This window comes from Diuraphis noxia, unplaced genomic scaffold (genome assembly GCF_037042655.1).
Source record: "Diuraphis noxia isolate RWA-SAM2 unplaced genomic scaffold, SU_Dnox_SAM2 contig0002, whole genome shotgun sequence".
Lineage (NCBI taxonomy): Eukaryota > Metazoa > Arthropoda > Insecta > Hemiptera > Aphididae > Diuraphis > Diuraphis noxia.
Window position 1 is genome coordinate 65,216,261 of NW_028301712.1, and position 54,054 is coordinate 65,270,314.

Sequence of the window (54,054 nt, forward strand, 5' to 3'; positions counted from 1 at the left end):
TTACTATATGGATAAAGAAACGTTAGGTTTTAACAGTTTTTACATCGAATATATTAAAATCAATGTTTTCAGATCTGTATTCATTCGTGATTATGTATTTATGTAAATAATACTATTATTATTATTAAAAATTTAGTACCATAATAATATCATAAAAGTTTATGTGGTGTATTTGTGTATATTGAAAAAAAAATATTTTCCATTTCCACATGCAAATAAAGAATATCATGAATTGCGATATATCGATAATATCGTGAAATTATATCGATCATCGATATTTAACCCAAGCCATCGAACGATATAAAAATATCGCTATATCGAAAAGAAGTATCGATATATCGGCCATATCGATATATCGTTGCCATCCCTAGTCTTAGAGAAATGAGAATGGACTATAGAGAGCGTTCTGTGCTTTACGGCGGCCCAGTGTCATAGACATAAACTATGATGAAATGATGAATAGAAATTAGGAGTGGTAACTGGTATAAAATGAAATGATGTTCCAAATAAAAATATGTTTAATATATTAATAATTAATATAATATAATATATTTGCAAAATGGTACCTATTTAATAATTATTTTGTCTGTTTAGTGATACTTTTATCCACGATTTAAGATTGTATCTATATAGTTTATAATACTATCACAGAATCGCGTGCAAGGCTTTGAAAATGCTAGGTTTCATAAAAAGAATTTCATCCGAGTTCAATATGTGTAGTTCTTTAAAAGCGCTTTATTGTGCATTTGTACGGTCTCGCCTTGAATACGATGCAGTGATCTGGGACCCCCAGAATTTACGTGACTCTTGCCAAATCGAGCGTATTCAGCGTAAATTTCTAAAATATGCTTCTTTTGTACTGCATATTGACTGCCTTCTACACGATTATACACCAGTTCTAGTGAAATTAAATTTGGAGACGTTGAGTGGTTGAGTGCTAGAAGGAAAAAGGCTAAATTGGTTTTCTTATCAAAACTCTTGAGTAGGGAAGTTGACGCTCCAGACATGTTAGGGAGGATTAATTTTTATGTTCCGGGTGCTAATTTGCGCAATTTTTCTCCTTTCCGGGTCCCGTTCTGTGCGACAAATTATTTATATAATGAACCCATTTTGCGTATGATCATATTAGCTAATGGATCCAATTACATCTAAAGAACTTCTTGTGTCCAATTATTTTGTATTATATTATTATCTGTTAAATATTATGTATGTAATAGAGTATTATTATTATTATTAATTATACAGAATATTATAAATACAGAATATCTTAAGAATGTCAGAAGATATACAAACATGGTGGTGGGAAAATGAAGTACAAGCCATAATTTCAAAGAAAAAATCACAGTTTAAAGTTTGACAAAAATCTAGGGAAGATTAGTACAAAAATGTATGTAAGGCAGCAAAAAAACAGTAAGAAATTAGATAAATAAGATGAGTTGTATGAGAGATGAGAAACAAGATAAGGGGAAATTGAAATGTACAAGCCACGATTTAAGATATATATATATATATCTTAAATCGTGGTACAAGCTAGCTTAGAGTAAAGAAAAACAAACACGAGTCCAGAGATTTATTAAATGTACGGTGTATAAGAGACGAAAATAAAAAGGCTTTAACAAAGACAAGGTGATAACGAATAAATGGAAAAGATATTTTGAGAAATTGATGAATGAGACATTTTTGAGTGATGAAGCAGATCAATGCGAAGTGAATTAGGTATAGTCAATTTAATAAGAGAGAAAGAATTGTGGAGGGTGGTTGAAATGTTTCAATTAAAAATCAATCATAAACCGAGATCAGGGGCGTCATTTGGGGGTTGGCAGGGTGTGCGGTTGCACCCCTTACTTTTAGAATGTTACAATTGGCCTGCGCCTTGCTGAAGCCTAAAATAATGCACAAGCCACGAATGTACAATTATTTATATGATTAAAATCAAATTGTAATAACCGGTCTATAATGTATGGAAATAATTGAATGCTGCAGGATAATAATCATATACGTATACGTATGTCTATTTTTATATGGCCTGGCGAAATTTCAAAATGGCCTGTTTGAAATTTCGCACACCCGAAAAAAAACCTGAAATGGCCCCCCTGACCGAGATACTGGAGGTAATAAACTATTAATCATATTATTATTTATTTTATTGGAGCAAAATAGTTGTTATATTCATTATTCTTACTCTATGTTATAAACTTATAAATACAGTGTTGAAAGCATAACTATGTTAAACAAAAATTTATTTATAATTTTGATAAGCAAAAAGATTTCTGTGATAATTTAAAATTAATTGTTGATCAACATATTAATTATTAATCCATGTTTATATTATAAAAAATAACCAAGCAAAATTAAAAAGTTATTCTTCTATTAAAACTAATAAAAGTTTTTAAAATATACAAATTATATACTTTAATAACAATATTATATACCTCAAATATGCATCAATATGCGAAATTAAATATGTTTATGAAATCATAAATATAAGTTGATAAATATATAAATATAAGCTTGATTTGAAAATCCCACACTTCTTGAGCATACACTCAATATGATTATGGATATGTAAACAAATTTACAATATTACGATTTTCAATTTTGGTCTCTAGAATTGAATAATAATTTTTCATTTAATATTTAATATTTTTTTAATTTAATTAATAATTTAATAATGTTTAAATTATAGCAAATACTATAAATATTAAATATTTAAGTATTTGATTATCGCTGCATTTGATTTTATTGTTCTGTGATTATAGGCAAAATGTTCTTATCACTAAATTATTATGACAAAATATGACCACGGTTTAAGATATCTTAAACCGTGATTATGACGTTTATTCTTTGCATCAAGAGTTTATACACACTACACAGATATAGATAATAAACTCAATTTTGAAAGAAATTTCTTTTTAAAACTAAGAATAACGGTTAGTTATTTTGAGTTAATAAAAAAATTTTATTCGTGAGTGCATGAAACTTTTATAGTTTATTATTTCATACTTTATACACCCATTGAAATTTCCAAATGTAATTTTTTGACAATAACTATAATTTAACTTAATAGTTAATTGTATGTTGATCCCAAATAGTAAAATAAATATACTTAGTAATATTTGAGGCTAAAAGACCATCTTCACTCAAAATTGTTTTACAATTATATAATTTATTTCTAAAAAGAAATATTTTAAAATAATATTATTAAGTCCCTCCAAGCCCCCCTAGTTGCACCTATGCTAGGAACTGCTTCGTCATCTAATCTAAAATTTTGTAAAAGAAATAATATTTTTATTTTCTGTAGTTTAATTCTATTGTCACATGAATTAGTTCACCAAAATGCATTGAAAGTACTCATCAATTCAGTTCATCACTAATATTAGTAATATTGTTGGTGCCCTTTTTAAAGATGGCGGCTTGATTAGTATCTGACTTCACTATTTTATATTTTTATCACAGTTAGCAATCTAGTTTATTATCTATATCTGTGAGTTTATACCATAGACCTTTTATAGACCTTTAAAAGGTCTATGGTTTATACCTTAGATCATATAGTAAATGACATAGACCTGGTAATAGATAATATATTATAATAGACCTGCTATGGTAAATGATCTAAGGTTTATACATATTCCCGATGGTCCCTATGGTTCTTTGCTGAAATATTCATGTTTATTCCGTGATAATAGTTTGGTGATAACTGATAGCCGATAATAACAACATTAATCTCGAATCTTGATTGCCTATTAGTTATTAGTTTATTACTTATTTCTTATATTTCTAATTCTAACCCAAGCATTGTCTTATTCTGTGACTAAGTTTCATTTTTATTATTGTATCTTTACTTTATTAAAATTTATTTTGTCTATGAATTTATGTCTTAAAAACGTCGATACTTGAACACAACTATTACGAAGTTTCCTGTAATTAGAAATGGCTGGGTGTTCTAGGGACAGTCAAAATCTCGATTTTGATAGTATACAAACCAATTTTCAGGTAAATTATCATTTTCCCATTTGAGTGGCTTTTAAATAAAGTATAATACCAATTTTTATGCTTACGATATAGAGGTCATCTTGTTGTTATGTGTGCAATGGTTATTATGGATCATGTTTTGATGAACAAATTTGTCAAACATGTCATCTGTTTCTTTTTTCTGAAGAGCTCACACAAGCTGTACAAGAAGACGTCCATAACACAATGGTAATAAAGTTGATTACAAAACATTATTCATTAATGAGAAATACAAATTAAATGTGTGTGAGTGTTTTGTCCGCAACAACTTAAGTATGATACTGTTTCTTGCTCAAAATATATTATTTATGTACAATACAGTAATTTCATGTCAACATTTGTTCTAACTATTTTTAGTTATTGTAAATACCACAGAGAAAAGGTTCCCAAACTTTTACGACCATACTTGAAAAAAAGTTTCATGTTTTTAGCAATATTATACTATTACAGTAACTGGACTACTAACTATTAAGTATTATTTTAGTGAATTTTTTTTCAACTAAAATATCAAATAGTTTTCTCTATATCAGGGGTGGCCACTAAGACTCTCACTTACTACTTTTAAGATTAGAGTGAATTCACTATCATCAAACTTTATGTTAAGATCATTATTTATTTCACTACATTAAATTTATTATGGTATTTTAATTTTATGCAATTTTTAAGCATTTTTGAAGTATAATAATTTTCTTTTTCATAATTTACATAAATATTAGAATATTATAATATGACCAATGTAGCGGCACAGGCAATGTTCTTTATTTAAAATTTGATTATAGGTATCTATAGTACTAAACTGAAAGTAAATACTTAGGTTTGATTTTGCCGAATATAAATTTTGTATCTTGTGCTTAGGTCAAATAAAAAGAATAAAGGTTGTATGGATTTTTGGTGAGAGAAATTCTCATAATTCATTAAGTTATTATCTTATTATTTTTAGTTAATATTTTTCAAAATTTTAAATGAATGTGTTATTGTAATTTAAGGGAGTTGAGGATGGTGATAGTGGAAATGATGAACCAGCTGATATATTTTACAATGGCTTCCAACGACCTGTTCAAGATGTACCACTTGACGCACGTGAACAAGTTGCTCCATCACAAGATCTTGCACGGCGACTCCAGTTACTATCAGAATCATCAGCTCTGCGCTCTCAGCCTTTTGATGATGATAGCGATTATTTCCAAGAACTTCCTCCAGAAGGTATATTTTTTATAATCTATATCCTTTCTGTAATATTTATTTATATAATAATGTTATACATTTTATCATTTTTAACACAGTGTTATTGACTGTATTTTCGTATTTGGATGACTTCAGCTTATGGTGTGTAAGTAAGGTATGTACACGTTGGAACCAATTGTTACGTTCACATATTCCACAGACATGGCGTAGGTTTGTTGTTAATTGTTGGCCTCTTTACCAACCATTAAAACCTGTTGATGATTGGCTTTCAGTTAGCTCAGCTTTGTGAGTATAGCAATTTGTTCTGTTGATCAAATAAATAATAAAAATAATAAATTATCCTTAATAAATGTTTATTTATTTAATTTGATAGATTTAGCAGTTCATCATGCTTATTATGTATACGTCGAATGTATTATCGACCACATGCTGAATGTCAAGAAAATTCTTGGAGAAGAAGACGATTACGACATGAAGTCAAAAGTACTATTTTTATGTATTAAAATAAAGTTTTTTATATCTAGAACATATATATATGCAGTTGGAATGATAAAAGAAAAAATACTGTTGATAAAATACTATAATCATAAATTATTCATTATTTAAAAGGACAATTTTACTCACGCATGTATTGTCTTTGTAGGAGATTAACAAATTTATAACATGGCAAAAACTGTTTAGTGCAGGATAGTACCTCTCAGGCTACAGTGATAGTTAAGATTTTAAATTGATATGCAATATAAATGTACTCCATTCAAGTTAATTTGACGCTACACAATTATTATATTTGTTGTTTTTGTCTTACAAGTGTCTAACATAGTAAATTTACGCATAGCAGATCATGTTTAATTCTGTTAATTTAAAAATTAGAGAACATTTACCTGTTATAAACTTTATAGTAAGAAGATTATTTGTGTTTCTATGTGGATTTTTTACAATAACTTAGTTTTTAAATGAGTTATTACTTTATTAGCATTTTTAATTTACGCTTTTTATATACTTGTAACTTGCTACAAAATTGAACCATCATAAAATACCCACATACAAACACAGATAATGTTCTTAATATCAAGTTCCATAATAGATCGATTCACTCTAACTTTTAAATTAATGGAGTTAAACGTGATCTGCTGAGTGTAAATTTGCTATATTATGCACTTTGTAAAACTGAAACAACAAACACCAGTGTTACATCCTTTTAAGAAACATTGGGGTTCTGAATTATGTGCAGGGGCATGGCATTACTACAAGGCGGGTATACAGATAATTGACACTGTGTAGGGGTAAAAAGCAGGTGCTCCCTGACTGTGCCGATGACTGATCGTTGCCAACCTTGTTTCTTAAGTTGAACAGGGTATAGTTAAAATCATCATCTATGAAATATCGTTTTTATTTTTTTAATATCACTTATACAAAACAATTTTATTGTTTAAAAATCAATTATTTTTGTGTATTTCAAATTAAAATAACTTTTTTTTAGTTCAGATCTTAAAAAGTAAAAACAGCATTTCATAGTCAGTTCTTTTTGTGGCGAAAATGTTGTTTCTTAGTTATGATCGTAGTTTTCTTAGTTATTTCTTGCGCTAAGCAGTTAATGGTATGTTTTAAATTTGTACAACTGAGATTTTTTTTAAAAATTTATTTGGTCATAAACATTTGTAAATATGTGTAGCATAAAATATGTGAATTCATTAAAATTATAACACATAATAATTTTATACAATGAAATTTATCATAGTTCTTAAAATCTAACTATTAATCATTTGAAATTTAACACATTAAAGCAATAAGTATTGTACAAAAATACAATGGTTTATTTCAAAGCTTTGACTTATGTTAAGATGCTATTTTGTTAATCATGTTAATACAGTGGTTCTCAAGCTTTTTTGGTTCACGGCACATCATTATATAGGGTGATTCTTTTATCTAACAACACTCATTATTTAAAAAAGTATTGACTTTTTTCAAAATATTTTTTTACATAGTTTCAAGTTGTTAAAAAACCAACGCTTTTATTAAAAAATTATATTTTTAAATATTTTTTATCCTTATCATTTTTTATGCTTTTTACTTTTTTGAATGGCAACATACTTTTTTAATTTCATATTCCAAAGCAAGCAGAATATTTTTCTAAAAATGTTGATACATAAAAATCGAATTTAGGACGAGTAGTTTATGAGTTATAAGTATTTTAAGTTTAGACAAGCGGAGTAGTGGACAAACATTTTGCGGGGTAACCCGATACCACTCCATTCTGCCAATCTAAACTTTAAATACCTATAACTCATAAACTACTAGCGCTAAATTCGAAATTTTAACTTAATAATTAATAAAAAAAATAACTATTAATTTATAAAATGTTAAGTATAGGTTACCATTTGAAAATCAAAAGTTGATAGTGGTTTATCTAATAAATATAAGGGTGAAAAATATTTTTAAAAAAACAATCCAAGAAGAGTGTAAATCTACAATTTTGAAAAAAAAAAATTTGAAAAAAGTCAATACTTTTTTAAATAATGAGTGTTGTTTGATAAAAGAATCACCCTGTATATTACAAATTTTCGCGGCACACTCAACACAAATGTAATGAAATAAATTACTGTTTTCAATATTTTTACCAGTATAATTACAAATATCAGAAACTTCTTGCGGCACACCTAGTCGATCTCTCGGCACAGTATTGTGCCCGCAGCACACTGGTTGAGAACCACTGTGTTAACATGTTATTTATGTTATATATATTTTACTAATTTATGATTTTATTAACTATGGATTTTATTGTTTTAGTAGACTGACCTGTTACCAATTGTTATCCTCCTTACAGTCTTTATTTGTTAATATATGCCCATATAAATTAATTCTACATTGATAGAGGGAACCGTTCATGTTTCTGCTTATCAAAACTATGACTTTCTGACAATTATAAGAATCTTCAAACCATTCTACTATTCAATAAAATTAAATAAGTTCATAATTTAAAATTTCCAATACAATATCAAGTGCATCGTCAAGATCTAGTATAGAAATAAAATGTTGCATTTGTATTATTTTTATATAAATGGAAAATATGCTATTTATACATATTTACATACTATTTTTTTTTACCCGAGACATATTTATAATTTTCTTGTACATACCAATATTAATATAACTAGAATACTTGTCCATACTATAATGTAACTACTGAGTTAACTATTCAATGAGATACACTTGTGTTTCGTTATAATATTACAAATAAAAAGAACTTTTGTCATTGCAGGTATTTTTATTTTATTGATGAAGTGTCTTACCCCAAATTTGATATTGTTATATATAAAATAAATATTACTGTTATATTTTTATTCAGATTTAAAGACTGATCCACCTGAAGGTATTAGAGCAATATCTCTAGACAATCATTGGTGTCACTGGCAAGCCACAATTTTAGGACCAGCTGGTAGTCCATTTGAAGGAGGGAAATTTTTTCTGTATATACAAATACCTTATGGGTAAGTTGAGGTAATCTTATTGAATTATTATTCAAAATAACTTGTAATTTTAATTGTTATTTTTGTTAGCTATCCAATGACTCCTCCAGTGGTCAGATTTTTAACTAAAATATTTCACCCTAATATTTCTCGTCATGGAGACATAGGATTAGATTCACTTCATTATAATTGGAGCTTAGCATTAACTATTGCTAAAGTATTGATTTCTATTCAGTCGCTTTTAACTGATCCATTTTGTGATGTATGCATGGAACCTGACATTGCACGTCTATACAAAAATGATCGACATACATACAATAATATTGCACGATATTGGACTCATCGATTTGCTATGAATGATATATTAACTTGGACTAATTAAGTAATTTTTTTTCACTCTTATCAAACATAAAGATCTGGTTGCCAATTACCTTAGTTACATTTTGAACATAAGTTGTAAAACAGTGTTAAATAAAGTAACACTAAACTTTAAGAAAGGATAAATATCAGTAATGTAATATCTTATAACCGTGTGAAAAATATATGTTTTTTTATGGCTAATATTAGATTTGAGTTTGTTATAATTTTTATTTAAAGCCCAATTTATATGTATTAACTAATATACTATAAATTAAAATATTGTTAAATATAAATAAAATAGCCTTAAATATATTAATATGACTTAAATAAATTAAGTCACAATTAAAGTTCAACTACATCTTAACTTGTGTAATGTATGAAAGATACAAAGTTTAATAATTTTTGTTTTGTGATGATATATTTTAATTTTTAATAAATATTTTGTATAAACTTCATTGTTATGTGAATTTATTGTAAATGATTGTTAGAAGTTAATAGTTTTTAATTATCTATGCAAGTTCCTTTTCCAAAACTCACTTCTTTAACATGAATCAATTCTATTATTGAAACATTATTAATAAATGATAATATTATGTCATTCATACAATTTAAATATAATAGGCCAGTGTTAGCAAACCTCTTAATGTATTGTCAAATTGTAAAAAATAATACATTTTTAAAACTTCCTTTTCTAAATTTAAAAATATTAAAAAATTGGAAATTTTAAAACTTCTAAAAATATATTTACCTTGTTCTGCAATATTTATAATATATATCGAAAGAAAAAAAATCAAATCAAAAACGTGTGCACTACTTAGTACCATGTGACAAGATAAAGTAAACGCAATACATTTTATCTTCAATTTTATATATTGTGTATGCTAATTTAGGAATTCATCAAAGTTAGAAATATCTACCTTTATCATTAATCATTTCATCTCAAATAAATATTTAACCAATAATGATTTTATGTCAATAGTTGTATACTTGTATGTAATATAATCTTAAATTTTCATTTAGACAAGCTAGATTACGTTTTTAACCACTGTGAGGCGACTAGTTTTTGTCAGGCAAAACCTGTTTGTCATCTCTACAGAGTCAACCATCTGTTTCATTAAGCTACGCCGATGCGTAAAAATCAGTTACCAAGGTTTCTTCTTAATGTGAATGGAGTATAGATTCAAAGTACATTTTTAAAATTAATCATACACTACTGTAGTCTATTTAATGAGAAAATAAATATTTTTTAAACATCACAAATGATTTGATTAGTACATTGAGAGTCACATGATCACGCTAACACCAGGAAGTTGGTGAGAGACAGGCAGCACTGATGAGAATCAGTTTGTAGTCTGATTATTCTCTCGTGGAATAGATTTATAAATGTATATTGTATATATTTTTAGATCTACAATATAATAATGACAAAGATGAAAAAATTGTTCTCAATAATTTATTTGACACAATCACAGTCTAAATAATAATAGTTATGCATTTAAGTTTTTAAGTAAACAGCTGAACACACAAAATTCAAAATACACTCATGCATATATTATAAATAAGATGTTGAAAATACAATGTATTTTTAGTTGTATTAATATTTAATATTTAACCTCTATTTGAGAAATACTATATGCATTATTAAAAAATCGTATACATAGACACACAGTGTTAACTGTAAAAGGATTAAGGTTTTATGAAAACAAAAACAAATTTATGTTTAAGTTACTATAATTAAGTAGAAAAAATATTTAATTTTACATGTTTCAAAAGCCTATAATGTAATATGTTTAAGGCATAAAACAAAATTAACAATAGTTTACAAATAATATACATGACAAAATAAACAAAAAAAATTAAACAATACAACAAATGGAATAAAAATATTTAACAATATTTACTTTACTATATTTAAAAATTGTTTTGTATGTAGTTTATATTTTCTATAATCACATATTTGTTTTCTCGTCTAAATATGAGTAGTTGGTGAATAACAGATAATATAGCTTTAGATAAATTAAATATATTGAAAGCTAGAGAAGTTAAAGATAAAGAATAAATACATTTAATAGTTTATAGAAACAATAAATTTAATGTTTATATATGTTTTTCTTTGAACAGAATAAAACAATTGAAAGTTACTAATGACTATTCAAACATGATATTCATGGAAATCAATACTTCTTTGTAATCTTTTAGTGCTTTGATGATTGATAGGCAAAAACCCTTGGAAAGTGGTAGTAATGGATATCCAGGAACAAGTTTTTCATCTAAAAATAAAATATAACCAAAAAATTATGGGATTATACTATATAATAGTTAATATTATTTGGTGTAAACTATATCAATCAAAATAAATAATGAACTAATTATTGTTGAATTAATAGCTATTACCTTCAGTTAATTCTTTTTCAGACATTTTAATCCAATTTTCAATTGTATTGATTAACCTAAAGATATTGATAAATATGTCAAACAATTAAAATCATTCTGCCTACTACATAGTTAAAAAAATACAAAAAACATACTTTGGACCATGAATTTTTACATGTTCCAGTATTTCTTCTTTAAAATACCCTGTATTTTTAACGCCTCTAAATGAAAAATAAAAATAACACAACAATTAATAATAGTTATAACTTGATGATATAGAAATAATAAACTTTTTCAATGGGGATAGAGAGAGCTTTTTATAATCCCAAATAACTGGATAATTTGATATTGTAGTATTTTTTCAATTTTTCATGCATAGATCAAGTAGGTATGTATTTTGTGATTTTGTAGATAATTTATTATTGTGAATACTTTATTGGCAAAATTTCAGTGAACTTCGTCACTGTATAAAATTTGAATTTAAATTTCTTAATGTATATAGTAGGAGTCACCAATTGCTATTTTTGAAGGGTCACTATAAGAATCTGGAAATTGTTTGTGGGCAATCAAAATTGTAATTCTGGTAAAAACTAATGAACAAAAATAATAAATTACATCACTAGAAAATATAAAATTAACAGTTTTTACTCATCTGTGGCTTAGATAAAATTTGTCAGAGAACCGCCATTAGGTAACTTCTGGTAGTAGTACATTGAAACTTTCAACTAACATCATATTTTTTAAAATCAAATCAATTTTATTTTATTTAACAAAATTTTGTATAATACTATTTTTATTTTTACAGATTTGCACAGACCATAGTATATGTGGGGGTGTTGATATTAAATTTATAAGTGGGCCAATAAACCACAAAAAACTCAGTGGGACTTTGTAATATAGAAGTTTCAATGTATATAGTATATAATTTAATAGCAGACTAAATATACATAACCCAAATAAAACTTATTACATATTTAACAATTTGAACGTTTACCTTAATTAAATTTTAAAAGAAAAGAAATATTTCACCCTTTGACTATACCTAATTGCTGTAATGTGTACGTGACAGCAGCACTTTATATCACTGAAAACTTATTGTTGAATATTAACTTTCTTTTAATTTACAGTATATTGAATGGAAATTTTGAATTAATAAAACTATTTCTAATAAAATTAATCAAATGCAGATCAGTAATTTATAGTCATACTTTAATGCAGTGGTCAAAGGATTAGCAATTTGTTTTTTTTTTTAACTTACGAATTATTCATATTTAACATATTTGTCATTGACTGCACTACTTTGATCAAAGCCATTTCGTTGTAAACACGAGAGTTTTCTTTTGCAAGCTTTTGACCTCGCTGAGAATCAAATCCAGCCTCATTATAATACGGTTCACTCACCAAAATCAGTCCTGAAAAAATTATAAAATATTAATATGGGAGTAAGTATAAAGTTGCATTATCACTACCTTGTATTGATACTAGAAGCTGTAATAAATTTGAATCATTAGGACACCATAATTCGACTCCATGACCAGACCAAGTACCCAAAAGACTAAGGCATACTTTTCCATCTTCATACAGATTTGGATTTAACCGGTCATCACAATAACTATAATAATGACAGAGTGGAGGTTGGAATGGATATGTGGGTGGAATTTTGACATCAAATAGAAATAAACCACCAGCATAAGGAGTTTTTTCTGGTCCTCTAATCATTATAGAAAACAAATCCTAAAATAATTAATAATGAAGGTAATATTAGAAAAACTTTTATATTTAGTCACCTTATTCTATCTAATAATATGACTGTTATTCAAATAATAATAGTATTATTTCTACAAAGTACAAAGAACTAAACTTTACAACCTTATATAATATATAAATGTATCTTTATTAATGTTAATGTAAGCCAATAACCTTAGTTGTTGAGGTTTAAATAAAAAAATTAAAAAAATAATAGTATTTTAATATTGCTAAATTAATAAACGAATTTTAGATTCTGAGCGGAACGAGGGATGTATTGATTTTACGATGATGTCTTTTTTTGTGTCTGTCATCATGTTTTGGGGCAGTAAAAATGATACAATTATCAACTTCAGTACCTTATTCGATCAGGAAATGAATCTGGTTGGTACTTCGGGAGGGTCAAAAGTTTTTATAATAATCGTGATAAACAAACTAAAAATTAAGGGAAAAACTGGATTTTTATGCACTAATCAATTTTGAAAAAATAATTTTGATCTTTGATGTAACTTTAAAACAAATGACCATAGATACATGTAGTTTTCACCGAATGTTAATATAAGTATTTTTTATCCATCATAGAATTTTCAAAAAATTTTGACTTAAGTTGAACTATTTATAGGCATATGCAATTTTTGATTATTATTAGTTTTTTTTTAAAAATTAATATCGATAAAAATGTATTTGTTGTGTAGAAAAAGCTTGAGAATTTAATACAAAGCTCCTAACATATTGTAACAATAGCAGTTGAAGTATTAAATAATTTTATAGCCGCAATTTTTTTTTATAAACATTCAATGTTTGAATTTTGACTAAATACGTAAAATTCACAAATCATTTTAAGCTAGAAATTCATAAAAATTATCTTTTTAAATCCAAGATTTTTCAACCTTTATCACAAAAAAAATATCCACCAGAAAGTTAAATTTAATTTTTATGAGCATTTGAAATTTAAATTTTTACGACATTGGATTTTCACTAGATTTCACATTTAGCGATTTTCTTATTTTGGTGTAACTCTAAAACAAATTATCACAGATACTTGAAAATTTCACTTGATGTTTACATAGACATTTTCTACATTTGTTTTTTTTTTTTGAGCTGTTTACTGACATTTTAATTTTCAACTGTTTTATTATTTTTCCTATTAATGTCAATAAAATTTTATTGATTGGGTCAAAAAGCATTTGAAGTTCAAATTTAGACTAAATACGTAAAATTTACAAAAATCTTCAAATTATCTTAGAAATTCATAAAAAATTTTGTTTTTAAATCTAAGATTTGAAAATTTAATTCAAGATTCCTTATGTTTGTTTACCTTTATAAAAAAAAAAAATGTCCACCGGAAAGTCAAATATTTTATAAGTATTAATAATAATCTATAATATCTATAATAATATATATCATATATTATATATCTATAATAATAAATCCTAGACAGATAAACCATCTCTGCTCAGAATCGTTTTTCGTATACAATGATATAATATCATTGAATTCAAATTTAATTCTATCCATTACAGTAACCCACTTGTAACCTACTGTAGAGCAGAGCGACATTTACTTTTCTGATTTTTTTATATTCATTATAATAAAATATTGTTAATTACCACACGATTTTCAAAAGTTTTCACCCAAATTCCTGCTGGTAAACTTTTTTGAAGTACTTGGATGTCTTTGGCAATAACTTTTGGTAATGATGAATGTAAATTTTCTTTGTCATTGATGTATTTGTGTGAATTATCCATAAGCGTTTCTACCACATCAAAAACTGTAAAATTAAAAAGATAAATTAAAAATAACATTTTATTTTATTGGCTTAAGATTTTAATTTAGAATCTTTATAAAATGCCTAAGGCCTGTTTTACATGGACAAAATTGTATGAGTAAGTACGAAATGCATACCTTTTAGGAAATACTGTTAAATTAATCACGCTACTACAATATGGGAAACATAAGCGAAATGTTCAAAATAATTTAACTTATTTTAAATTATTTATCCCATAAGTATATATCATATAATTCTGTGTTTATATTTAATTTATTTGGGCAAATTTAATTCAAACTACAGGATTGAGAAATTAATAATAATATAAATCAAGTATGTCTTTGAAATATAAGCTGATAATCCTTGTTACCAGTGATATATTCGTAATTTTTCTCTAGGGTATGCATATAGACGTATATTGAGGGGAGAGTGGTGGGGAGCTTAATCCTCTCTCTCTCTCAAAAAAAATTTCTCACCAAATCTAAAATTAACTTATGGTGAGCCGTGGGATATACCACCGCGTCTTTATATTTAAATTGATTTATCTCTCCCTCCCTCCCCCAGAAAAAAGGTTTTTGAACATATTTACGCCATGCACTAGGATGAGATGGAGTTATAACTTACTTTTTATCACATAATTTTGTTTTGTTTGCGGTAAAAAAATTGATCTTATACATTTTTTCTAACGATTATAACTATAAGACAATTGGTAATTCAATAAAAAATGTTTGAAGGTATACGTGGGTATACCCTCCAATACACCACTGCTTGTTTCCTAAACTTATAATCAAATTTATGTATACAAGTATAAATGGTTTATCACTGTATTCAAATTTAATAAACCTACTTATGCTATGTTCTCGTTTAACTTTATTTAAAGTATTAAGATTATAATTAAACTATTTATTTTCATAAAATTATTTTTATTTTTAACTAAAATTTATTTATGCATTTTAATGTGAAATATTTGCCTATAAACATTCTGTTACATAATATAAATCTGATGTAAATTGAGAAGTGATTTTCTTATTTGATAAACAACATTAGCAATTGTACATTTTACAAACTTAGGGATATTAAGTCTTTACAAACCTCCAGCTTCTTCTGGTTTGGTTATGACTTCACATACTGGTCCTGTCTCCAATTTAATAAAACGACATTCACCAGGATTAGGTTCAATTACTGGAGGTACTGATTTTGGCTCAGTAATGTCCATTATTTCAATACCAGTGTCATCGTGTTCATTTTGGTTTTTCGTATCACAATTTTTTGATATTATTCCATACTTGGAACGATATGATTCATTAAAAATAAGATTAACTTTTTTTATGAAATCTGACACAACCTGTTTAAGTTTAGTTACACTGTCCTAAAAATAAATAGGTTATTAATGCTGGTTAACATTAAAAATATTTTGATTTAATGCTTCAATGAAATTCAATAGACCATTCATGGACCACAAAATCATGTTTAAGGGATCAATTACAACTAGATTATTATTCATCGATTACTTATTAAATATTTCGTCACTTTTCATGGATATTGCATAGATTGATTAAATATTAAATACTATGAACTTAAATTATATTTCAATTATTTACTTTAATTAAAGTCTCATATGATGATTCTTCTTCTTCAACTATTTCTCCTTTTTCTTTCTCTTTATTATCTATAAAAATATGCATTCAACTATAAAATAAATATAGATCATATATGAAAAATGAAGCCACTATTAATTGTGTACGTAAATATGCAACATTAACCAATTGACTTACTAATACAAAAAACAGAACAGTTAGGTATATATTATAATACATAAACTACTTATCAATAACTTTGAATTAATTTAATTCTATGCCAAAATTACTTGTGAATCCCTGTACAAAAATAGTGCTATCAATCTAGTTCTAACAACTAATTATGGCTCCATCCATAGTCCACACAACAAACTGACAGTTGGTGACTCTGGCCAACATAACGTATTCAAAATTTGGTGCTACAAATTTATTTAGCGCCCCATACCTATATACCTATAGGAATGAGGTTTTTGTATTTGAGTGTTACTTAAAATATATCCTTATGATTGCTAGTGTCGAGGGGAACAGTCAGCAGATTCACCAACTACCAGTTCATTTGTCATGGACTATATCATATATATGAGAAATTTAATTAAAAACATTAAAATATAATACCTATTCTTGAGATTATTTTGTTTATTAATTTTGAGATATTATCCATGAGATCCTTGTACCATGATTCTATTTCTTTATATTCTGAAGTTGGCAAAAACGAACTAACGTTAAATCCTAACCTATACATTAGTACACTACTTTTACTATTTTTTTAAAATTGTTAAGTAATTTTTTAATTTAACTGATAAATTACCTATATTGTTCCAAAGCTTTTTTTAATTTAAGAACTTTATCTAAGTCACAATTTTGTTGAACAGCATCTAAAAATAAATTTATACTGGTAGCAGATTGTTTGAGTAATTGGATTAATAGTTTTGCATATTTCTGCTCTTCATCTTTTGGATCATAACTTCTACTACACAATATGACAAATATAATATGAAAACAAAATTATTTGGAAAATGTTTGAAATTATAATTTTTCCATGATTATTTAGTTTATCACAACTTAGCTAAATATAAATTAACTTACTTAGATGATCCAGGACTGGTAACAGACATCCAATCTTCCGATAAGTCATCTTCAACAGCAAGAGGTGCATCATCATCATCCTCATATTCTTCATCTTGAAAACTGAATCCATCATCATTTAGTTTGACAACAAATAATTCTTGAGGCCAACATTCGGTTTTTTCACCATTAACCCACATCACTAAGATCTAAACAGTTCAAATAGTTGAAACAGTATACAAACAATAATGTTAATAATTTAAACAGATATATTATTATTTAATGAATGTTATAAAAAAATTACCCTTCCATCAGGACCTGCACTTAATACTTGTCCAGCAGTTAAAGTATTTAAATCTGGATTTGTATCAGGATTAATATGTATAATAAGACAACCAGATTTAAAATGGAAATCAGGATGATCACGCAAGTCATATACACTAAAATAAGTCTTTTCAATAGGATTTGGTCTAAAAAAAAACAGTTAAATTAGATTCAATATTGGTTTCAAGAAATATTAATATAATTTATTCATACAAAGATGGATTTTCAGGATAAACTTTAAACCACTGTATATGAGCTGTGCGTTCTGCGTGGTCTACAGATTCTACAACACCATAAACATCAGATGCAGGATTTTTTTCTGTAACAAAATCGCCAGGGAAAAACTCAAGATCATCAAGAGTTTGTACTGGGTAGAGCTCAGTGGACGAAACTCCCGTTTCTCTAGTACCATCCTATTAACAAATAAGTTTTGTATTATTAAAATTGAATCCAAATTAGGAGATACTGGATATATAATATAAATAAACTAAACAATGGAAATAATCTTGATTTCTAGGTTTGTTATAATAAAGTTTCTTCTTTATAACCTAGTAATTTTCTGCAGATTTTTTTGTATATTCAGTGTTTTAGAGATTAGTCACCAATGATTGATATTAATCGTAGTTGGGAATCTCCAAGTTAGGATTATGCCAGAGGTATTCATTCAAACTGGCGTTGCGGCTCCTAGGGGTGTCACGAGAGTTTGCGAAAGAAGCCGCATCAAGGTGCCAAAAACCAACTTTATAAGAAGGTCATGTATGATTATTATAAATATTATTTGTAATCATTATGGAACTAAAGTCAGTTATTATCATCCCTATGTTATTTCAATATTTTCATAATTATTAAGGAGTTATCAAAATATTTTGAACACCCAAATGAGCGCGGTAAAAAGTTTGAATACCTCTAGATTATGCAAACCAAAAACTGAATACGGTTAATCCTCAGTATATTCTTAATTGGGTTATAATGTATAAAATGTATTAAATTACATACCTGCCATATAACATCTACCACAGACTTAGTGTAGCAAATCTCAACTACAACTTTGGAATTTGGTTTAGTTTTTATTTTGGGTATATTGAAATGTTTACTTTTTTTAATTAATGATTTCCACATACGGTTCCTCTTTAGTCTGTTTGATTTTAATGTACGTACACAACTATTGCCTAAAAAATATATAAGGAATTTATTTTAATTATATAAAATTGTTTAGATGTTTAGTACATAAAATATAATAAATGTATTAATGTATATGATACATTATACAGAATTACTTTTTAAAAGTATACGTATACAAACCTATTTTTATCAATTATTCAAACAGTGATTGTATATTTTAAATGTTCTTAAAACACCATAGTATAAAATATTAAGCATATTTTATCATATTTAAGAATTTTTTATGAATGGTCTATTTTTTTTAATCATAATTGCTTTTTGCCAAAAATTAATTATAATATAATTTTTTTTTGAATGTAGATTTACTAACTTAAATTTGGATAAGTATTTTCAGATTAATTATACGTAGAACTTTATGTACTAAAGATGATAATTATTGCATATTTGAGTATAGTACATATTCAAAATAGGGGTAGTTTTAAAACTTACATGATTATAGTATACAGTACCGGATCTAGTATATTTTTTACCCGGGGCAAAGTATAAAATTAGCGCCCTCCCCCCCTTTGTTATGCCTACAAATATACTTCTAAAAACTATTAATATATATACAAAACTAATTTGTTATTTGCCCCCCCCCCCCACAACATCCGGCCATCATAATATATAACATAGTTTAAAAATAATAAATTTAACTTAGTATTACTGATTAACTGTTTTCATAGTTATTATATATTTATATATGTTCTAAACCCCCATGGCATGCTTATTATACAATATTATAATATATTAAAAAATCCAGTTGAATATTATTCTTATTACGTAAAAAAAACTAATTTTGGTGTCCCGGATTTTTAAAAATTAAATCTGGCCACCCTAACATAAACTAATTGGCATTTTTTTTAAAACTATGGAAATGTACACATGAAAAAAATTACATTTATGTGACAGTTTAAATTGTGCTAAGACCAAAAATAAAAAAAAACATGGTTTTTAATAGAATAAAATCAGTATTTGAATAACTTTATAATTTAAGCTAGTATTGCAATGCAAAATTGTTTAAAATTACAATATTTTTTCATTTTACCTGATGTGCTTGTAGTTAGTTTTGTTTCAACTTTTTTAGACGCCAGTAAAGCTAATTTATACTCCTTATTTACTAGTCTTTCATTTCTTGGTGTTAACAGACCTGAGAAATTTCTACTAGATCCATTTTGTGTGCCTATAAATGAAACATTCAATAGTATATTAACTTTTCTGATAGATAATCATATAACATATTAAGGTTCATTAAGCAAAAATATAATTCATTGTTTAGTATAAAATGTAAATAGACAGACAGAGAAAATAACAAGCTCAAAAACTCAAATAGTTAAGAGGACGCTACACCCGCATGTGTTGTCTCCGTCTTACAAGCGTACTACATAGCAAATTTTCGTTTGCAAGATTCAATAGTGTGCTGTTAGTTTTGATATTAGAGTGAATTGACCCATTTTCAAACTTTTAGGTAGGAACATTATCTGAGTTCTCATGTCGGTTTTTTACGATATTTTAATTTTTAAATGAGTTATGAGCATGTTAAGTGTGAATATTTGAAAATTTACATAACTCATTTAAAAATTAAAATATCGTAAAAAACCAACACAGATAATGTTCCTACCAAAAAGTTTGATAATGGGTCAATCGTCAATTCACTCTAATATCAAAACTAACAGCACAATATTAAATCTAGTGAATGAAAATTTGCTATGTATTGTGCGTGAAAGACGGAGACGACACATGCGCGTGTAGCGTCCTCTTAATAAATAATATCTTACAAATAAGGCTAAGATTTAAAAAATATAATAAACATATGGAATATGAATACACATTTTGTACTAAAATAACATAAGGTTAATACTTATCAGGTTTTTAAATAAAACTATTACAAATTAATTTTTTATTTAAGAAATCCAGTGAATCTTTTAGAGTATTTTGGTCATAAATGATTTATTCGGTAAAGAAATTGATAAATAGTTTAAAATTGCACTCATTGTAATTTCTTTAATTAAATTAATTTTCGTATGTATATAATTAAGTAAAGTAATGAGAAAATCTAAATATTGTTGGAAGCTACTTTACTGTTGTTCACAGATAATTTTAAAATTATCTAGATAAAAGATAAGATAACCATTTTATCTTGAAACAAAACAAATAATTATACTTTATACAGTTTTTAGATTTTTAAAAATTTAACATATTCAACTATATTGTATACATATATTTATAATATTACAATTAACATTATTTATTATTTTGTATAAAATACATTATGGATTTAATTAATAAAAAAAAAAGGAACATACAACACATAATATATTAGATAATAACTACGTTTTTATGATGGTGTTAAAATGGTTTACATTTTTAAACAGTTTTAACTTGTTTTGTTTCAAAATAAAATGGTTATCTTATCTTTTATCTAGATAATTTTAAAATTATCTGTGAACAACAGTAAAGTAGCTTCCAACAATATTTAGATTTTCTCATTACTTTACTTAATTATATACATACAAAAATTAACACAGAAATCTGAGCTTGGCACAAATTTCAAATTTGTCATTCATTTTGTAGATAACCTGTTTTTCTCACAGAATTGAAAATAATTTAATTTTTAGTTAAGTTAATTATTTTATCCATTAATTTTTAACTTAACAAAGTTATAAAAATACTTTAGTAAACTTCTAACTTAACTAATTTTTTCTTATTATTAACTTAACTTAATGAGTAAAAAAAAATCGTTAACTTGTCCAACCTTGATAATCAATGCAGATAAATAAATCTAAAAAAATTAACAATTTTTTTTTTTGTTTTGAACATACTACTATATCAAAATTATGAAGTTCTGTGCCTTGTGAACTAACTGTGACAAATGTTTCATTGTTCGAAATTTAAAATATTAAAAAATTACAGATAAATGGAAAAATGAAGTAAAATTAATAAAAATGTTTTTGAATTATCTGCAGATAATCAGATAACAGTTTTATTAACCTAAATAAGATAAAAAGATAAATATTTTTACCAAGATAACGGACAACACAGCTTTCCCTTTATTTAACTGTTTTTAATGATGTCTTAGCATATAATATCAGAATATTAAAATATAGTTTATGGTTATCAGAACATAAACATTAAAAAAATACATAAATATATCATATTTTTTCGTCACCCCGTCATTTGATCTTTTTTTTTTTTGCCATTTTATATGACCTATTGAAATTCTGCCATTCAATATAAAGCTTAAATATCTTATGAAATATAAATTGAAAACTCAGTCACCAAAATAAAAAATATACATAATTGTTACATCAATTTAATTTATACAAATATACATACTTAATAAATCATCTCTATTTATAGAATCCAACTCAACAGGATGTGTACTTTTTGATTGGTATTTGGTAACTAAAAGTTTGTTGTTGTGCTTCTCTTTATTAATTTTATTATGTATTGAACCTGGACCAATATTAAAAGCTTCTGTGCATTTAGATCGCCACTGTTTCAACGTCATCAAATTATCGGAATCTTTAATTGTATACCAATGTGTGTCTCCCACTTGAATAGAACATGACTCGAATAAATCAATAGTTTTTAGTCTAAAAATATAAAAAAGTCATAACTATTAAATTATGTATAATATTGTACATCTTGCTGTATACCAAGAGATTGTAATACCATACTATGCACAGTTTAAAATTGTATGTTCACTTCATTAATTACTATAATTAAAAAGACGTATGGTTTGTCTCCGTTTTACATGTGCATAACATCGCAAAAACGGATTAGTGCGGGATAGAACCACTCAGTCGGTAGTCTTAGTAGAAACACCAAAAGTTAGTACAATATAGAAGATATTATCTTCTGTGTTGTAGGGTTTTTATTTGTTTGATACCTTTAATGAGAAAAAAATTATAATATTTTTGAAATTCTGACAATTTTAGGTTTTTCAAAATTCAATAACTTTTGATATATTGGTCTTAATGAAAAAATAAAAACGCTGTGACAGTTTAAATTCTCCTTTTAACATGAAAATTTGATTTCTTAATTATAACTGTAGATTTCTTGGTTCTTTCCCACGCAAAATACTTTTTACTATGTTATGCACTTGTAAGACGAAGACAACACATACAGGTATCACATCCTCTTAAAAAGATAATGATAATAACAGTAATTTACAAAACTGATTCTGAACCAAACATTTATATTAAATAAAAATAACTAGAACTGATATTAGGTAAACATTTTCTCTCCATACCAAGTGTTGATGAAATATTCATCATGACACCTTTAGAATTATACCTAAAATGTATTAAATTATATTAATTGTATTTTTGCAAGTGGAGGTATTTTGCATAGTGAATAGGTAGTAGAGTGGGAGAAATACGGGTACTAAACCAGAGCTTGTTCACTTGGATGTGCTAAATCACAAATAATCCAAAATATTGATCATTTTGAGTGTGGTAATTTCTCATTTTTCAACTAAAATTTAAATTAATAACAAAAATATGCAAAACGTAATATGGTCAGAAATGAAATATATGAAGTATAATTTTTCATATGTTTTGATAATGATTACAATAGTTATCACAATAACATTTAAAAGGATGCCACACCCACATGTGTTGTCTCTATCGTATAAGTGCGTAGCGTAGCAAACTTTACGCTCAGCAGATCACGTTTATCTTCATTAGCTTAAAATTGAGAGTGAATTGACGTATCGTAAAAATTAAAGGCAAGATTATTATCTAGGGCATCTCATGAGCATTTTATTATATTTTAATTTTAAAGTGAGTTTTGAATATTTTAAAATTGTAAATTATTTATATTTAAAAATACTCATAACTCGCTTTAAAATTAAGATATAATAAAACGCTCATGAGATGCCCAAGACAATAATTTTGCCTTTAATTTTTATGATAGGTCAATTCAATCTCAATTTTAAACTAACAGAAATAAACATGATCTGCTGAGCGTAATATTTGCTATGCCATGCACTTGAATGACGGAGACAACACATGCGGGTGAGGCGTCCTCTTAAGATAATCAAAGATATTACTAATTTTTCAGACAAGACATCAAATATGATAAATAACCAAATAATATTACAAGACCAGATTTATATGTTTTTGGAGTATACCTCACTAATTAATTAAAGGAATGTAGTAAAAAAAATGCATATTAAAGCATATAATAATATTCATTACTAGCTGAACTTGTGCACTTCGTAGCCTATTAAAAATCCTACCTCTTATTTGTCTCAAACGGGAGCGCCATATGAGGGAATGCAAGCCGCAGGGTATACTTTGATTCCCCTATTTTTGCCTATGTCTTATTGGCCTGAACTACAATCTACAATGCCGCCGACAGGGTTCAACAGTTAGTATATAAGCATTCTTCAAGTGGCATGAAATGAAATATTTTTTCTTCATTTAAAAGAGTAAATTCATATCTTAGATCTTCAGACTTCAATAGAAGACGAATAATTTAGCGATTTAATGATCATGCGGTAAAAAAAGAGTATGCTTACAAAATAAATTTAGATGCAACAGTAGATAGATTTTCCAAACGAAAAAGTAGAAGGTAATATATAAGCTATAAAAGCATAATTAATTTAAAAAAACTAATTATGTACATTGTATTATTATTTATTATAATACGTTAATAAATAGGTATAATATATTTATTATAAACTGCATTGGTTAAATGTTGGTACATATGCTAAATATTTTTAGGTCTATATCAAAAGACAAACAAATTATTAATAAATAATTTGAATTAATTTAAATATATCCTTCAAGAGTTTAACCTGACCTAACTCCATACAAGCCACTTTCACACAAACAATATCTGTATTTACGTACTATTTTGAAAAAAAATTGGCCTACTTAAATTTTGGTACCCCTATTAAAGCACTGAAATGACGTCACTGATCTCAATTCGTGTGTTAAAATCTTTTCCCGAGATTATGCTAGCAGTATATTCTTAAGCATAAAGATATATGCGTGCATATTTAAACACGCAATCTTGGATTCTTTTGAAATGCAATCACTAACTGATGTCATATATACCGATATGGAAAAAGCCTTCGATAGCGTTAATCACTTAATCATAAATTTTTAATAAATAAATTGAAAACGTATGGATTCACTGAACCACTTCTTTCTTGGTTTTATTCTTTCATCTCTGGACGCACCCAAATTGTAAAATATAAAAATTATGTCTCTGAACAAATTCTCGTTACTTCCGGTGTCCCCCAAGGAGACCATTTATCCCCAATATTATTTTGCCTTCTTATAAATGATATATCAGATGTAATTTCTCATTCTAAAATATTAATGTTAGCTGATGATGCAAAAATATTCAAAAATATTAGTTGCACAAAGGACGCTATTGAACTACAATTAGATTTAAATAATATGTATAAATGGTGCCAGCAAAATGCTATGCACTTAAATTAAAAAAAAATGTTTCTATATTACATTTTCTTTAAAAAGACAACCTATTCAGTTAAATTATTCGCTGGGTAATATAAATTTATTAAAATTTTCTACAGTACACGATCTTGGAGTAAAATTTGACTCCAAACTATCTTTTAAGGACCATGTACTTTATATTAGAAATAAAGCGTTGAAAAAGTTAGGTTTTATAAAACGAACATGTCAAAACTTTAGAGATGAATCTGCATTAAAAACATTATACTACTCACATCCGTTCACATTTTGATTATGCACTCCTAATCTGGCATCCATATTTAGAAACGCAAATCCAAGATTTAAACAAAATTCAAAATAATTTTATCAGATTTTTATGTTATCAATGTTTTGTTTATAGAGCACCCCATTCTGATTATAATCTTACAATCCGGATTTTCAATATGCAATCATTAAAACAAAGATTTATGCAAATTAAATCAAAACTTTTATTCAAATTATTAAATAATATGATTGATTGTCCGGAATTACTACAAAATATAAATTTTTAAATAAATTCAATAAACCACCAATCTGTAAATTTATTCTACATAAAACATTCAGCTACAAACTATATGCGAAATTCTCCATCAAATATTTTAATGTCCACAGCCAACTCTATAAAAAATATTGATTTTTTTGGTAATTTTCTAAATACTTTTATGTCAAATGTTCTAGGAAATACATAACAAATTAGGTATTAGAAATAAAATTAATATCTCGTTTTATTTCATTTCATTTTATTTTTTTTATTATAGAAATTTAAGTATTTAAATATTTATTGAATAATATTAATACCTATTTGCTCTTTAAATTTTAAGTTATTTTTATTATTATTATTATTATCATTGTTATTAAAATTATTGTTATATATAACTCATTTACTGTTAATGTACGTGTACAATATATTATATATATATTATATGAAAAAAAAAAACTGTAATTGGAATTTATTTCCGTAATAAAGAAAATATTATATTATAATATATAAGTTTAAAATATACAAAGTAATAATCTTACAATGAATTTCAATTTAGTATATCACAAGGAAAATAATACAAAAATTAAAAAAAAAATGTTTAATTTATAAGATTATTTTTAAATTACATCTATAGATTTAATTTAGCTAATTTTGAGTACAATATAGCACAAATTGATTAATCAACATGTCATGAAAAAATCGATCATTTCAGAAATATTTAAAATAAGGGTTGCACATGAGCAAAATACAAGAGTTAAAAAATTTTAAGTCATAGGAATTTAAGATCAAATAGTCTGGTTTAATGTCCTGCAAATAGAATCAAAAGATATTTACAGGGTTATCAGTTAATAAGTGTACACTATTTCTTAGGAAAAAAGGTATACAACAAAGTAACTTAGTATTAATTGTCATGTATCATATTAAACAAGAACTCAAGAAAGGACACAAAAAATTCAGCCTACCGAGTTTTTTGTGCTTTATCAGCCAATCTATAAACTTAATATCAATAACAATCACAACCATATACTATGGACTGTGCAAGTCTAATAGTTACGCTTTATTTTTTCAACTTTAAACCCCTTAGCATATATTTTCAGTCAAAAGTTTCATGACTTAAACGGCCCAAAATTGTTGTACTGAGTTTTATTCGGTAACCCGCCAGGTCAATCTGACCCTGCAAGTACTTATTAAAACATAAATTAAAAATTTTTCTTTAATACTAACTTTTTCAAATTATCACCAGTAAATAATCTTTCTGGCCAATATTCTTCGCGTGGCTTTGTTCTACTTGATGTTTGGCAGTACCATTCAACTTCAACTGATGAAACAATAACATCTTGAACATACACTTTGACCCACTAAAATTTATAAATACAATATGAATAAAACATCTAAATTAATTTATATAACTACTTTATTTAATTACCTTGGACCCAAATTTATAACTGAATTTCTTCTTATAGTTGTGCCATAAACATTTCATAAGGTTACTGATAGTTAAAAATTTTGCATTTTCTAAGGAATCTAGACACATTTTTAGTTTTTGCCCGTGATAGAATACATTGTCATCAATTGAAAAACTCTATTTTTAAATATTAGAATTAAAAGACATTTTTTGAATTATTTAATAAATGGTAATAATTGATAAACAATAAAAAGTAAATGTATGAAAAAATAATTTTATTCTTTGATATTTGAATAATTAATATAAAAGTTGACTTACATCACTTGTAGATAGACTTATAAAGTCTCGTCTATATGGATCCTCTAATGTAAAAATAGATCCATCTTGAGAAGCAAATGTAACTTTACATTTTACATCATAAACTCCACCAACCCATGATTCATAAAAAACCGAGGAATCAATTGCGAAGGGCTATAAATTTAATTTAATAATTAATAAATTATACTTGTAAAATGTATACCAATAAATTAACTAAAAACTGTTATTATATATCAAAATAACATTTGATACTAGTAAAAAACATTAATTAATTTCCATTCTAAAATACATAGAAAAGCATCATACATACTTCATCACTTGACTTTACACTAACAGAATACAAATTACATACAAAAATGCACAAAAAATAATATAAAAAAGCATAAATAGAGAAATGATATATATGAAATTCAGGAACAAAAGAACTGAATTTAATGTGATATATCCTATCATCATATCACTAAGTCATTGATAAACTTATATAATATTGTTTGTTTTAAATTAATATAATATACAGGGTGATAAATACTACCTAACATTCACCTATAACAAACAAAACACCCAACTTTGGGAGGCTATATCTTGTAAATGGATTAACGAAAAATGAAAATTTTAACGTGAAATTTCATTGAAAAAATAGCCTTTTTAGTTTATGAAATTTAAAGTATAGGTTCTCATTTGAAAATCAAAAGTTGATAATGGTTTACCTGATAAATATAAGGGTTAAAATATTTAAAAAATTTATAGTTCTAGAACAAGATGGATTTAAAATTTTGAAAAAAAAAAAAAATTGAAAAAAGTCAATAGTTTTTGAAATAGGTAATAAGTAGATATACAAATAATACAAATACATATACCTGATTTCATAAAAATTTAAAACTCAAACACTCAAAACATTTTTCCTATACCTAGTATACGCTTCGAGTTTTCTCTATAGCTACTTGAAGGAAGACTTATGGAACATTTAGTGTTGTATTTTTAATCCTTAGTTATAAACACAAAAAATTTTATGATTTTTAAACTTCAAAATTACTTGCAAATTTTCGCATTTTCGACAGATTTCGTAAAAATTTGAACTATAAACATTATAAGAATAACTTATGAGAAACTTTGTATTAAATTTTCAAGTATTTTAATAGGGCCAAAAAAATTTTATCGACACTTCAAAAAAAAAATATCAGAAAAATTGAAAATTTCAGTTGTCTACTATAAATACCTCAAAAAAGTCAAAATATTTGGAAAATTAAATCATGTAAAGAAAATGCCAATCTTAATAACTGGTAAAAATTTCAAGTATCTACAGCTTATATTTTTTGAATAATAACAAATGTTTAAAATTGTTTGAGGATAAATCGTTATCGTTGCACTATTTTGTAAAAATTTAAAATTCAAACGCACCTAAAATTTTTCGTATAATGATGCTTCGAGTTTTCTCTATAGCTACTTGAAGGAATACTTATGGAAAACATAGTGTTGTATTTTAAATCTTTAGTTATAAACACAAAAAATTTTATGATTTTTCAACTTTAAAATTACTTTCAAATTTTCGCGTTTTCGACAGATTTCGTAAAAATTTGAACTATAAACACATAAAAAAAATTGGAACTAACGATTTTTAATTTTGTTTAGCTACAATAAGAACAACTCATAAGGAACCTTGTATTTAATTTTCAAGTTTTTTTGGTCATAGAAAATTTCAGTGGTCTATAAATAACTCAAAAAAAGTCAAAAATTGGGGAAAATTTCAAGTATTTACAGTGATTAGTTTTTGAATTACAACCATATAAAAAAATCGATTTGGTCGAAAACTGGTTTTGCGTAAAAATTCCCGTTTTTCTGTCATTTTTTTTTTCTCGATTTTTTTGAAAACTGTTGGAAAATGTTAACTTTTGACCTTTATAATGCACCAAGGATATTCACTTTTCCATCGAAAAATACCCCCAAAGTTTGAAATTGAAGCATTATTTCGACTAGTTATACTGTATGCAGACAAAAAAAAACACACATCAGAGTAAAATCAATACATTCATCACTTCGTTCAGAATCTTAAAAAGATAATCAGTAGAAAAAAGCTATGAAAGAAGATTGAGTCTTAATAGATGGTTCCTACGACTTGTATACATAATATTTGCCATGTAGTGCAAATAATTGTACAAATATTCAGACTATTCAGTAGGTACTTGGTATTTGTTATTTGCTGATTTTATAATGGATTGTTAGTAAAGTGACATTAGTCAAAGAAATATATTATATAATCGTAAAAAAGATGAAGACTGGGAATTATATACTAAAATAATGATGTATTTTTGACAAATTATAATAGCTGAACCACAGAATAATTATTAATAATAATAATTCTGTGGTTGAACTATAATTCATCAAAATCAGTAGTCGCGGGAACCCAGCTTTAGTCTAATAATAAAAAAAATTATTTTTAAAGCAAAATAATGTATAAAAATTAAAAGAACATAAATTTATTTTTATACATATAATTGCTTTATACTTATAATATTAAATAACTACATACTTTTGTGTGAGTAAAGTTTCGGGAATTGATATTTTCTATTATTTTGTTGGTATTAAGAATTTTAACTGTGGCGTATATATCAATATTTTCACAATATCCAAATTGACTTGGTTTGCCTTCACTAACTTTACGTACTACATCTCCAGGCATTAATGATCGATCCATTAACACAACCTAGGAAGTTAAACACAATTAAGGCTATACTTAAAAACATTTAACCTGTCGATAGATAAACAACATACTTTATCATCTGAGATAATTTCTTCAGTCCCATTTGGATGCCAGATCACTTTGATCTCATTATGATTTTTATATGAGCTCTTTTTCAGCTCTGTTTCTGATCGTGATCTGTTCGTCGTTAAAACCAAACCATACTTGACTAGACCCGTTTTTGAAGATACCATGGCCACTTCATCTTCATAAAAGAACTTTTCATCATCTTTCTCCATTATTTTATTACACTTTATAATATGTAAAAATAAAAGCTGGTTGGGTGAAAATACATACACCGGCTTATATCAACGCACAATGTATGTAATAAATTTTAAACAATAAAAGTTAGAAACATGCGACTTAATTACTTAAATATATAAAAATTCTTAATTGCCAATCTAAAAACAAATTCTGTTCTAAATCTAAATGATTCATTATAGAAATACTGATAAACGTTATTATTATTTTTTAAGTGATGCAATGAGTAATCATATGTTAACATTGATTTGACATTCTAAACCAATCATATTAAACTACAAGGATATTCCACATTATTTATCATGATCATATTTTTGGCGGTCATTTTGAAAAAAAAAATATTTGATCAGGGCGATGAATGTATTACTTTTTAAATTTTTTTTGAGCAGTAAAAATTCTTTAATTTTCTACTTAAGCATTTTAATCTAGTAGAAAATTAAATATAGTTAGAAATTGGTGGGGAGAGAGTTAAGAGACAAAAGTAAAAAATGCCTAGTAGTAAGTAGTTTCCAAAACTTTCGTGAAATAAAACTAATTAATGAAATACGGATATTTTTACGCAAAACCAGTTTTAAGACAAATTTGATTTTGGTTTTTTTGGTATAACTCAAAATGGAAAAAACGTAATTATATGAAATTTTCATCAAATGTTTATATGTCCATTTTCCATACATGATAAATTTCTATTTATCTCAACATATGTTACATATATATTTTTATATACATAAGGCCATAATAGAACAACCTTCCAAATGAAATAATTTATTTTGTTCTAATCCAAATTTTTGATTTTTAATAATTTATAGACTTGAGTACTACTCATTAAATCAATTATCATAGATGTATAAAACAACTAGCAAGAATACAGGATATTATTGAAGTCACTACCCATATATAAATATTTATAGCTGTAGAAGTAGGAGATATCTTATTTATTAAAGTATTTTGTAAGCATTCCCCATGTGTTATATGGTCACATATGCAGTTTGCTATCAAGTTGTTTCAAGTATATGAACTACATAGGCTGCCTCTCAACACACCACTCAGTCCTTCTACGACATGGTAGACAGCATCCTAAGCTGCAAAAAGCAAGGTGAAAGGATAACCAAGGCGAAATCATGAGCTAACGAACTGGCTGCCGCTCCGGTATTTGACTGAGCCAAAATGTTATAATTGTAATATTTATTTACTTTGTAAGGTGAAGCAACTATTGTATGAAATGTGTTTGTATTTTGTATTAAAAATTAATAAACGATGGCAGCAGAGGAGCAGTAATGTTCAGACAGATCCTCCTTTGCAGTTGATTTAAACAGGAAAAAAAGTATATGAACTACGCAGTTATGACAGTATAATATACATTTTTTATTTACACTTAAAATTTTTTAAAAAACTAACTTAAATTATTTGAAAATTTGTAGATCAGGTTTATAGAAAATGTATAGTACTAAAAATAATTTTACGTCAAATAGTTTATTTTTATGATTTAAAAAAAAATCAAATCTCTTTTAAGTAACTGATAAATTGAAAATTAATAATTTTAAAAAATATATATATTTTCATTTTCACATGTACCTATTTAAAAATAATCATAAAATTAAAAAAAAGTAAGTATAAGTTTATACTTATTGAATTTGAAGACTGGCTCAATTTTACCTGATAAACATTTGGTATGAGATTTAAAAAAAAACTATATTATTTAAATATAATACATTTACAATAAAACTTTCTAAGAAACATACTTGCAAATTATCTATTTAAAAATAATTATAGTAGATTTAATACAGTTATTAAATAACACAAATTGCTGTAATATATGGATAGTGCAAGTATCTGCAAATTCGGTTAAATAAAAATTAAAAATGTTGTTAAGATCAAGTTGTTTAATTTGTCAGACCTTCCAGTTACATACTAAATGTATGAAAATCATTTAGTTTAATTAGTTAATAAGATTGTTAATTTTATTATACTATTTTAATGGAATACTCATTTTATTATTATTGGGTATAATATATTATCTCATACAGACATTTCAAACAAAATGAAATCAATAAACTTCTACAATCGCTTAAATAATATTAGTATAACGTAATAAAAAAATTATTTTTATTGTCTATTTACATTTTACATATTAGTTTAGCTCTTAAATGAACAACTATTTGAATCATGTTATTTAAATTGGAATAGGTAAGTCTTTTGCAACTAACATTAAAACATTTTCAGTCGTAAGTCTCCAGTTGCTAATGTTTTTTGATACAATACACCATGCTTCACCATGATGAGGTTCTGCTGCAACACACCTCTTTTTAATATCTTGTTGTACTTCTTCAGTTCCATGTAATACTTCAAATTTATAGAAATATGCCCAAGCATCACCAAAATCTGGATCAATTTTAACAGTTCTATTAAACCATTCACGACATTTTTGTAATTTACGTTCACTCCAAAATAATTTAGAAACAGCTAAAAGTACATTTACATCATGTTCACATTTTTTTAAAGCATCCACACTTTTAGTTTTACGTTGTGGTCTTGCTTCCAAGAATATGGCTTCTGACCATAATATTCCGGCATTTGGACATTCTTGTAGTGCTTTGGCCATCATTGTGTTTGCTATGTCTCTCATACCTGCTCGAAATTCTATACGTATAGCTTCCAACCATAGTTCTGGATTATGAGGATTTTTCAAACGACCTTTTTCCAACACTGATCTAGCTTTGGTTAACATTTTTCTTTTCTCATCTAATCTGGCTAACCAGATCCACAAAGGAATAGAACTAGGACATTTCTTTAATGCAGAATTAAAAGTTTCATGTGCTCTATCTACATCTCCTTGTTGTTCTTCAATCTGACCTTTCATCAACCACAATTTAGCATAATCTGGAAACTTAATAAGTGCTTCTTCGAGGATTTGTAAAGCTGTACTTAAATTGTTCAAACACCATTCAAGTTTAGCAGATTTCATCATTACTCTTGGAGTTGGGGCTGAAGCTCTGGCTTTAGATAATAAACGTCTTGCACGATCAAATTCTGAATTTTCAGACTCTAATTTGACAGCAGCAAGCCAAATTTCTTCTGAGTTTGGGTTCGCTTGAAATGCCAAAGATAAAATACCACGAGCTGCTGGTACATCACCAGCTAACCATTTTGATTTGGCTCCCATCAACCATAATACCTCAGATTTTGGACAATGAGCAACAGCTTTTTGTAACAATGTTTCTAAAGAATCTCTCGTACCATGATTTTTTTCAAAATATGCAGCTCTCAACCAAATAGACTTTTTACTCGGAAAAGCAGCTAACGAATAAGAGAAAATAGCTCTTGCACACTCATAAGCTAATTGACTAGCACATGAGTCAGCATCTTCCATCCATGTGTGTTTACGGTCTTCATCTTCTATACCATATCCGATTATAGCTTTAATAAGAGCTTGACATGTTTTTACCGAACCGCATTTTTCAGCTTCTATTGCTTCCTTAATCCATTGTTCTCTATTAATTTCGACACCATTAGCACTTAAAGAAGATATAGCGCGGTCAATGATTTTTTCAACCATATTTATATTACCGTTGGCTTCTTCTAATTTAGCAGCAGTAGTCCAAATTTGTCTGTCAGTAGGAATATTTTCACGAGCTTTATTTAAGACTTTACGTGCATTTTCATAAGTTTCTAATCGAGCCAAAGCGAGCCACAGATCAACACTAGTTGGGCAACATTCAACAGCGCGACTTAATAAGATTCGAGCATCTTCTGGATCTTCCAACTCAATAGCTGCTTTCCATAATCTAACTGAATTTGGAATATGTTCTAAAGCTTTTCTGTAAACTTTTCTTTTACCTTTAGTTTCACATTCTAAGTCAGCAGCTTTTATCCAAATACGAACTGATGTTGGAATATGTCTAACTGCTTGGGCAATAACAGCTTTAGCAGTTTCTGGAGGTTGTAGGCGAGCAGCTTCAAGCCAAAGATCTTCAGATTTTGGATTATCTTCACAACCTTTCATTATAACATTACGAGCAGCTTGAATTTTTCCTGTTACTTCCTCAAGACGAGCTGATGCTATCCAAGCTGGTGGATGATTAGGATTTGTTTCTCGAACAGACTTTAACAATAATCTAGCTTTTTTTATATCATTGATATCTCCCCCATATGTTGGGATCATACTATGTAAATCAGTCAAATAGCCTTTAGGATCAACTACAGTTTGTCCTTCAACAGAGTCTGATACTTGGTTAAGTTTTACATTCATTAAAGTATTACGAGCTTGTCCCATTTTTCGTAGATCTAAGTCTCCAGATGGAGTTAACATTCCAGGTGTAACAGTACCATGTGGATATTGACTCATAAGACCACTTCCTGAATCAATAGAAGAAGTACTTTCACCACCTAAACTTCGTGAAAGTACAGTATCTGGTAATGGTGTGAATTTTTCAGCTCTAGGATTTCTTTGTTTACGATTTCTAGCGTCACCAACTTCTGGAATATTGCGCCATTCGTCTTCACTAACCATAGTCAATCTAAAAAGTAATAAATTTTTAGGAAAAACAGTATTTAAATATTATGTGATGCATAGCACCAAAAGACCTTAACTAAATTTAGCATTAAAATTGATTTATTTTAGAATACATAATTTAATACAAGGTTAAAACAAAATTATACCCATCCTTATTGTCTGCTAGATAGTATCATAAAATTTAATTGAGCATTAAAATTAGAATATTAATTTTATAGTTAGTACTGGAATACTGAACTAAAAAAGGGAAAAATTCCTAACATTATTGGTCAATGATACCTATGCGAGTTAAATGTTTTGGAATTGCACCATTATTATATAAATGTATGCAAGTATATACAGGCTGCCCCGCGAGAAATTACCCAATGCGATATTTCACGGATTAATGGAGATATTTAAATTCTGGTTTTGTTATAAGACTCACAATTATTTCATTATTTAATTTATTATAATGTTTTGGTAAAAAAGTTAAAAAATATATTTTTTTATTTATTTCAAATATAATTAAAATATCCGTTTTGTAGTTTATTTTTCTGAAAATTTTGACATTTCAAAATTTTATTTTCATTTGTTTCCTAATTTTTAATATTTTTTCTAGTTTTGAAGAAACAAAATATGAATATAACTAGGCACACTGAAAGTGTTCAGCCAACAGTAAGAGAACAAGTGCGGCATGGCGGGTGACATGATTGATAACACTATGGTGTTACATAATTCACAATTTTTCTTGAAACTAAAAAAAAGGAAATTAATGAAAATACAATTTTGAAACGTTAATATTTTCAGAAAAATACACTCTACAAAATGACTATAGTACATTTTTTTAGAAATAATTTAATAAAAAATGTATTTTTTAGATTTTTTACCTAAACATTAAAATAAATTAAAATAGGTATGAAATAATTGTAGTTCTTATCCATGTGAGTCTTATAACAAAACCAGAATTTTGATATCTCCATTATTTTGGGAGATATTGCAATGGGTAAATCCTTGGGAGACACCCTGTATATTGTACATATATTAATTTACCCTCTTTTCAAGTCACTGAATTGTTGTTGAATCTTTGGTCGTTCTTGCCGATACTTCTCTAATTCTTCTTTTAATCGTTTCTCTCTGTATTCTTTACGTTTTTCATCCATTCGTTTATCAATTTCTTCATAAATCATATCTGCTTCTTCATCATCTTTGTCATATGGATCCTTACTGAACAAGGAACCACCATAGCCGCTGAATTCATCGTAGTTGGAGTCATTCAAATCCTCATCATCATCTTCTTCTTCATCTTTTTTTTTTTTTTTGGTGGGTGGTGCATGTCGATCATCTGAAACATCATTGGCATCTCGTGCTGGACCAATATCAGACCGTGTTGTAAATCCTGTGGCTCCTCGACCAACACCGGCGACATATCCAAGAGGTGCAGGAATACCGATAAAATGTTTTTTTACCTTACTCACTAATGCGGCTGGTGGTGCAGCCATTATAATAATTTAATATTAGAATGAAATATAATTTTATTCTATCAACGAACAAACAGAATTTAGATAATTAGATTTCAGTAGGTACCTTAAATTTTTAAGTTTACTTAATTCTTACAATTTATTACTTTTCAATGAATTTAACTATATAGTATATACTATGTAGTATATTAATATTATATATAGTGTAGTATCTTCTATCAAGTATCTTGTAATGTTGACTATTGTTGTTGATAAAATAACCAACTATTGTTTTTCCCCCATGAATAAGGCTTTTTTCCATGACTATTTAACCTTGAATAATATTGAAGAGTTTATCCACAGAATATTTATAAAGTAAGTACTTTATATATCTGTGAGTTTATCATTATAATTCATTGTATTTTTCATCTGTAAGAATTATGGTTAGGTTATCCGTTATCTCTATTCCCTAAACTAATTCATGGTGTTATTGCGGGTTTTTCCTTCTTTAAAATTCGTTGTGACTTGTTTCGGCGAATCGATAGCGATTGCCGATTATCACTATTCACTAGTTCACTACAACTGTTTAATCCGTTATTAATATTTAACGTTCTTTGCTATTGTGAATGAAGCTCTTGGACCTTGGTTTCTCTTAGATAGATTTGGCTGTTGGTATTGAGCACGTTTTTGTATTTATTGTTCAAGTAATAATTCCACATTTTCGTCAACGGAAACGGATCTTCTTTATTATGTAAGTCACTAATAATTTTTACCAACAAGTAATTAGCTTTAAAATTAGTGTATTGAATTGTCTTATTTATACATAATTGATACCACAATTATTAAACATGTGCTTTTGTCGTTCATAAATTTAATTTTCAATTTTTTTTTTGATGACCATGATCACAATAATATTGGTTAAATTTAAAAGGATGATTCCAAAAATATATTGTACATGGCGAACAACCAGGCTTGGTTTTTTTTTGAGATTTTTTTACTATTTAGCGAACTTTTTCCTTAACATTGTACACATCAATTCGCATTGATATAAAATGATGGATAGGTAGATACATCTATCCAATTATACGATGAAAAGAATATCATTACAATTAAATGTATTTATCAATTTAATGATTGATATGTTAGTGCTCATCTATTAATTAGGGTTATCGGAATAAAAATCCTCAGACTACAATATTACTCACAACATGAAAATGATTTTAATATTGAGTTACAAATAGGTATATTATACTTCATTCTAAATATTAATATATTTAATAATATTATGAACAATTTTGAATCAATTCTTAATATATGAGGGGTAGAAATCCAAAACTCGTCTAAAACGTATTACCTATTGCCATAATTGAAAAAATCGAAATAGACATTGATTATTATGGAAAAAACATTGAGAAATCGATTGATTGGTGTCGTCAAAATAGATCAAAATGTACTGTTTCCCAGTCAAATCATTTTCATGCGTGTAATAATGTAATCTGAAGATTTTTATTCTAGGATTCATAAACTAGTTTTCTGTATTATTTTGCTATAGGTGTGCTCACTAATTTTTTAAAATATATTGTTATCATTATTATTATATTTGAATAGGCGTCTGCATATTACCTGTTTAAAAGAAAAAATTATTAATAAAGATTATTCGTAGGTGGATGGTATTTACTAACATTTTATTAAGTTACTATTATAATAGTAATATTAGGCTTTACCCAATTAAAATTAGGTGTATGGTGAGAAACAATAAAAATATAGGTAGGTACCTCTTTATTTTTAATTTTATTTCCCGTTTTATTTTCACACTAAAACATTTGACAGTTAAAATTATGGTCAACAATTATAAAATCTAAAATACTAATAAAAACTTTGTTATGGTATTAATAATTGTTTAACTGGCCTAAATTTGATTTGTATTACATGTATTCAAATTGATAAAAAAAAAAAACATTAACTTATGAAACAATTAGTGGCTTATGATGAAAAAATTGTTCTGTTTTGTAATATATATAAATAATTGTGCATTGGTTAGTATTCTGTAATTTCAGATACCACAAAAACCTATCAGGGCATTAACTTTTAACCTTGCTTTTAACATTCAATTTGATTGGTGCTTCCATCAGTTTTGGTTAGGGCTACTTATAAAACTACTAGTGTTATTTAAAATTAAATTAAATATCATATTAATTGGCAAATCTAATTTATGAATTAATGCTTATACATTGGTAACTTAAGATTTCAAAAATACATGTATCAAATTGAATCATTGATATACATATTAAGTGATTGGAAATATTAGCTGAACATTTCAATTACAATAAAATGAGTGTGTTTTGACTGTCATTGCCATGAGACAATGCTTGTGGTCACATTTCTACAAGCCACTCTTTATTTTCAGTATCATGCATTTATTGTTCTATATAGTCCAACACCACTTGAAAGTTGTAACCTTCCATTGACAAATAAATGTTTTTTAATACCCTTTGCTCGTATGGCAAATTACTGGCAAGTTGTGACTGATATTATTCATAAAAATTATAGACACTTTCTCATGGCATTCAATGTACTAAATGTTTTCATAAAAAAAAAATATAAATTTCAAATAAATAATAAAACATATATACCTATCTCTTTATGATAAATTATGAACAGTTAATTATTCTTATTTACGCTAATGTATTATGTAGAATCAAAAATGTATAAATACATAATAATTGGTTATTGTCCAATTATATTACATAATTAGTATCATAGATTAGAATAGTAACTGGTTAGTATGTTATTTAAATATAGATTAACAGATTTAATGTCTGATCTATTTTATGGTGACTCTCATTATCTTAGATAAAATAATCCATAAAATGCTAGTTAAAATACATAAAATAACTGCTATCCACCCCATATTTACACTCCAGCCTAATGAGTATATTCTAGCAGTCAGTAACTGTTCCCAAAACTGCATTGTTTGACACATATTTCCACCAGCATTGATCATACCATCTATAAGTGCTAGTGTTTGATAGCAATTATTCTGGCTATAAGTTTTTCTTGAATGATGTTTATTGTGCATTATTCCCAAGGTAAACAAACCAAAAGTTGCTATAAAATAACAATAATAATGATTTTACATCATATACTAGGTTATTACTTGTTTCAAAAAAGTTAAAAGTACCTATTTGAGAACATTTTTTTATTATTATAAAGTGTTCCTTTATTATGTTTAGATTTAAATTTTATGGTAAATTTAGGTTTGACAGATAACTGCTCATACTCTGTCATATTCAAATGTTTATTGCATAGTTTGACATCTTATAAACAAGAAATTGTGCATCATAGGATAAACAATCTATTATGGTTAATCTAAAATAAAAAATTATTAGGTGTTAAAGTAAATATTGCATCAATGAGTAACATCAATCATAACATTTTGTGTTTTTCGATAATGTTGTATACCTGAGTACTTCAAAATTATTTTGATTATTTTTTTGTTTCAGCATTGTCTAAAACTTTATTTATATTTAAAAAAAAAAACTATTAACTATTTTCACTTAAATTGTAGTGAATTTTGGTTTATAATGTTATAATTTTGGTTGTATCTAAGTAGACGCATATTTAAAAAGAATTTGACTGAAAAAATAATCAAACAAATTTCAGGTTTCTATATTTCAGAATTACCATAATAGATTGCTTATTCTAATATTCACTATATATGATTTGTAAAATTAAAATTACAATCATCATTTGCAGTATGACAGAACTTTTTAGTATATCTATCCTAAAATTTACCAATATTCATACTTAAATCATAAATCATGTTCATTCTTAGGATTCTTGTATATTATTTAATATTTTATAACTTAATTTTCATATAAAATGTATAAGCTAGATATTAACAATTAACTAATAATTACCTGCTAGTAAATACATCACCGCAGTAATTAACATAGCACTTATTTGATGACGAAAAATAGAAAAAAGTCCAATCAATGTTGCAGTAATGACTATTATAATGCATACCAATGCACATGATATTGACATATTTTGCATTCCTTAAACATAATAGGTAATTAAAAAATTATTACATAACAGTTTGATAGGTAATTGAAATTATTATAGAATATTATTTTTTAATGAATTTATCTTTGTTTCTATTACTGTTTAAAAAAAAAAAAAATATTAGATAGCCTACATATTATTTAATGTTAAGAACTATTCTTAATGAATTATGATGTATTATTTAAATTCTATTTGGTAACTGAATCAAAATTCTCAATAACCTTTGTATAGAAAAAAATTATTGTAGCATTCAAACAACCATCTTTCATTTTTAAGTTTAATAAATTGATTTATTTCTTATTTTTTCAGGTAAAACTTATAAATAAAACAAATATTTTAAGACAGTTTTAGTTAATATGTGTTGATGATAATAATCTGGCTATCAATATTGAATCATAATAAATAAAAAATTTAACTTATGTAATCAAAAAGACAAATTTGTCAATATGGCATATATAATATAATATACCTATAATAACTATTAAAATATATTAGAATATTTAAAGTCAATATGCAATCGTAATATTAAACTCTAAATAGTATGAACTGAATAAATTTAATTTCTTTTACGTAGCCGGTTTAAAAAAACATGACATCAAATTATCCATTTATGAATCAACAATTTTTTTTTTCTTAAGTTACATTACAGTTACAAAACTGTTTTAATTATCAAAGCAGAGTTTTACTTAAGTAGTATTAAATAATACTTTACTATTAAATAATTTAATCTAGAAAATAATGATAGTATGACTATTGTATGTTAACTGTATTTCACATATAAATAGACATATGGGCCTCCAACCATGATTATGCTACTTACTGCTCAGGATTTACGTAATATATTTTACTTTTATTTACAAAAATTAACAGATATGAAAAGGTAACTGATAAGAAAGTGCCAAATGGGTTTTGCCTTGATATAGGTATTAAGTGGATCACTAATGGTTGTGTTAAATTTGAATTCAATGGTACACCACTATAAACCAAAAAGGAATATGATTTATATATTTTTATATTGCAATTAAACTATTAAAGGTATTTGGTTTACTACTAGTATTACACGGTTGATTATATATCACATTATGTTATTATTATTATATTGTATTTTTAGTCAATACCTATAAAGAGGTATTTAAATACATTAAATTCAATCAAAATGTCATTGTGTACTGTAAGATGTCTAACATTCTTATATTCTTTAATTATTGAGCTGTAATAGTATTTTTACTCAAAACTGATAAAAAAAAAATTTACATATTTGAATATTATGTCACAAATAATGTTTTTGAATTACAACAAAATTACTTAGATAAATTGTTTGAAATTGGACATTTTTAAGTGAAAAATGTATTTTTAAGTTATTGCAATTTTGAAAATTTAGCTGAAAAATGTTAACACAAACATTTGATGGAAATTTCAAGTTCTATATTAAAAAGTGAATTACACAAAAAATAAATTATTTTATTAAAAACAGGTTTTACGAAAAAATTATGGTTTTCCATTAGTTGTTTACTTTTGACCCTCCCCCAATTCTAGTACCAATTAGATTAATTTTCCTACTGCTGAGTAGCGGTATGTTATAGCACAAAAATTCTTGTGCTGGAATTAAAAAGCATTTTTTCTACTCTTTGTAATTGTACAACAATACATTCATCACAACGCTTAGAATCTAAATTAGTACCTATATTGAGTACATCCCGCATGTGTTGTCTCTGTCTTACAATAGCGTAATAGAAATTTACGCTCAGGCTCAGCAGATTTAGTTTAGCTCCGTTAGTTTAAAAATTATAGTAAATTTTGACCTCTTATAAAATTTGAAGGTAAGAACGTTATCTGCGTTCGTATATTTGGTTTTTATGATAGTTCAATTTTTTTGCAAGTTTTGCATATACAAAATATAGCGTAAACATGCACTTAAACACTGTTTTTGCCTTTCAATTTTATAAGAAATAAATTCACTTCAAATTTTTATTAACGGAGCTAAACTTGATCTACTGAGCGTAAACTTACTATGTTACGCACTTATAAGGTGCCTACATACTGGTGTGGCGTCCTCTTAAACGTACAACAAAAAGTAAATTTTCGTTTTATGGTTTTAATAATGTGCTCTAAGTTTTGATTTTAAAGTGAATTAGCTTATCATGAAAATTCAGTTGAGAAAATTATTTGTGTTCTCTCATTAGCATTTTACGATTTAATAATGTTAAAGTGAATTATGAACATTTTCAAATATTAATGTTGTACGTATGAAGATTTGCAAATAATTTTATATCTATTTTTTGGTTTTTTAAATCTTCAATTTGTAAATCTTTATTTCAAATTATATTTAAGATTCGTCATTAGTTGTTTAATGTTTATACAATCATACTATAATAAAAAATCTAATAAACTATTCAAAAATTCTTTTTTATTGACATTTGAAAATAAACTTTGACGAAATTAAATATTTTGAAGAAGAAAAGCAATTTTAGTTATTTTGTTTTAATTTAAAAATATTATTCTGGGAAATTAACGTATATTTTTAAATTTTATACACACATTTGGTGAAGCAATATTTTGACAAAAATTAGTCCAGACTACAGTCTATTGCTAATTATTGTAAAATAAATTAGTAAATTACCTTTCAGGAGACGTTACACTAACATTTTTTGTCTCAGTCACTTATAAGAAGTGCGTAACAAATTTTACACTCAGCGGATCACGATTGGCTCCGTTGATAAAATGTATTTACAAATATAGTATGACAAACCGTCTGTTATAAAAATCTTTTCGTATGCGATAATTTTATATTATTGGATTTTAATTTAACACATATCTTTGAGTGATTTATACTTTAGAGACAAAGTTCACTCAATACCCAAATTCCAGTTGAGTGACTACTTACTAATATGTTCAATAGGTACTCAAAAGTAGTGATTGAAATTAATGTTTAATATATTGTCTAAATCTTAAATATGTAAAATTATTAAATTTGGTCCTAAAAACCGCAAAAATTATTTGAAATATTATACGATTATTAATGTGTAAAATTAAAATTAATTTATAAAAATATGAGCTAAACAACAATTTCATGTATAGTTTGTTTGCGTGATTAAATGTACAAGAATACCAATTAAAGCATGATATTTATTTATAAACATAATATAATAAATACGTATATATATTATATTGTATGTAGGTTAGGTATAAGTCTAAGAGTAATAATAGCGTGACTAATTTACTTTACTATTTTATTCATTTAACGATTTTTTTTTTTTGTATAAAGCAATATAATAAATTCAAAATTGTATTAAGTTATACATATTATTATTATTTTTAGGGTTGTGAATACCCTATAAATCTCTAAAAATGTAAATAATTTACTTAGAAATTCACTTAATTTTTTATTTTATTCATAGTTTAACCAAAAAAATAAAATTTAATTAAAAAATTACAAGGCTGAAACGTTTCTATTTTTTTACGTAAACTATCTGAAAAAGGAATTATTGTTCAACTTTCTGTTGTCGTTCTTGATTTTTACATCGTACAGATCCGTTGGAAAAATAACAAATTGGAGGATGCTAAACACGCATGTGTTATCTCCTTTTTACAAACGTACACGGCAAAATTGTTTTGTGCGTTTTTATTTTTTAGACCTCAATATTCAAAAAAGTTCTTATTATATCTAAGTTAATTTCAAACTTGAATACATTTTTTTGTTATAGCAGTACAAAATTTTAATATTAATCCTTGTAGTGTTAAATTTCCTAAAAGAGCTAAAACCCTTTAAATGCTTAAAAAGATGACCTAAACATAATATAATATCAAAAAAAAAGAGGGTAAGTCGTGGATGTCGCTCTGCTGTACAGTAGGTTACAAGTGGGTTACTGTAATGAATGGAATTAAATTTGAATCCAATAATATTATATCATTGTATGCGAAAAACGATTCTGAGCGGAAACGGTTTATCTGTTTAGGATATAATAATATATCTATAAAGATTATCAAATATTTTAAAATCTTAGATTTTAAAAGAAAAACTTTTATGAATTTCTATCTAAGATAATTTGAACATTGCCATAATTTTTTACGTATTTAGTCGAAATTTGAACTTTAAATGCTTATAAAAGAAAATCGTGGCTATATGCGTTTTTAATATTTTTTAACTGCTGTCGTAGCAATGTGTAAAAATGTCTCTGTAAACACCTCAAAACTAATCAAAATATTTGAAAAATCTTATCAAATATAGAAAATGCCTCTATATAAACATTCAGTGAAAATTTCAAGTATATCTGCGGTTATTTGTTTTAGAGTTATACCAAAATAAGAATCGCTAAATAAGAAATCTATTGAAAATCCAATGTTGTAAAAATTTAAATTTCAAATGCTCGTGAAAATTTATTTTAAATTTCAGGTGGACATTTTTTTGTGATAAAGATTGACACTTCTTGGATTTAAAAAGATAATTTTTATGAATTTCTAGCTTAAAATGATTTGTGAATTTTCGTGATTTTTACGCATTTTGTTAAAATTCAAACTTTAAATGCTTATAAAAAAAATTGTGACCAAATTTATTTTATTTTTCAACTGCTATTGTTACAATATGTTAGGAGCTTTGTATTAAATTTCCAAGCTTTTTTACCCAAAAAATCGATTTTTATCGATATTAATTTAAAAAAATAAATAATCGTAAATTGCAGATGCCTATAAATATTTCAACTTACGTCGAAATTTTTCTGAAAATTGCATGGTGGATAGAATATACTTCAAATATTCAGTGAAAATTTCATGTATCTATGGTCATTTATTTTAAAGTTAATTCAAAAACCATAATCCATTTTGTCGAAAACTGATTGTGCGTAAAATTTCCCGTTTTTCTCTTAATTTTAAATTTATTTATCCCGATTATTTAGAAATGAGTTTTACTTTTGACCCCCTAAGTACCAACTAGATTCACTTTCTGATCGAACAAGGTACTGATGTCGAAAATCGAAGCACTTTTACTGTCCCAAAACGTGATGACTGACACAAAAAAAAAAAAAAATTAAAAAAAGGCATCATGGTAAAATCAATACATTCTTCACCCCGCTCAGAATCTAAAAATTCGATTAAAACTTATTATTATCATTTTAAAATACATAAAACATATTTTGTATAAAATAAGCATCGTTAGGTAGCCCTAAATATTATTTATTGTATGGCTCAAGATTAGATAATAATGTAGTTAATTCACTTAAAATGTGATAACTAGTATTCCGTCATATTATTATTATACTTACTATGATGCCAGTCTGGTTTGAAATACTCTTCTGGGGGTTCTTCAGCTAAATAATTCACACACTTGGGTAGCACCGTTCGCATTTTATTATTTATTTCTTGGTACAATTGTATTAACTGATCTTCTGAAAATTAATAAATTATACATTCTGAGACATTTTTAGATTTATAATTTTGAATTTAAATGATTAATTTATTGACTTTATTTTGTGTTGCATATTTTTAATATACTATTTACAAAACTTTTATAATTTGAATGCATCACACCGTAATTAAAAAAATCTGAAATAAAAATGTTACAAAATATATTTGTATTATTATATATATTTACTTTGCGGCAGACATTCAACTGTAATTCATACGTCTTAAACTAGCATTAAAATAATTATTTTACCCATAAAAATGAAAAACTTAATTGATACTAACATTTTTATTTTAAATTTCTGATTTTAAGTACCTAAAGTGATCTAAATAGTTAAATGTATTGATGTTGCAGTGAGGTAGCATATTTTTTTCAGAAAAATAAATTTATCAAATGGTTAACTCTTGGTCTGCATTTAAATCTATTATATTTACACTGCGAATATCATGCAGCGTAATTGCTTCATAATTATGATTAATTATATTAATTTATTATATTATATTAATATATACTATAATATAATAAACTGCATAATTTCTATTAATATTAACTCGTAATAATGAAATAATGCTATAATAGCCATCCAGATTTATTTCATTATTACAATAATTGTATTTTTTCGGTTTAACAAGTAATAAAATATATAAATTGTTTAAAATCCCCGATATTCTAAAACCTTATTAAGAAATAATAAAAAGGATTGTATACAAATCCATTAGGTGGCGCCATTCTGTCCTGTCCTAAGTTCCATTCCTCGTTTGTTTTAATGCTTAAAATGTATACGTACGTGTTGTAGTTGGAATTGTTAAAAGTACCTGTTAGAGAGATACATAAAGTCCAAATTCCACTGTACATTGGTACAAGTATAACTGTTGTTTCTCCCGTTTGATATAATAGTGGTTGTATGTCGTAAAAATCTGTTTGGTGGTATTGATTTACTGTAGCCAAATCTAATAAGGCATCTCCATTATTTGCTGGTGATGGTTTTATATCATTAATTGTAATTTTTAATGCATTTCCATTTACTAGCCATTCAGTATTTACGTTATTAAACCATTTGGACGATGTATTCTGTGTTTTCAAAACTGATATTGCCTTAAAAAATATACATTTATATTTTATCGTAGGTACATTTTTCTAAATTAGTTTTTGTTGAGTTCTCAAAACCTTACTTCTTGAAAATCCCATTCTATATTTTCCCAATGATTGGTCCAAATAGATGTGCATAACATAAGTGTTGTACATGATGAAAGTATGAGCGTAACCGTGAGGAAAAGTGTAAGTGGTTGTATCAATAAACTCTGCGATTCCGTTGGCCAATAGTGAACCGTCACAGTATCCATGTTCTATATAATTAAAAACTACGTTAATAATATTAATTGTTTACAGTGGTGTAATTACCGGGGGGGGATTTGGGTGTCGTATCCTCCCCATGACCTTTTTTTTTAAGAGCATACCTACTACATACCTATGTACTTCATTATCTAATATTATTTTTTTTTTATATATATATAAATGTATATATTGAAATCAAATACCTCGGCGAATTAATATTATTATAAATAGCCTATATTTTATACTTTATAGAAATAATACAAAAAAAAACAAATCCTTTATGCTAGTTGTACATAATTACTTCATACCTATATAGTTCGTTTTAAATGCAGCCACGCAAGTTTATAAGTATCATTATTGCAATATGAATATGTTTTGTGTAAGTTTTGAGTTTGTTTATGCATTGTGTAGTGGTACAAAAATAAACCACCGAGCAGTAAAGTATTATTTTATCGTGGATCGACGACGATCGAAAGAATATTGTCATATCTTATCCTATCCTAATATTTTTCCGTAGTCCTATTGAACTAAAAATAACTTATCGATTTGTACACTTAATCGGAATTTATTCCATGTCTCATGGGTACATAAATATATTACTCTGAATTCTGAAAGGTGCTTATAATAAATACTTTTTATTTTTTTTATGGGGGGGGTATAGCCGTATAGGTAAAATGTTAAAATATTTTATCCCCCCCCCCCCCACTAACATTGCCAAATTACGCCACTGATTGTTTAATATAAATAGTTATTTTTCACAATTTAAGTGATATTTCTCAGACATTTATATTTCAAATAGTCGGTTACGTTATATATATAACCCGCGAGAGAGCTATAATGGAATATTGTATTTTTATTTTAAAATGTATTAAAATTCACAAATGTCTTATTATTTTTTTATCACGATGTCGTTACTATATTAATACGTCTTTATTCTACTTAAACAATTACGTGTTGGTATACGACATTTAATAACAACAGAAATATTAGGTACACTGTTATATAGATTTCGTTTCTTTACATAATTTTTACTTATTAAAATAAGTACCTACATATACATATTTACTTTACTTATTTAATGTTCTTACTGTTTTGTGATGTACTGTATATTTTATAAAGATTGTTGCATAATATTAATTGTTTTACATATTTTGTTGTTTCATTAAATAAACTGTTATTTCCATTTTAAAGTGTTAATTAGGAGTAAAACTTTTTGTTGTAGATTTAAAATATATATATATATATATTTCATTATACCAATTTAGGATATACTTTGGACTTGTGGTTTCTAAATACTCCGTAAAACTATGTTTAAAACATAGTCTAATTTCATATTATTGCTCAATTAAACACAAAAACCATTGATACTTTTGTTAAGATTTGAAATATAGATAACTTAAAAATATAAAATATTACAATTCATTAATAAAATAATGTTCGCTCTTCAGAGTTGCATTGCAATATTTTGGTTTAAAAAATTGATTTATAATAATATAAAAAACATAAATGATGAAATCTTATTAAAATAAATACTTACTGTATATTAAAGTAATTTTATAATAAATAGTTTAAAATCCCAAAATCCCGTCCAGACCAAAGAGAAATTTATCGGAAACCTGTATTTCCGAAATTGTCAGCGTCAATGTCAAAAACATGTTTCTGACATATTTTTTGTTCTGGACCAGGCCAATGCTTAATTATTTTATGTGCGAATACCCGATTTTATCATAAGCTTGTAACTAATAAACTTAATACGTGTACTAATATTAATATTATTTGTTGATAAACTCAAAATAACTATACATGTATTATAATTTATGGTTTTAAATGTTCGAAATGTACGTCTAATTTTTAAAGTTTTTTAGCGTGCTTGAAATGAACAATATTTATGAAAAACGCGGCCTTACCATTTAATATAATATCGTAATTATTAATGAATATATTTGACGTAGATGTAAGTCTGTGTTAGTCCAAATATGAAATGTGCTCCAGATAATAATTTTTAGAACTACAAAACCACACGACTACTAAGCAATAATCATGAATATATAGGTGCTGAGTAGACTGTTAGACTCCAGTGTGCGTGAAAGCAGTAAAGCACGTTTGCCCCGATCTATAATATCTAGAACTGGGGTATAAAGGGCGCCAAGCAAGCTCTAAACATTCTCGCTACAAGTATTGCCAACATAAAAAATAATGTTTACCAGATAAAAGTATTGTACTGGTCTGGACATTTTTAACGTACATTACACGCTGGATTAAAAACAGTACACCGCTTAACTTTTTAATTTTATGTTACTTATATTTTCTAGATGTGTTTAAATCGTAATAACATTTTTAATAATTTAACAAGCTTAAATTAAATAATTTCCTAAAAGTGATGAATAATGTCAAATGTTATTAAATAGGTATATGAAATAATTATTAGGTATTCATTCTTAAAAATATATATGTTTTTATAAATAATTTTAATAATATGTTAAGCATTGAATTATTATATATTATGTAACTTGTTATAAGACAAATTTCACCAATAATCACTAAATATATATTAAAAAATGTCTATTTAGATCAAAATGCCTTCTGAAGTGGTACAAAAAGAAGCTGAGGTTGGTGTCGAAGAGAAAACTATTATTGGAAAAATAGAGACAAAAGAAAATGGTTCTCAAAAATCCAAAACAGAAGAAATTCAAACAGTTGAAAATCCAGAAGAATTATCTGAAAGTGAAAACAAAGAAAACGAGGAACCTACTGTTGAAGATATTGAGTTGCAAAAAAAACGTGCCGATCAACTTTTAACTGATGGTAAACGTCATTTAATTATTAAAGACTTTCAAGTAGCTGTTGATGTTTTAAGTGAAGCGTGCAGTCTTTTTGGAACTATCTATAGTGAATTGGATGAAAAATGTGCAGAGGCCTATTTCAACTATGGTTGTGCCCTTCTTGAGCTTAGTAAAAATCAAACAAGTCCTGTCGGACTAGAAGAAAAAGACGAAGAAGAAAATGACGGAGAGACTTCCTCTGAAGAAATAGATTCAAGTAATATGACAAATGATGATAGTAAAAAATACTCTATATCTATTGTCACTGACGAAGTTGAAGAAAAAGAAACAGGCAATGTTGATGACACTGAAAAAGAAGAAGAATCAACTGAAAACAAAAAAAATCTACCAGATAAAACATCAGTTGTTAAAAAAGATGATGAAGTTGAAGGACAATCCACTGAAAAAGATTTGTCTGTTGATGATCTTGAAGGACAATCCTCTGAAAAAGAAGAGATGGCTGTTGATGGTGCTGAAAAGCCAGATGAAGATGTTGGTGAAGATGATGTAAATGATTTACAAATAGCTTGGGAAATGCTTGACTTGGCCAAAGTGATTTATAAAAACAAAGATACTGAAGAATCAAAACTCAAACTTGCTGAAGTATTAATGAAATGTGGAGAAGTAAGCATTGAAGATGAAAAATTTGAAACAGCTATTCAAGATATGACAGAATCCTTGGAAATCCGAAGGTAAGTTATTGTTTTTAAAAATTACAAGAAAAATAAAATAATAAGTTATATTTTTGTAGGTTATTATTACCAGAGGACAGTCGTATCATTGCTGAAACTTTATTTCAATTAGGCATAGCGCAGGAGTTAGGAGGAAGCGGTGAGCAAGCAATTGAGTTGCTAACAGAAGCAGCTGCTGTTTTGAATCAAAAAATTAAATCTTTGGAGAGTATGAATGATGACAGTGAAATAATCCAAGCAGAAATTGTTGAAGTTAAATCTATTATTCCTGAGATACAAGAAAAGATTTTAGATATCAAAGAACGTAAAAAGGCTGCTGTAAGTGCTTTGTTGGCAGCTGTAGGTGCTTCTTGTAACGTACCTACAACAAATGGTGAAGCATCATCAACAATCAAACAGGCATCCAACATTAGCCATTTGGTACGTAAAAGACCTAAACAGGAGGAAACTGCAGATGCAGCTCCGAACAAGGTTCCTAAACTTGATGAATCCTCAAATGCCAAACAATAATTTGGAACCTATACATTTATTTAATTTATTTTTATTTTCCTCCAGTTTTAATCATTGGTTTAATTTTTATTTTTTAACATTCAAAATTAAGTACCTTTGTATTTTAATTAATTAAGTGAATTATTTTTGTATTTTTTTTTCTTTAAATTAAGGTTATCATAACATGCAAATAAAAATCAAGACTGTCTTATTTATTTTTGTAACACTATTTAAAAATTATGATCCTGCTCTATTCTATTTCCATAAATCTACAAAATGATTAATATGTTGTGGTTTTACCAGTATTTCGGACCTCATATCCACAAACGTTTAGTTTCACACCACACCAATATTGTCTAAATCTCAATTCATTAGTTCTGCTTCTTATCTATTATGCATAACATTCACTACTATGTTTACAATTACCACACTGACTTGATTTAACTGTTTCAACTTAATTTTGATCCAATTTTAATTTCTCTATTCATCAATACCTAAACGACGCTTTTATTGGATAATAATTTAAAAGCACTATTAACATGAGTATGTTATACATTTATATTTGATAAAAAGATTATTTGAATGTTAGGATGATTATGGTATTAAAATATTGCGCTTTTAAAAATATCAAGTACTCTGGTACTCATGTTTGTTATACAAATCGGGTAAATGGCATTATAGTATATGTTACAAGTTTAAAATTGAAGTTACTCAGGTAACATTTGTTAGCAAATAATAACAGGTTATGTGATATTTGGATTGAAAAAATGTTTGTCCAGATACTTGCATAATATTGATTGTAAATACTAAAATAGTTTTGTGATCTTTATAATTTCAACCTGTAATTTTTGATATTCGTTGGAATTCCTTATTTATGAATATGGCTCTCTTACATTTACCAATTATTAGTGATTACTACACAATATTGAGACGGTAATCGTAATACTGTATATTACATTGCCTATCCATAACTTAAAAGGGTTTTATTTTTTAGGCGCAATACAAGACAATTAATTTAATATAGATTTTAATAGATAAAAATTTTATATTTTTATTAATTTTATTATTATTTTATGAATTTTATTATTTTCAAAGGCATTGCAAACAATGTTTCATTAGGGTAACTATTTTTAATTAATTATTTATTTTAATAACTATTTACATTTTACTATATATTTACTATATACTTATATAGTATATATAGTATATATACTTTGACTATATCTATTAGGTTAGTTGGCGCCAAAATGGCTAGAGCCAAAATGCATACTGCATACCGCCAAAACGTCCTAGACCGAGGTCTGGTATATAGCTCTGGAGATCAGTGGCATATATAGGATTTTTTTAGGAGGGGGATGTCAACATTTTTTTAGTGTTGATGCAACCTTTTGTTAATTACTCCGTGTAAGGCTAACAATAAAAAAAATAATATTGATTTTAATTTTACTCTGTTTTATTTATTAATTTATAAAATAAATTCTAGTTTTCTGTTTTTTAAGCACAGCTCTTCAATTACTTCATCTGTTGTAATATCGACCTCTCTGTGACAAGAAAGCATAGCCAAGTTAGCCAACCTATTAAGTTTAGTCTATAATCACAAAACACATACATTTTTAAACAGTTAGTATAAATATTTTTATTGAAAATTGAACGATGTAATTACAAACTATTTACCTCTTTCATACTATTCCTGAAGTAAGACTATTCTTTTTAAACAAAAAAATGAACGCTAAGGAGTAGCTGTTGACATTGGAAGAGTGAGGAAGATTTTTAGTAGCTTGTTTATATTTGTATAGAACTCTTCATCACAAATCTCAAGTGCCTGTAGGCCTGACTCGAGAACAATGTGTTCTGTAACTAACTTAGTTCTCCACATATTTAATTCAGCCAAACTAGAGCAAGGGTCTATTACAGGTGAATAAAAGTCTACAAGTCTAGTAAATTCTTCTCTATCCTTCAATTTAATTGGAAATGCTTCTGTTTTAAAAATACATTCAAACCCTAAAACAGTAAATATTGTATAAATTAAATCAGCACATATGTACCTAGTTTAAAATAATACATCTGAATTAATCTTAATTTAGATTATTTCATTATTTAACATTTTAATGTTTTATTATATTTATAGAGTTAAAGTAGGTACTTGGTATACAACCAAAAATATGAATACCTTCAAAAATATTTTTATGGTTTATAAATTGTTCAGTAAGTTGGGAAATAAAATAACATAATGCTATAAGAACACTGAAATGTGATACTATTGTTCAATTGAGTCTTCTTGAATAATTCTATTAGCTCTTTGAGTTTGTTTTGTTCTTTTTTTTTTGCAATTCAATACCTACACTGTCTGATATTTTCTCAAAAATATGATACTTTAATTACAGTATTGAATAATTTATTGACATTGAATTGTTCAAGTGTTTATCGATAATTTATAAAATTTACCTAATTGATTTTTAATACTATAATATAACTATTTACTAATTTACTTTAACGTTATTGTAGACTATGCTACATTCTACTTCATTATTTTATTTATTATTTTGTAAATAGCAACAGTACTGCAGCTTAAATTTTATACCTAAACTAAAAAAAAAG

At 26.5% G+C, this 54,054-nt stretch overlaps 5 protein-coding genes across 9 annotated transcripts; 2 read left to right on the top strand and 3 right to left on the bottom strand.

Moving 5' to 3' along the window:
- The first annotated feature begins 3,533 nt into the window (after positions 1-3,533).
- morgue (modifier of rpr and grim, ubiquitously expressed) lies at positions 3,534-9,478 on the top strand. The gene is made up of 7 exons (XM_015515606.2): positions 3,534-3,993; positions 4,066-4,200; positions 4,998-5,214; positions 5,295-5,481; positions 5,570-5,679; positions 8,543-8,684; positions 8,754-9,478. The coding sequence occupies exons 1-7, from the start codon at positions 3,931-3,933 to the stop codon at positions 9,043-9,045; spliced, it is 1,146 nt and encodes a 381-aa protein (XP_015371092.1). The 5' UTR covers positions 3,534-3,930; the 3' UTR covers positions 9,046-9,478.
- Positions 9,479-10,736: 1,258 nt separating this feature from the next.
- LOC107166601 ((E3-independent) E2 ubiquitin-conjugating enzyme UBE2O-like) lies at positions 10,737-30,882 on the bottom strand. 4 transcript variants are annotated; one of them, XM_089221176.1, is made up of 21 exons: positions 30,481-30,882; positions 30,239-30,412; positions 27,712-27,864; positions 27,415-27,570; positions 27,213-27,346; positions 22,374-22,633; positions 20,086-20,220; positions 18,873-19,045; positions 18,090-18,289; positions 17,857-18,022; positions 17,574-17,761; positions 17,296-17,454; positions 17,103-17,236; positions 16,512-16,579; positions 16,003-16,279; positions 14,753-14,913; positions 12,866-13,130; positions 12,655-12,808; positions 11,552-11,617; positions 11,418-11,473; positions 10,737-11,293 (listed from the first exon to the last, which is right to left on the bottom strand). In XM_089221176.1, exons 1-21 carry the CDS (start codon positions 30,685-30,687, stop codon positions 11,172-11,174), a joined length of 3,408 nt encoding a protein of 1,135 aa, XP_089077302.1. In that variant the 5' UTR covers positions 30,688-30,882; the 3' UTR covers positions 10,737-11,171. The 4 variants fall into 4 exon arrangements, with proteins under 4 accessions (XP_089077302.1, XP_089077304.1, XP_089077303.1 ...); XM_089221178.1 differs by having other exon boundaries at positions 17,103-17,221; positions 30,481-30,881; XM_089221177.1 differs by having other exon boundaries at positions 17,103-17,221; positions 17,296-17,457; positions 30,481-30,881.
- A 1,913-nt stretch (positions 30,883-32,795) lies between these two features.
- Positions 32,796-36,855, bottom strand: Prp6 (pre-mRNA processing factor 6). Its single transcript, XM_015522077.2, has 2 exons — positions 36,249-36,855; positions 32,796-35,223 (listed from the first exon to the last, which is right to left on the bottom strand). The coding sequence occupies exons 1-2, from the start codon at positions 36,695-36,697 to the stop codon at positions 32,880-32,882; spliced, it is 2,793 nt and encodes a 930-aa protein (XP_015377563.1). The 5' UTR covers positions 36,698-36,855; the 3' UTR covers positions 32,796-32,879.
- Positions 36,856-37,077: 222 nt separating this feature from the next.
- On the top strand, positions 37,078-51,671 carry Nasp (Nuclear autoantigenic sperm protein). The gene is made up of 3 exons (XM_089221179.1): positions 37,078-37,406; positions 50,024-50,967; positions 51,027-51,671. Exons 2-3 carry the CDS (start codon positions 50,030-50,032, stop codon positions 51,475-51,477), a joined length of 1,389 nt encoding a protein of 462 aa, XP_089077305.1. The 5' UTR covers positions 37,078-37,406; positions 50,024-50,029; the 3' UTR covers positions 51,478-51,671.
- On the bottom strand, positions 39,321-49,565 carry LOC107167034 (uncharacterized). Of its 2 annotated transcripts, none has more exons than XM_089221180.1 (6): positions 49,361-49,565; positions 47,291-47,464; positions 46,934-47,213; positions 45,979-46,098; positions 40,576-40,713; positions 39,321-39,763 (listed from the first exon to the last, which is right to left on the bottom strand). In XM_089221180.1, the coding sequence occupies exons 1-6, from the start codon at positions 49,361-49,363 to the stop codon at positions 39,480-39,482; spliced, it is 999 nt and encodes a 332-aa protein (XP_089077306.1). In that variant the 5' UTR covers positions 49,364-49,565; the 3' UTR covers positions 39,321-39,479. The 2 variants fall into 2 exon arrangements, with proteins under 2 accessions (XP_089077306.1, XP_015371407.2); XM_015515921.2 differs by having other exon boundaries at positions 45,979-46,101.
- Positions 51,672-54,054: the final 2,383 nt, after the last annotated feature.

Excerpts from the sequence above, each read along its gene's own strand:
- LOC107167034 (XM_015515921.2), bottom strand. Across the intron at positions 47,214-47,290 it reads TAGAATGGGATTTTCAAGAA|GCAATATCAGTTTTGAAAAC; the intron begins GTAAGGTTTTGA and ends ATATTTTTTAAG. Across the intron at positions 40,714-45,978 it reads CAAACCAGACTGGCATCATA|GAATGCAAAATATGTCAATA; the intron begins GTAAGTATAATA and ends ATTATGTTTAAG.
- LOC107166601 (XM_089221175.1), bottom strand. The coding sequence starts at position 30,687 with ATGGAGAAAGATGATGAAAAGTTCTTTTATGAAGATGAAGTGGCCATG. Across the intron at positions 27,865-30,238 it reads GAAACTTTACTCACACAAAA|CCCTTCGCAATTGATTCCTC; the intron begins GTATGTAGTTAT and ends TTAAATTTATAG. Across the intron at positions 12,809-12,865 it reads GCTTCTAGTATCAATACAAG|GACTGATTTTGGTGAGTGAA; the intron begins GTAGTGATAATG and ends TAATTTTTTCAG.
- morgue (XM_015515606.2), top strand. The coding sequence starts at position 3,931 with ATGGCTGGGTGTTCTAGGGACAGTCAAAATCTCGATTTTGATAGTATA. Across the intron at positions 5,482-5,569 it reads CTTTCAGTTAGCTCAGCTTT|ATTTAGCAGTTCATCATGCT; the intron begins GTGAGTATAGCA and ends TTAATTTGATAG. Across the intron at positions 5,680-8,542 it reads ATTACGACATGAAGTCAAAA|ATTTAAAGACTGATCCACCT; the intron begins GTACTATTTTTA and ends ATTTTTATTCAG.
- Nasp (XM_089221179.1), top strand. The coding sequence starts at position 50,030 with ATGCCTTCTGAAGTGGTACAAAAAGAAGCTGAGGTTGGTGTCGAAGAG. Across the intron at positions 50,968-51,026 it reads GAATCCTTGGAAATCCGAAG|GTTATTATTACCAGAGGACA; the intron begins GTAAGTTATTGT and ends ATATTTTTGTAG.
- Prp6 (XM_015522077.2), bottom strand. The coding sequence starts at position 36,697 with ATGGCTGCACCACCAGCCGCATTAGTGAGTAAGGTAAAAAAACATTTT. Across the intron at positions 35,224-36,248 it reads TTCAGTGACTTGAAAAGAGG|ATTGACTATGGTTAGTGAAG; the intron begins GTAAATTAATAT and ends ATTACTTTTTAG.